This window comes from Saccostrea cucullata, unplaced genomic scaffold, assembly GCF_032062105.1.
Source record: "Saccostrea cucullata isolate Sc308-1 unplaced genomic scaffold, CSIRO_AGI_Scuc_v1 ctg1687, whole genome shotgun sequence".
NCBI classification, from domain to species: domain Eukaryota; kingdom Metazoa; phylum Mollusca; class Bivalvia; order Ostreida; family Ostreidae; genus Saccostrea; species Saccostrea cuccullata.
In genome coordinates, this window is record NW_026938680.1 from 18,407 (window position 1) to 84,848 (window position 66,442).

At 32.7% G+C, this 66,442-nt stretch overlaps 3 protein-coding genes and 1 long non-coding RNA gene across 4 annotated transcripts; 3 read left to right on the top strand and 1 right to left on the bottom strand.

Moving 5' to 3' along the window:
- Positions 1 to 9,553: 9,553 nt before the first annotated feature.
- LOC134250901 (uncharacterized) lies at positions 9,554 to 35,055 on the top strand. Its single transcript, XM_062733265.1, has 10 exons — positions 9,554 to 9,620; positions 9,918 to 10,172; positions 10,828 to 11,127; positions 11,296 to 11,574; positions 11,652 to 11,906; positions 12,430 to 12,726; positions 13,263 to 13,541; positions 14,157 to 14,429; positions 32,601 to 32,717; positions 34,698 to 35,055. Exons 1-10 carry the CDS (start codon positions 9,554 to 9,556, stop codon positions 34,721 to 34,723), a joined length of 2,148 nt encoding a protein of 715 aa, XP_062589249.1. The 3' UTR covers positions 34,724 to 35,055.
- Positions 20,120 to 20,802, top strand: LOC134250904 (uncharacterized). Its single transcript, XR_009988622.1, has 3 exons — positions 20,120 to 20,185; positions 20,288 to 20,638; positions 20,741 to 20,802. It is a non-coding gene; the product is annotated as an uncharacterized LOC134250904 (long non-coding RNA).
- Positions 35,056 to 35,612: 557 nt separating the features above from the next.
- LOC134250902 (uncharacterized) lies at positions 35,613 to 49,091 on the top strand. The gene is made up of 24 exons (XM_062733266.1): positions 35,613 to 35,815; positions 37,732 to 37,841; positions 37,943 to 38,000; positions 38,111 to 38,169; positions 38,273 to 38,340; positions 38,539 to 38,582; positions 38,730 to 38,838; positions 39,296 to 39,428; positions 39,544 to 39,701; positions 39,797 to 39,974; positions 40,160 to 40,261; positions 40,353 to 40,418; positions 40,628 to 40,831; positions 45,181 to 45,237; positions 45,374 to 45,470; positions 45,823 to 45,947; positions 46,145 to 46,330; positions 46,747 to 46,875; positions 47,188 to 47,296; positions 47,489 to 47,577; positions 47,759 to 47,859; positions 48,211 to 48,307; positions 48,429 to 48,638; positions 48,887 to 49,091. The coding sequence occupies exons 1-24, from the start codon at positions 35,767 to 35,769 to the stop codon at positions 49,019 to 49,021; spliced, it is 2,673 nt and encodes an 890-aa protein (XP_062589250.1). The 5' UTR covers positions 35,613 to 35,766; the 3' UTR covers positions 49,022 to 49,091.
- A 5,134-nt stretch (positions 49,092 to 54,225) lies between these two features.
- LOC134250900 (AP2/ERF domain-containing protein PFD0985w-like) lies at positions 54,226 to 59,644 on the bottom strand. The gene is made up of 3 exons (XM_062733264.1): positions 59,639 to 59,644; positions 57,123 to 59,343; positions 54,226 to 56,975 (listed from the first exon to the last, which is right to left on the bottom strand). The coding sequence occupies exons 1-3, from the start codon at positions 59,642 to 59,644 to the stop codon at positions 54,226 to 54,228; spliced, it is 4,977 nt and encodes a 1,658-aa protein (XP_062589248.1).
- Between the last annotated feature and the right edge of the window lie 6,798 nt (positions 59,645 to 66,442).

Consider the following 66,442-nt stretch of genomic DNA (forward strand, 5'->3'; position numbering starts at 1 on the left):
AATTTTTTTTGTGAAAAAGTAACTTGTCACCTTTCTACCGACCCAATATTTTTAGCCTGATTCGGGAGAGATCAAGCCAACATTCACTTAATGGATGCCTTACCTGGTAGCTTTTCAATTTACTAATTAAAAAATTATTACATGAAAATTAATAAATAAAATCAATATCTTTGAATAGTTTGTTTTTAAAGTAACGCATAAACAAGACTAGTGATTTCGCAGATAAAGTCTGGCTTTTAAGAGAAAAAAATCATTGTCACTTGTCTGCATAGCTGCAAACGTTAATCACGGGACTCTAAACATGTTCAAAAAAGCCATTTCTCAAACTTTATGACGTGTTGCCATGGTAACCATGACACATAACAACCAACTTTTGCTTAATTTGTGTTTATGGTGTCAAATACTTTCATCATGGGGAGTTTTGAGAAATTCTGAGTTCTACGTGTCACAGTTCCTATAAAAAGTTGAAATCATTCAGAGAATTAGTCTAACATTTAGCTTATGTTAAGAAGGCCTCGGGTAAGTCCTAAAGTAACTGTAGATCTAAATGGAAACGGTAAATATGAACTCAACAAATCTTCTGCTCTTCTTCTGCCACAAATTTGACGGAAAATCAACAATCAACAAATGTTTCCCCTAAAGTACTTTTAAATTTACCGTTAATGAGAACAAAGTTATATTGAAAGTGAGCTGATTTGCCTTCTTTTTAATAAAGTAATTAGATGACATTCAATTTATTGAAAAACTTTTCAATCAAAGTTCGATATATTTAAATGTTTATTCACAATTTCTCTCTCCCTCTTTTTTTAAATAATGCATTTATATTATATCTGAATTAGCTTCATTGCTCAGATCAAATAGTTATTTTAATGTTTTCGAAATCTATCTCCAGGTTTAAAACGAAGAAATGTTCAACAAACTATTCTAAGCTATTTTTTTCGTAGCATATTCCACTAAAGATCTGCGAACTAAACCATCCCTTTCTCTCTAGAAATCACAGTGTTGTATGAATTATATGGAGATAAAGAACAGTATTCAAACTCAAAAGTCCATTAAACATTACAAAATAGTAGCAGAGCCAAAGGAGAACACCAAAACATCAGAGGTGCATGGATCAAGTGCCATGGAGGAGTGGGCATCCCCTGTGGACCGATCACATCTGCCGTGTGTTCCTTGTCATGATCGGGAAATCGTCAATTCAGTGTGTAAATTATGGACTAACAATAAGTATGAAATTAAACCCGTCAGTCAGCATTTTACTCAATGATAAATTGCATTTGCTGACAGGGTTATTGTATCGCCCATAGAAATTACGAAATGATGACTTTAAACGAGACTGCTTATATTCTTGTTTCATCATCTTGTTTGTCAGTAATTTACCTTGTTTAAGAAGTTGTTCATACGTTGAGCATGCTCTTAAACTGCGTATCGAAACAACGGAGAGATATAAATCCCGTATGCAGGTGATGAAGGTTAAGTGCTGCATAAGTAAGAGAAGTTGACTATTGAAAAGTTAATCAAGTTTATCATAGAGGATTCTATTCGTCAATATCACCCCTTAACGTTTTAGGAAACGTTAACATTCAGTGATCCAGGTTTTTAACAATTGTAAAAACCTAAATAAGAACATTCTAAGACGTACTGAGTATATATTTTCCTTGTTCCTCTCTTCATGCACTGCTGTTTAGTTTCTGAATAACAAGGATATGTTTACTTTGGAAGATTTTGCCTCTTATTCATTTCCATAGTTTACATTTCCCTTAATGGAAGACAAAAACCTGAACCATCACATTGAGGTTATTATCTTTCTGATCATAAACTTTTGATAAGACAACTACAATGAAATTGCAAATAAAATTAAAAACTAGTATATAATATAATTGTTTGATTGCTACATGTATCTTGACAAAGCAAATTTTGTACCGTTGCCTTTATATAAATAAGGTTTATATACCCCTTCTCTGCCTTACGTTCAGGTTTTATTTTTAAACACACTCAATCTCTCACCTTTTATATCAAGGTTTCGGAAGGGAAATACAACCTTCCATACGAATACTTACGATTTTTTTTCCTCTGAAGTAGTTTTGCTTTTTTGTAATTTTTTTTCTGCAAGAGTATTTTGATAAGTGGTGAAAAGAAAAAGTCTGCATTTCAAAGACGACTCAGGATTGGATACAGGTAAGAAAGCTAATCCATTAACTCTAGGCCCAAGAACTTACAACAGTTTCAACAATTATTTTCTCACATTTTAAAGGAGTCAAAGGGATCAATTTTGTGTGGCGATGAGTTCTCTCGGTAAGTGCATGAACAGTTCTTACGATTAAGGGGGATGTACAAGCCATATTGGATCTAGTCTGGTGTAAACTAAGAAATACCAAGAATGCGCTTAATACTCTACTAAACTAGCTCAAAGTTACTCAAACTGATAATGCACTAATTACCTACTGTTAGAGACCAAAATTAGTAAATAATTAAGTTTATTTTGTCTTAATTAGAAGAAAATTAATCATGTTAGAACTGCGCAGCTACAGCATTCATGAGATGAAAAATGCATTGAAAATGGAGTTAGTTTAATTCATTGATAATATGGCTACAATCATTTGTTTCGTTTTTTTCTTGTCATTATCCATAATTCTTGAAAATTTGATTTTTCATATGGGTGTCTTCCTGAGGCCACGTGTTTATTTCGTCCGCCATTCCTCTGTCACACAGAGTTCGAATAACAATGATTTTAGAATAAATGCGACCATAATAACATCAAGACAAGAAATTACTAAGTAATAATCATTAGGTTATATTACTTACTACTTTTATTTGTTGCATCGCAACGTCTGATTAATGAAAAAACGCGATTTTAACCTCATTCCAGCAAATCGGGAAAAACTGTTCTGTTTACAACTCGAAATTCCTCGTTAGTATTATTCCACTAAGCACATGGTTGGCATGTGCATATATCTGCTGTGGATAGATCCGTTTATTACCATGATTATATTTAATTTTTATGGAACAAGTCTTGATAATTTGTTGGTTTCTTTAAAACTCAATAAAAAAGGATTAAAATGTCCTAAACATATGTGTTTACGGTGGGTCTTTTTTCTGTGGCGATAGAAGTTATTTTCAAATGGGGCACTGCAAGGAGGATGCTTAGCATTTAATTTGAAAATGTTAAACAATATGCAGTGCATGAAAAATAAATTATAATTACATGTCTTCCATTCGAAAAGTTGGTACATATGTCTATTTTGTTTAGAAGTTAGATAGAAAAAATAGGCAGTTATAGGATTTCCTCATAGTCACCTCACATAAAAAGCTAGAATGTTTGCAATGACCAACACATTGTATGGGGTCATGTTTGGACACAAAACGCATCATGTCTCATTAAGTTGACAACGTTGTAAGCTCTCGCTCATAGAACATACAAAGCTTGATAAAATATAATGAGTTGTTTCTATGAAATTTAGAAGCGAGCACAATGTTTGCAAAGAAAGGTCCATTGCATATGCTATGTCTATCATCGCAAAAAAAAAAGTGCGTGCTAACCCCCCCCCCCCCCCCCCCCCCCACGCCCCGAATATCCTATGTTTGTTTTTCAAAATAGTGTCAAAGATTGAAAAAATTTGCATTACTAAGTATTTGATGGAACATGTACTAGCCTTATAAGACCACTTGTTATAAAAATATTTGGTTGCCCTCTCTCCCGATCTACTGCCTAGAAATGGCCCGAATCATTTTTTTAACATTCCATTACACGATATTTTTTTCTTTTTCTTCCGTCAACAATTCTTTTTAAATTTTAAGGATTTCTTTTCTCACCTATAAATACGGACCCAATGATTTTTTCCTGAGTTGGGAGGAACACCAAACATCATTTTAAAGATGTTTGTAGGTTGATTTTTTCTCTTTACTTTGTACAATTGTAATTTTGAAAATATGGGCAAATAGACAAAAAAAATTTATTCATTAAATCTCCTAACCCACTCTGAATGATTTCATGCCTTTTCAACTGTTGCTCCTCTGTAATGAAAATTGTAAATGCATGTTTATTTGACACAGTATACGAGGGTTGATCAAAAAGTAAACAATATCTTTGGGAATTTGATATTTATATTATTGTTGAAATATTCAAGTATTTTTCAAAGTGTAAAATTTTAATTGAAGGTCTTTGATAGCATATTGCTTTATTAAAAACACATCCCTTTTCAAACTTGCTTTCACCGGGCAACATAACAAGTATCATATTTAACCATCTGCCTTCCTTCACTAAAACGATATCCAATCATTGATTGAAATTATAGGAAGCCATTTAATAAACTGTGAACAAATTCTTATACGCTACTTCAAAGGCATTTCTAAGATATACATGTGCCATAAATATTATAGTCGTTTGTTGAACGAGTTCCACTGAGACAACCATTTTTCGTCAAAAGTACCTGAATAATGACGTCATTTTCAGATTGTGACATCACAAACAAGGAGCAAAACTTCAGCATATGCTATTTATAGAACTTGTGTTTGGCTATCTAATCTGCATTGTGGTTTTGTAGATATAGAGATATTTCGCGAACTTTTTGATAACGCTTAAATTCGTACTAGTAGGTACTAAAACAAGGTCATTCACGAGTATCGATTTTATGTTTCTTTGTGTTTTATTGGTGATAATTAAAATTTTAAGAGATAATATAATTTATCTGTGGCAAACTTACAAACTCTTAATTTTTAACTTTGATGGTGCTCATTTTTACCTGGAATCAAAGAGTTAAAAAAAAATTTATATCAATACGTAAACTATTTAACAACTGTTCGATAATAATACTAAATATTTACATTTCCAATAAATTTCCCCTATGATTCTTTACAAAATAAAATGCAGTATATTTTCTCATGAACTACATTAGGTATGTATCACGAATAAGCATGAATATCTCCATTGTTACGTCATAATACCGCTCTTGACGTCAAAAAATATAGTGCACACTGTTTTATTTTAAAAATGACAGCGTAAATTTATGGCAAGTCATCAGAAAAGTAATGTAAATATAAGAAATGAATTTAATTTTTTGAAGATTCATGAGGTATATGAATTACAACGCTTCACGCCGGCATATTTATCATGAAGCGCTAACGCGCTTCATGAAATATGCCGGCGTGATGCGTCGTAGTTCATAACCTCATGAATCTTCAAAAATTAAATTCATTTCTTAAATAAATATACTTCAGGCCACACTATAACACCTTTCCTCTTTTGAAAGTGTTCATATTATTTGAAATATTTTGCAAACTGTAATTCTCTTCTACATTTAAAGATTGTTATGCCCCTCCATATTAAGAAGAGGTCTGGAAAACAAGATTCTGTGCTAAAAATAGACCACGTGCTACTATCCATGAACTACTTTCATGGTTCTTTACACTCTTTTTGAAGACAACGGTACCTTGTTTTCAACTTGAAATTATCATTTAAAAGTGCAAAATTTAGACATTTTCTCAACAAATGGTTGTAGAGAGAACATTAATGCACAGTTTGCTTATTTTTTTGGATTTTTTAAGGCTCTGCTGAATTCTGTAGCTGCGCAGTTCTAAGGAGCATATCAAAAGCATTTTTCTGCAAAAGTATAGATTATATATGCACAACATGCATTCGGTTATGCATATTTATTGTATCTTTATCAAAAAGACTTAAAATTTGATCAAAATATAATGTATTTTAGCCATTTGAAGAAATGTTTACATTTTGCTCTCACTGCACTAAAAGTGACCGTACATCCCCCTTAAGCATTTACATTTAATAAAAAAAAATAATAAAATTACTACATTTTTATCACTAAAAACTTAATTTGCTTTACCGTAAAATTAACAAAATATTTCATTTTCTATATCACCAAATTTAGCAAAATGTTTTATTTGCTTTGCCATTAAAATTTACAAGTAATTTATTGAAGTAATAAACAAAATGTTATCAGAATATGGGAAGAGAGAAAAGAAGAATAACTCCCATCTGTAGTTTTTATCTGAAAAAAAAAATCTTATTTGATCTCGTAGACATTTTGAACAGTTGTAATATAGTTGTACCCTATGCATGTTCTGCCAATGCAACTGTTACAAAGAACAAGATATATATTAAGTTAATCAGGGTCCTTTCTAGTCTCCTTTGGAATATTTTAGAACAAAGTAAAACTGTCGCCAAATTTTTGCGACTAACGCTTTTGGGAGAAAGGCTTTTTGGTATTTAAGACCGAAACTTTTTTTTTCAAAATGGTTATACCTGTATCTGCTTTGTTCTCAAAAAGAATATGCGAGAACGAAATTTTCGTGAGCTGACGTCTCGCGTATTTAAGCAAAATTTAAGTTCTTAAGCAGCAAATGAAAATTTATGTTTATGTTCACTTGATTAGAAAAAAATCCATTAAGATCTTTACAAAGATACATAGCAGGTTCCAGTATTTATTCTACCACAGTGACTGCAACCCTAATTTCATTACACCTCACTAACATACTAACAGCAGTGAAGAAGAAACTTCATCAGTACAATTCAGTATTAATTTCGAGAAGAATTTTATACATGAACTTTTTGGAGAAAACGGACAGTATTCAAGATCAAAAGTAAAAAAAAATACAAAAAAAGAGTAGAGCAAACAAGGACCTCCAAATCAGAGGTGGAATCATGTGCCAAGGAGGAGTGAGAATCCCCTGCCGACCGGTCAATTAGTATGAGAAACATCAGCATTTGACTCAAAGAAAAATTGTATTTGCTGACAAGGTCATTGTTTCGACCATAGATCCTACGAAATGATTACTTTAAACGAGATTGCTGATATTCTTGTTTCATCAACTTATTTATCAATAATTTACCTCGTTTTAGAAATTGTTCATACGTAGAGCATGCTCTTGCGTATCGAATCAATTGAGAGATATAAATCCCGTATGCAGGTGATGAAAGTATATTGCTGCATACATGTAAGCAAGGGTAAATGACAGTTGAAAAGTTAAAGTCATCATGTTTATCACGATTAAAGCTTGGTTGTTAGATTACCATTAACGTCAAAAATTCCCCACGATAAATTGGAGTTCCTGAAGACATTTTGAAATCATAGACAGCTGCCTTTTCAATTAACAAAATCTCATAAATATAGCTTCCTTTTAATTACATGGTCCTTTGAAAATTTGTTTTGTTAAAAAGAATCTGATTGTACGCACAAATACATTGACGTTGATATTAAAAAGATGCTTGAGTTTCTTATTAACAATATCTATATAGATATTTTTAAATCAGGTCTTCCAACAATCTGTTGGAATTCCCACTGGTACCTAATTGCACCCCATTATAAGCAGACCTGTTTTGATTTCATATGAAGCAGAATTTATTCAAATATTGCTATATGAGAAGAAGAAAACACTTGCTCTGGCCATCAACTTGACATTTAGTTTATCAACGATATATTATCTATTATTAACAATATTAACTTTCATTCATATTACGACTTGATACATCCCAGTCAGCTTGAAAAAACAAAACAAAACAATATACCACAAATTCTGACACATCTGGTGTGTTCAAGGATCAGGTGTTTGTCTGGTTCACGATTTATCTTCTTTAAATTACTGCATTTATAAAATTGATCACTGATCTTTATCTTCAGATTTTACATTATAATAATAATTTTATTATTTTTATTAAAAAGTGTCACCAAGAAATGATGTTCTATGGTGTAACGACAAACCAGAACTCTCATCTCTTGTTTTATACAGACGATTTTTGTAAGCAATGCCGTATACTTCCTCATTTGATTGTTTTAAATATATTAGTCAAAATTTCTAAGTCCCCAGGCAAGTTTTTGCTTTACACCACTCTTATATTGAATTATTTAAACAGTATAATTTGATAAGTATACAGGACAATAAAGTAGCAAAATAATTTTTCTCAATTAATTTATTTCATTGAAGCGCTTTAACACAATATGCAGAAACGTTAAGGCACCCTAGAATTAAAATTCACAACTTTTAATACTGCATTATTCTCCATTCAAACGAATTCACAGCAAGACAACCGTTCCTCAAAGAGTTCACACTATTTAAGAAAATTTCTTTTATTGAATGTTTTACCATGTGGAGACTAGGTCGTCCTCTAGTTCCGCTAGATTCTGCTGCTGGAAAAGCTGTCTCACACTCCGGTCTATCTTCTTCCATACATGCTAATTAGGGTTGAGATTAGGATGATAAGGGGACTCTACCTTATCAACAATAGTTACATAACGTCTTCTTACATGTATTCCCCATTCCTCCACTTTGACATTGAAGGGAGGGCACTTCCGGTTCCGGTTCCATTGATTTTTCCGGATAAACTCTAGGATGATTTTGTGATGTTTGTTGAAAATCTAGCGATTTCTAACAATTAAAAGGAATTCAGGTACGCTTTGTAGGTTTTTCGGGCGGTAATTATAAAGGTTTTAAGTAAAATAAAGTCATACAGCGAAAGGAAACAGAACTTTCGTTACCTACCACCAGCTTGGGCCATTTCAACTTCACTTTCACATTGTTGTGTGGACATACACTGCATTTTATTCAATCTTTTTTCTGTTTTTCGTCATCAACTAAAGATGGAGAAAACATGGAAGTAAAAAAAAATATGAAGAATACACCCGAAAAACATATGGAACTCGAACTTCATGCTTTTTAACTAAAACGGTCACGGTCGAGTAATTACACATTCGATTAGATCATCATCTACAATTTTTTTGGCTTTGACAGGTAAATATTGCAAATTAAAGGGAAATTTGTAAGCAACTAGTAAATTGAAGTTAACGTTTTTAACTTTTTGAAAATATAAAAGTGGGGACTTAGATATTTTGACAAGTATATATTTATATGGCAGATGGGTAGCTATCTAAATTTATTCGTTTCCGATTGTGTAGGTCAATTATCAAATTCAAAATTAATTTCAATTTTTGTAGAGTTAGATTTATTAGTGCTAATTTACACTTGGCCTTTTTTCAAAAAATTTAAATCCATGTAATTTATTTACATCTATATTGATAGGTTCATGTGAACTGAAGAGAAAAAAAAATAATTTTAATCCATTTTATAAATTCATTTTTAAAAAGTTAGAAACTTAACTTGAATTACAAATTAGAAAAAAAAAACATTTTTGTCTGGATAGATCATTTAAGATATAAATTAAAGCAGCTATTAATGCAAATCAAACAGACATGTGTATGATAGATCTCTATACATGTTTATTCTTAAATGAATGATATTTATTTAAAAATATATGGATATTGTTGTACATGCATATTCAACAATTGTATTTAACTGACATTTCTAATAAGCCTTTTGTGATACAGGTCAAAGTACAATTTTCTCTCACTTAAAACTTAATTTTTAAATAGATATTACACAGGAATATTTATGTTAATCAATTCAATACGGAAATGCCAATTTCCAAAAGTCTTCTACTTACAAAATTCAAACACGGAAGTTGTATACAATCATTTGGTATCATTATAAATAATTTATAATAGAATAAATGCGGATAAGTCCTAAATTTTCTTTTTTTCATACAATGTTTAAAAAGGCTGTGAGCATACAAATCACATCGGTGCTTTGGTTGTTGTATATCACCTATGGAGGTGAGTTGTCTTGGTTATCATTCTTCTGAAAATCACGAAAAAATAACTGGGTTTCTCAATATTTAGTTCTGATGTGTTTTAGTTAATATTTTCAAAAAAGGCATAATTATTCATACTTTGAACCCTGCAACTTAGTTTCTTTGTTTTCTTTGTGTAATAATATTTGTATTGTTGGTTGAAACTCTATATAAATATATGACGTTTGCCGTTCAGATTGTTTTTAAAAAACACAGAAAAAGTAATGGTTCATAATATCAAAAGTACTTGTACACACTGTTTTGTTTTGTTTTTGACTAGAAACACAATCTCTGAAGACTGAGGATACGTTTATAAATGGGACCTTGGAGGTTTCATGGCATCAAAATGATAAATCGTCTATACTTGCGTCACATGTAATGTTTACGGGAGATTCTCGACTAATTCAACCTTGGATACAAGTTAAAGATGCAAAATTGTCGATCAAGGATGCTTTGAACTACAGCAGTATCCGCCTGAGTATTTTGACTAAATACAGAAATTCTTCCTTTTCTGAATTCCAGTTCAACATTCAAGGTACATTTTTTCCCTTCAGTATACATATACGTTGTCATTATCTTATATATATCCATTCATCATTGATCACCCATTAAAATCTCAAATAGGTGGATATAATAAAGTTTTAATACAATAATATATGATTTTAGTCATGAAAAATATTTAAATGCTCTCTTATACATTTATACATTTATTTTTACTAGACGGTCTTCTGATTGATGTTTAATTTTAAAATATTTACATTAAGAATAAAAACTTCTTGAGAGCAAACCACTTCTAAATCAATATTTCACCAGGAACAAAAATTTAAGTATTTAGTATTAAAAATCTTTTTGTTTCATTTTGAACGCTTTTAATTGAAAGAAAATATTGTAGGTGGTTTTTTTTTATGTTATTTATGGTACTATCTCTATTATGTAGAACGACCTGAGGAAGTAGACCTTTGATGTTTCGCGGTCCGTCTTTGCTCTGCTCTAACTTTGTCTTGCTTAATGGATTTTTGATCTTGAATACTGTTCGTTATCTCCGCATATTTCACAAGAACAGCTTATACTCAAACGACCATATCTGCTTTCTTGTTCCAGAGTATAAAGCTTTATACTATACATATGAAAAAAGCATTACTGTCTGTTTAAAACATTTTTAAATTGAACCTATTTTTGTGAAATTTCAGTGCGGAAAGTGTTCTTAAAGGAAGGAGAAACAGGGATTATATCTTGGAATATTGCTGCATTTCCAAAGACTGGAGTATACGCTATTTTCCATTCAGAAATACAAATCCTTGCAGTGGACATTCACAGGAAGATTAGTACCATTGATTCTCAAAAATACACGTATCTAAGTAAACCAATAAATTCAAAAAACATAATTTTTCAAATAAGAAATATCACCCAACATGATGAAGGCATCTACACAGGCGGTACGTCAAGTGCTATAGCCGCTAAGGGAAATAGGATACATGCTATTGTGTATGGTAAATAATAGATTAAATTAGATTTATAAGCTGACAAAATCTTCTGGTTTCAAACAAATCTTACCAACTCATTCAATTTTCTGCTTTTTTATTTTTTTAAAGTCTTTTTTTTTAAAGTATGTTTTTTCAAAAGTACTTCATTTGGATATTTGTATGGAAACATTTTAGGCAAGCCTAGGAAACCAACTGTTACTGGACAGAGTGTTGTAAAAGTGGGTGACTACGTAACATTGGAATGTTGCAGCAAATCCACTTCTACACCAAAATACTATAAGCTTTTTCCCGCCATTACTTATGAGTGGTATAAGAACAATAATTTTATCAAATCAGGAAAAATATTAAGGCTCATTGTAGAAGAAAGCTTGTTCTTGGACGTAATCACTTGTAAAGCCAAGGAGATACTATATTCGGATCCAAGTGATACGGTGCAAATTCAGAAATCAAATTGTAAGTTAGAATCACTTTTTAAAGTCTAATAGATTATAAAAATTCATTGTATACATTTTTAATTTGTAATTCTTTAGGCTCAAAGAAGAACGAAATAAATTCAAAATTTATGAACGGCTCTGTCGTATTCACATGGCCCAGACAAACAGTGGGTGTAGAGGAGCAGGTGTTTGTGACCCTGAATAGGAATCAGATGATACCGTGGACTGATGTTCATAATCAGGAATATGTTCTTAAGAACTGTTTGAAGCATTCTCCTGTAGAAGTTGATGTTAAATTTCTGTTTAAAACAGACGAGTATGACATTTGCCGTAGTTTGTTTATGAACATACGTAAGTTGAATCTTCAAAGATAATCTTCTTTCCTTCTTATACATCATTTTTTTAAAATATTTTTTTAAACATTTCATATCCTTAATTGTTAATACAAGCTAGGTTTAACCAAACTATTTTTCATTTGGGGATATCATTAAAAATATATCTTGCAAACAATTATGGTTGGAAAAAATGCCTATCACTTTATACAATAATTTGGAACAGGAAACTGTCATTTTGTAATAAGTATTCATTTGATATTTAAAAAATCTCTAAGGGGATCCTAATTTGTAAATTTGTATAATTATCATTTCCTATGGAATATGTGTTGATGACAGATGAATAAAGAAAACAACAACATTCTGTCTAATTAATGAGCCAATAAATGGTCTTGAATCTGTTCAAGACATTTTTAAAGGTTTATTCCACTGTTAAACATTGAAGAGTGTCCAGCTTTCATCTAAATAATTAAATAATGTTCTGCTGAAACAAATTAAAGGAATTTCTCAAATGAACATGGATGACCTTGACTTTTTTTCAGCTGATATATTGATTGCCAAAGAAGGACAAAACGTATCCCTTCATTGGACAATATCGCAGTTCCCTTCCTCCGGGTTATACTCCATTTTTCATGAAGGTCGTTTGCTTATAAAAATAACTGATTCGGGGGCAACCAGCATTCACAGCTATAAATATATCTACAAAAGCATCCCTGTTCATTCTCCAAACATCAAATTCGCTGTTAATAACTTAGCTGTCACAGACGCTGGACATTACGTTGGTGGGGTATCTAGTTCCAGCGCACAGAGCACAAAGGGAATTCTGCTGATTGTTGCAGGTAATCATAATCAAAGCATCTTCAAATAAATTCTACAGTACTTCTCCACAGGCACCTGACGTTACTTATTTTTATTTTAATAAAAAAATATACTCCCTACCAAATAATAAACAAGGTACACATCGTGTGACATCTTGAATTGTTCTAGGTCGGTCACATCCACTTGTATATTTGTTTATTAGGTAGGGAGAATATTTTATTAAAAGAAAAATAAAGTAACGCCGGATGCCTGTGTACTTCTCCGATGTAGGAAATTTAATAGTTTAGTTTTATCTTGTTTGGCGACGACAAAAGATGGCATGCTTTGGATAAGGTACCATAAGTCGTATCAATAGGATAAAACTTTTTCTGCTTGAACCTTGCAATTGACATACCGGTATAATATGCAAGTAAATGTATTGATGTGTTTGATCTTGATTAAGAAACTTTTGATTTTACTGCAGAATTTCTCTCTTACAAATATATATGAAAACGGGTATATGATGAAACTTAAAATCATACCGTTTTATAGTATATAACTATTTATATTGTTTTAGGTAAACCTTCCACGCCAATAATTAAAGCAAAACAAGATGCTGAGTACGGCAAGGCGATCACTCTAACTTGTCTTTCTTCGTCCACTTCGGCCCCACAATACTACAGGGACCTGCTAACTTGGTCTTATACTTGGTACAGAAATGGATCAATGGTTCGACGTGGATCGACATATGCGTTTACTATTAATAGGATTAATATGTACGATGACATTAATTGTCGAGCTAAAGAAGTTATCGAATCAAATAGCAGCAACACCTACAAAATAAGACTCATAAAATGTAAGTCGTTAGCAAATAGCAAACAATTAAACAAATGGGAATAAAGGACTTCAGGAAGATTACATTCATAATTTATTTGATACTTTATTACAGTATTTTTAATATAAATACTGTCCCTAAGGAAATAGCTTTTTAATACTAAACTACCTTTCCATATTTTCTTTACACTTTCCAAGTTGTGACTTTCATAAATCATATTTATTCTATCCTGTTTTGGATATACAATAAAAGTTTGCATTGAGGAAATTTGAAATGGTATTCACATACAATTCTGCAATTTACAAAGCATTGCAATAATGTAGGTGAGATAAAAATGGAACAATAACAAAAACATTTGATTTAGGAATTTCAATATTATAATCTTATCAACAATAAAGCTATATCCTCTTCAAATTTGAAACATGAAAATTTATCAATTTGTGCTTCGGAACATAATGTTTTAAGTGGAAGAATGAACCAAACCTTAAAAGGATGATATTGAAATTATAAAAACAGTTTGGACAAATAAAAAAACAATTGTTCGTACTCCATTACATGAAGTTATTTTACTGTATTATTGAATATAAAATGCATATTAGGTGTGCAGTATTAACATAAGGATAAGATTTTTTCCAGCTATTCCTGCACCACCAGTTGTCCATTTGATCTCGATGATAAACCCTACAACAATGAAGGTATCCTGGAGGTCGGAGTATAACGGAGGGTATACTCAGTATTTTCTAATATACCAGTGGAACAGCTCTCTTTGGGAGGTTGTGGCAAATATCAGCGACTCCAATTCAACCGTTCACACCGCGGAGGTTCCGACCGGTGTTCGTGGTGAGCATGATGTGGCTATTATCGCCTGTAACAAGATTGGCTGCACCATGCCTGCTAAACTTGAAAGAGGTATGTAAATGTGTTTTAATTATATTATTTAAGAAATTTTAAGAAATCGTTTACAAGCCAAATGACTCGTATTTCTTTATTTGTGTGTTCCGGGATGTGAATATGGACTTCAGGTATATTGCATTTATGTGAAATCAAACCTGCCCACTCATTAAGCCGGATTTATCATCAAAGTTACATGTACTGCACCCAGCCGCCCACCGTCTGCCTGTTACGCGGGGTGTTTCTTGTATGGTCGTGTTTTGCTTTAATGTTTTTTTTTTTCATTTCATTTTATAAAATTATCATTTATTTTCAACTAATCATCAAAAGCAAATGGTGATCCAAGTTTGTTCACAAGAAGTAAAATCATTTCTTCCAGGAATGATCAGCATTGGAAATGAGGAAAATGGCTTGGGGTCATTCAAAAAATATTTCCCCAAGAAACACTTTCATTTTTTGTACATATTTATGGAGAAATGATTTTTTACAAGCGTCATTATTATTAAAATATATAACATCGAGCAAATATGATATAATCTTCATATTGATCAGCATTATATTGTGGTTATTTCGTGACATTGGACCAAGACAATAACAGAAACAAACTTGATCAGATTAACCCCAGTAAAAGGTTTACGAAGTCTGAAAATACAGTCAATAAAAAGAAGACTTTATTTGTTTTGGCGTGCTTGTCATGGCCATTTAATAATAAATTAGATATAACACAATGTATGCGCCGATCATTATGATTATATGGCAGCATAGGTAAATGAATATAGATGATGAGCAAGAGAAATACCACCTTGATCCAAGGAGTCTGGAAAAAACAGTACCCCCCGGAGACAGCATTCTTTGCAAAATTATGCCTAACAAAGTCAATAGCCACACGCAACTGGAACATTGAAGGTCCGCAAAGCACATCAACATCGAAGGTCCGCAAAGCACATCAACAAGCTGGTGGATCCTATTCAAGATTCGATCCATGCCATGACGCTGAAACGAGAAATTAAAAGAAAACGAAAAAACAACCGGAAAAAAAAACAGTTGTAATGAAAATGCATTAGAAGAATGGGAGAGGTGCTAAAGGGGGATAAAATATAAAATTAAGGGGAGGGAGGGTGGGTTTTAAAAAATCTTTGCGTCTGCTTCGTTCGATTTACAGATTCAAAAGGAATATTCTAGATGACATGCGCATACAAGAAATATCAAGAATTTTTTAAGCACCGAGCCCGATGATTTATGACGTTCAATGTTAAGAAACTAAGAGTTATCTATCTTTGCATGTAAAACATTAAGCTGCACGAAATAACCAGGTTTATCCATATTGGATAAACCCCATTATTTCGTGACATTGGACCAAGACAATAACAGAAACAAACTTGATCAGATTAACCCCAGTAAAAGGTTTACGAAGTCTGAAAATACAGTCAATAAAAAGAAGACTTTATTTGTTTTGGCGTGCTTGTCATGGCCATTTAATAATAAATTAGATATAACACAATGTATGCGCCGATCATTATGATTATATGGCAGCATAGGTAAATGAATATAGATGATGAGCAAGAGAAATACCACCTTGATCCAAGGAGTCTGGAAAAAACAGTACCCCCCGGAGACAGCATTCTTTGCAAAATTATGCCAAATGGGTCAAGGGACAAAGTCACGTGACCCATCCGCCACAAACTAAAATTGGGGCGGCAATTTTGCGGCCCAAAGTAACAACAGCACAAATCGTGCACAAATTAGGTACAAATCGTACCAAAATATATGTATTAAGCCAAATGGGTCAAGGGACATAGTCGCATGACCCATCCGTCTCAAACTAAAATTGGCACCCAGATCAACAATAAAAGCACAAATCGTGCACAAATTAGGTACAAATCGCACCAAATAACCAAATTGGTAAGTGAAAGGCACAAATTGCGCCTTAAGATTGAAATTTGAAAATTAATGCAAATTGCATTGAAAATGATAAATGTGCAACTCGCACACAATGGGGCTCATGACAAGCATCGCAGAAATGTTCACAAAACAAAATTACACAATTGATATCATTTCTCAAAGTATAAATAAAACTGTTTCCCAAATCTGAAAAACTCCAGTATCTCCCTTGCAATGCGTCCTAATATGTGGATAACTGATTGATGCACCACGACCCTTAAACTTACTTTAAATGTAGCACATGCACTATTAATCCTATGTCTGCACTTCTGTCATTCTAAATTTGCAAGGCAATTTATCAATTATTTTGAGGCAAAATATGTGACCATATATGTAATAAAAGTTTGTGGGAATACTAAGTAAATGTCAAAGCAATATTTGAATTGCAAAGTTGTGTCATAATATAAAACATATATATAAACAGAAGGTAAATTTACAACAATGGTCTTATGTAAGATTTGCAGGCTGCTGACTGTAGGGTTTTATCAATTTATCGATACGTATCAATATACAAGAAACATATCGTATCGAAAATTTACTTCAAATACGTATCGGACAAGCATTTTATCTTCTAATTCTGTTAAAAAGATTGGAACTTCAATCACCAAAAATCATATTTCACTAATTAAATCTGTTAAATAATCATTCAATTTTTTAAGGCAATAACACAGTTTTTAGAATTATTACTAAAGCATAGACAATTTTAATTTAAAATGTTGATTTTACAGTCATTAAAAGTTTTGATTTGATAGTCATTAAAAGTTTTAATTTGAGGTGTAAGTTGTAATGACAATGAAACACTTAAGTACAGGTTCACGTAAGAATCATGCAAAATCGAAAAAATGTGATAAGTCACATGACACCGAATTAGTTCCTGGTGTTATTAAAATAAAATAAAGATTGAATAAGATCATCTCACAAAAAATTTCCCACTTTTGATGTCAAATAAAAAAAATACGAGCATTTGAAGTTTTGGGTTCAAGTCACCGTTTTCAATGAATTATATAGCACAAATATGTTTTCAAAACGCAACCTTCCCAAACTAATATAAAAACGTGATGCATATTTTTTTTCAGGTTTAGTGACAATCACATGTAGGCAAAATGATAGACCTGACAAATGCAAATTATTTGAGAAATCGAGACCTAAAATATCACTTCCTTCCTAAAAAAGTTATCCCCCTTTGATGTTTTCCCGGAAATCTCCAATCGGAAATCCTCGGATGTCTTCCAAACTAAACATGTAAAATTACTCGGAAGTAGACGCCATCGCGCATTTTTTGAACGACGCCAACATTTTCAATGCGGTGTCGAAAAGATGCAGTCTGCTATTTGTAAATTGATGGTAAGTTTTGTTTTAATTGAATATTATTGATTGAATTGAGTTTACTTAAGCATACACTGTGGGACCACCTGGATAGCCTTCAGTGGGTATTCCCTTCATTTGACCTTGACTATCTAGATCAGCTAGAGTGCGCGAAAAAACTTTCGAGGCCCTCAGGATCGCCCTCAACAACTTTGTTATTTAATAAGATCGACAGCGCTATCGTCGTATAAAAACTAGTGTTGGTGCTGCGACATATACAAATACAAATGCAGTTGATAATCTAGAATACTAGACCTAGAATATTATTTTAGAAAATTTTGAAACGGTAGACATGTAGCCCACATGCGTCGCTCCTGGAGTCCTGCACATATGTAAATTCTCAATACCAAAGAGCTTATGTATAGTGTTGACGAATTCTACAATCAGAGTCACCACTATTGAGTTTGTAGATAGGTTAAGATGTAGGTCCACCAAAATCTCTTGATCTAGTTATACAGTGTTTTCCACTGAGATAATTTAAGAAAAAGGAAATTTAAAAAAAAACCAAATGACTAGAAATAAATACCATATGCCTAGAACAAGTCATAAATAAAACTTATTTATTCATTATTCATTGGCGATTATTACATACTCAGAGGGGTTCAAGATTTATTTTTTGCCAAGTGGCAAAAGAGAGAGAAAGAAGGGGGATAAAACGTTTCCCGAGAATAAGTATTTGTACGTCTAACTTAAATATGTATTGAAAGAATAGATTCTCACACATTTAGTTTTTCCATTCACCTTCACTATTACTTTTTATGAGTGAATGGTAGAAAATATTCTACATATTTTTATATATCTAATCTTATATATGATATGTAACATGCGAGGTTAAATTTGATATTAGATTCGGACCGCGATCTTAAGGATATTCAAATTCTTTAAGAAAATTCATTAGCTTCGGAAATGCTGCAAATCCATTCAATTATAAGGCTTCAGTAGTTTTTTAAATGTGTTGATTTTTTTTAAACACTGGGGGTACCTTTTCAAAGAAAAAATCGTAGAACAAAGATATTATTTTCCACAATCTTATAGTTTTCCATACATGTGTGTGAATCTTTGCCTGAGAGTGTGTAAGGGGGGTGGGTGGGTGGGGGGGGGGGGTAGAGGGACACAACCCTGGAACCCCCCCCTTTAAAAAATTGCTGGATCCGCCCCTGTTATTAATATATTCGATCATTACATACTTTTAGTTCAAGATATATTACTGTAGTCAACCGCGACTCGCACAAATTGTTCAGATAAAATAGTTCCATCATTAATAAGCAGATATAACATAATTGTTCATGACAAGAATGTCTTCTATGATAATTTATCTACACAACCATATCTGACATACTTGTCTTTATTTTATTTTAATTTATCTCCGTCATCAGTTTCAAAACTGCTCGCCGAGTGGAAAGTGAAACTCAACCATAGAATGGTTTGTTATAATCTCGGTTAAAAGAAAAATTAGAGAATGTGTGGGTTTAAAAATTCAACTCCAGATTTTAAATATTGCATTGAATAAATAAAATGTCATAGTGTCTTATTTTTCATAAAAACACTACGATGATTTTTCTGTATAGTTTTAGAAACAGATTTTTAGCCAATCAAATTCGATGGCTAATTTTTGTTCGTCTTTTTCAAGTAAGCTACCTCGGACGCAAGCTTTATTGATGTCGTTAACTCGGCTAAATTGAATCCCCCCCCATCCCCCCACATAGCAGGTTTAATCATAAGAATCTCCCTGTTTAAATGCAGTAATACGTGTATTTCTGATTTTTAGCTCTACTGGTCAGAGACCAGATGAGCTTATGCGATAGACTGCGTCCGGCGTCCGGCCATCTGTCTGTAAATAATTTTTCAAAATGCTACTCCCCCTACTTAGCACACAAGTAGACTACATTAAGATATGTAATTCTGTATATGGGTTTTTGATTTCGATGAACAGTGTTGCCATTGTAACTAAGAATAGAAAATTCTGTGAAATTCTTTCAAAAAGCTACACATCTCCAACACTTTTGGTCTGATTTCAATATAACTTGGCACACAAGTAGACTACATTAAGATACACAATTCTCTTTATCGGTTTTTGATTTCAATGAATGGTTTTGCCGTGCTGACTAAAAAAAGAAATTTGCATGTGAAATTCTTTTAAAATGATACATATACTACAGTTTTGATCTGATTTCAATATAACTTGGCACACAAGCAGACTACACTAAGATACATAATTCTGTGTATCATTTTTTGATTGCAAGTACAAACCAGTAGAGCTTCAGTCTCGACAGAGACTTCTGGTTTTTCATTGTAAATTTATCAAGAAATCTTAATTTCTATTTCAGTCTACATGTAGATCTGCTTGCCATAGCTATTGAGTCCCAGTTACTGGATACATGTGTATATGTTGTATGTGTCGATTGCTGAATTTGCCACAGCTCATCAACTGGATATGAAGGGTTTGGACTAACAAGGCCACATATCAGGTATAACTATAAGAATCTCTCTGTTGTCATAGTAACTGTATAACATGTATTTCTGATTTTTTTCTTTATTGTAAATTTATCAAGAAATTCTTTCTATTTCAGTCTACACGTAGATCTGTTTGCCATAGCTATTGAGTCCCAGTTACTGGTGTTGATTGCTGAATTTGCCACAGCTCATCAACTGGATATGAAGTGTTTGGACTAACAAGGCCACATATCAGGTATAACTATAAGAATCTCCCTGTTGTCACAGTTACTGTATTACACGTATTTCTGATTTTTTGTAATTGTAAATTTATTGAGAAATTCTTTCTATTTCAGTCTACATGTAGGTCTGTTTGCCATAGCTATTGAGTCCCATTTACTAGATACATGTGTATGTGTTGATTGCTGAATTTGCCACAGCTCATCAACTGGATATGAAGGGTTTGGACTAACAAGGCCACATATCAGGTATAACTATAAGAATCTCCCTGTTGTCTTAGTTACTGTATTACACATATTTCTGAATTTTTTCTTTATTGTAAATTTATCAAGAAATTCTTTCTATTTCAGTCTACATGTAGGTCTGTTTGCCATAGCTATTGAGTCCCATTTACTAGATACATGTGTATGTGTTGATTGCTGAATTTGCCACAGCTATCAACTGGATATGAAGGGTTTGACTAACAAGGTATCAGGTATAACTAAAAACTCCCTAATGTCTTATTTACTGAAACACATATTTAAGAATTTTTCTTTATTGTAAATTTATCAAGAAATTCTTTCTATTTCAGGCTACATGTAGGTCTTTTTGCCATAGCTATTGAGTCCCAGTTACTGGATACATGTGTATATGTTGTATGTGTTGATTGCTGAATTTGCCACAGCTCATCAACTGGATATGAAGGGTTTGGACTAACAAGGCCACATATCAGGTATAACTATAAGAATCTCCCTGTTGTCATAGTAACTGTATAACATGTATTTCTGATTTTTTCTTTATTGTAAATTTATCAAAAGGAGAGGGGTTCTTACTATTTCCTTAAATTATCTAAACATGTTTGCCATACTATTGATCCCAGTTACTGTTGATTGCTGAATTTGCCAAAAAAAAATAATGTAAAAATATGTAAATTTTTACACAAGGCCAAATATGCATAATTACATATGTGTGTAAGCATAAGCAGCAATAAACTGTATTCAAAATTGCATTATATGATTTTTTTTATTTGTAAATTATGTAAACCATGTTATCAGGACATGAAGATCTGTTTAAAGCCAAGTTAGAGTCCCAGTTAGAGAGGTTCATTGCAGTTTGCCACGGCTCATCAACTGGATTGAAGGGTTTGGTTCTAACAAGGCCACATATCAGGTAAAACTATGAGAGAATCTTTGTTGATCATTTATTGGCTGTAAATAATGATTAGTGTGTCATTTCTGAATTTTTCATTGTTAAGAAATTCTTCTATTTTAGTGTTCATCTAGACCTGTTTGTCATAGTTGTGTATTTTGACATGTCTGATTGTTTTCATACATTATCTGCCTGTGAACAAATCGTAGGCAATGTCTCCGAATGTATTTTTTTAAACTGCTCACCTTAGCTCAAAATTTGAACATGAAAACCTAGTGAAACTGGAAGACTGACAGATGCCTGAGATCACATCTGCAGCTCTGTAAACTAAATGAAAAACTAACAGAAGGAGAATTTTGATTCCAGAAGAGCTGGGATATTTTGTGATTATGACCTTTATCAAAGTCACGTTTGCCCTTTTTTAGATATTTGATAAAATAAATGGAAATATAAACAAGTATTTCAAATATCTCACAATATTCATATTTATTTCTACAAGGGGATGGAAGAAAAATAGGGTAGTGAGGTGAACACAGTATCATATTGCATGTATTGGAAACAATTACTTTATTAGATAAATTTTGAGGTATCAAATCAAAAACTGTGCCTTAATGAATATTATTTATTGAAAACATTTTAAGACCTTTTTTTTCTTAAAAGTGATAATAATAATAATAATAATACATGCATCTCTGTCTCATACTTTCTTCAAAAGATGGATCTACTGTGCAAAAGACATGAACATGTGTATGTACACTTTCAGATACAGTAAAGGTTTGCAGTGGAAACCCGGAAGAGTGTGTCTGCATCCTGACCACCCTGAACATTCAAAGGCAAAGCCTCAGCATGGTCTTTCTTCCTTCTATGCATTTGAAATTTAAGAGTTATGGATGTTTACTCCCACTTGGAACAGGTCAATACTCTTTTTAACACATGTTTTAGGCTATGGAGAATTATTATCACCCCAATATCAAAAGGAGAGGGGTTATACTGTTTTAGCCTTGAAATTTATCTAAACATGATCAATACCATGATAAGAAAGATACATGTTCATAGAGAATTTAAAAAAAAAAAAAATGTAAAAATATGTAAATTTTTACACATGCAAATATGCATAATTACATATGTGTGTAAGCACTAAGCAGCAAGTAAACCTATTCAAAAGTCCATTATATTATTAATTTCTTATTTGTAGGATTATGTAAACCATGTTATCAGGACATGAAGATGAAGTTTAAAGACCAAGAGACTGCGCAAGTCAGAGAGGTAATTCAAGCAGTCTTAACTAAGGCTATCTAAATTTAATTCTGTGGTTCTCAGGCCAATTTTCGCAAAAAGCCGAAATGGCCGACCCAAGTTTTACATAGGGATATCAGGGGCTGACAAATAGATTTTCAGGCACTTGCCCACGGGCAAGTGCATGGTCAAATTTCACTTGCCCTACTTCAATTTTTACTTGCCCAACCAGCACTTTATATTCATCATGATCATTAATTTGTCTCCAAATTAAAAAAAGATTTCAGCCTAGGATTGTTATTTTGAATATTGGCGACATTTAAAACCATCTGCCATTAAGTACTACGTTAAAATCTGTTAATTGATTGTATGCTTTTTCCAGAATAATACATGTACTTTCTTTTATAAACACAAGAGACGTAAAATTGCTATCATATTTCAGCTATAGTCATGATATCTGCTATTTGTTTAAATAAGTTTCAGGCCTTTTTTTCTTCTTATCTCATACCTCGTATGCTTTGACAGTTTTGTACTGAGTTTTTCACTAACATTCTTATGGACGATGTCGATCGTTTTCTGCCTCATAACTGTCAAAACTTTCTTCATTTCTCCAATGCCAATTTGTCACTTTCAATTAAGTGCAAATACATGTACTTAAAACTTTCGGTAAAATTGCATAATGATGACACAATTAAACTGGTTCGCATACGAAGTGTGACAAACAAAGGAAGATAACTCTTACAACAAAATAATTTTAATTTCACGGAAAACTATGACATTTTTAAAAATATTAATTTATTGATTATTTTTAAGCTACTTGCCCACGGGCAAATGCCTATTAAAAATTCACTTGCCCGCCTCCAAAATTCACTAGCCCCAGGCGTCGGGCAATGGGATTTGTCAGAGCCTGGATATATAGGGAAACCTTTTAAAATCTTCTTTTCAAGTACTTCAAAGCTATGCTTAGTGATATTTATATGGAATCATCCTCAGGTAGTGTAGATCCTAGTTTGTTCAAATCCTAAGTAAAAATTCAAGCCGGATGTGCACAGGTAAGCGCTGTTTTGGGCCTCATGTGTTGATTTGCAATGTGCAGTATTTTTCACCAAATTCCAGTATTTTGAAGACTGCTGTACCGTATTTTGGTCTAGAAATTATCACATGTATGTAATCAATAAATGTTTTGTTATACCTTTCATTTCAATTCTTTTTTTGACACATGTATTTTGTACTGTCTTCCTTGATGTTACAGTGTTAACATCAACAAATGAAAATGAGATTATGCTTTGACAGTTCTGTGGCATAAGCAGTCCAACATTTCCTCAACTAGTCGAATATGTCACTCAGCGGTCAAACATTGATTTATTTATGCCCGCTCAGCAAAACATCAGAAACTTTTTTATATAGATTTATATAGGAACAAATTTTTAAAGGTATAACAATGCTAGATATAACTCCTATTTAAGTTCCATATCATGAACATTTTACATGATTGTGCCTTTATATACATGTACGTTTAAATATTCCAATTTAAAAGTCATGATTGGGATTTTTAAGTCATATCTAACAAATTCTTTTAGTGTCAAGTGGAATTTAATGAGTAGTATAGTTATACATTTTCTATAAACCTTACACGTATACATTTTACCTGTTTGCATAATTGCACTGATTTAATTTTTTTAAACAAGGATTTGGGCACATTTAATTTATGTGCATATATTTATGTTTTAGGTATTTCCATAGCAGAATACTGCTTATTTGAGCCACAGGCAGGGAAACCAAATGTGATTCCAAAATAGCGCACATAGAATGAAAATGAAGAGCTATGCAGCAAGTGGGCAAACATTCTTAACTGCATCAGACATCAAAACATGCACTTGATTGATGAAACGTGTGCTGGCTCATTACAAAGATTTTTATACTGAACACAAATTGTTATATAGCAGAATTTGAAAATCCTTGTTTAAAGTAAAGCGTCTATAATTAGAATCCAATGTGAATCATAATTCACTGACAATGCTACTGGTCAATGAATGTGCATTGACCTTATATAAAGTTTCTAGATCAAGGATCAATTTTCAAAACCCCAAAACCTTCGGCGTTGTCATAAAAATTTAAGCTGTTTCTTGAGTGTCTCTTTGTTATATAATAAATATGACTTATTAACAATCGCAGATTTAATGGTTTTGATCAAACTTTATACTTGATTTCAAGTTAACTGGCTTGGACATGTGTCTCCATCCATTCGATCAATCCATTCTTTTCCCATTTTTCCCAACAGTCGAAATACCTCAAACTTTTTATCATCAATCTTCAAATTTAATTTGTTTCTGTGCCTTTTTCAGCTTTGATTATTAATTTTCAGGAAAACAAATATTCCCAGACAACAATCCATTCACTGTTACTGATTACAAGGAACCTTTCAAAAAATATGTCCCCTCTAAATGGATTCCTTTCCTTGATGAATTCAACGTAACCGCCTTTCAAGCTGATTTGCACCTTGCGTAATTTATCAAAATCTGTGACGAACAGCTAGTACAATGATTTGTATTTGAAAATATTCAATTGTCTGTCTCAAATGTATATATACTTGTTAGAAATAAAGAACAAGTTTAAAAATTTCAAAGGGAAATAAAGTGGGTCGGTACGTGATCAAATCTTCTGAGAAGGCCTATCAGTATTCAGAGGATTTGATCACGTGACCGACCCAATTTACCTCTCAATGGCTCTCATTGAAATTTTTAAAACTTTTTGTATATTTCTTAAATAAATTATTGCAAGTCAGTTTTCAATTTGTTAGAAAACCAATGAAATTCCAAGTCTCATGCAGTTGGTGATCAGGCCATCCTTAAAAATTTGTTTGTTTGGAATTGCCGCCTGAAGGGTTTCAGACACAGGAGGGAGGGAGGGAAATTATTTTATTTTTTTTAATTGAAGATAAATTTAAAATTTTTAATAAAAATCTTAGTAAAAAGTACATACATTTTCTGACTTTTAAAAAAGGTATCTACCATCAACAAAAACTCCTAATTTTACATAGATCTGACACTATCTTTCGGTGTTTTGTATGGTGCCTGTGATACATGAATAATGGGCAAAAAAATTGATTAAATAAAAAAAAAATCTACCTACTTTTGGTCAATAAAATTTTTTCAGGAGGGGGTATTACAATGAGGCGGGAGGCAATTCCAAACAAACTATAATTTTATTTTGGCCCCACCCTAAATTTATTAAAGTTCTCTTTTTTTTACTCGCAGGTGTCAGAGGATGTCAAGTGGCAAATGTAGCTATAGATACAACAAAACAGTTGTTCAGTACCCACAAGATGAAAAACATAAACAACTACAGCAGTATCACTTATCAAGAGGATGGTATGATTGTGCGTAAAGCTTATAATATTGGGAGAGGCTTACTTATGTCAAACTTGGATATCAGGAAGTTTACCAGTTCTAAACATGAGGAACACACGTCTGGATGCTTGATATTGGAGCCCTTTATTACCCCTGCTATGCAGAAGGGAGAAATAAGAACTAAATCAAAGGAAAATTCTGATGGTTTAGAAATTTCTGGAAATAACACTGAGAGAGAAACTGCTGAAGATGCTGCAGTGGCATTATTTTATTGCCCAGAAGTTGGCTGTACCAAGAAGTATTCAACATACAGAGGGTTAGAAACTCATTTGTTGTGTGGTAAACACCAAATGAAACTAGACAAAAAGTCTACATTCGACCAAATAAAGCTTCAGTGGGCACAGCTATGTAGTGAAGTAGTAATCACCTGCAAAAATGTTTTGTCCTCTAAAGAAAGTGTTGAAAAGGAGCTTAAAGCTGAACCTATGGGATGGGGTCTTAGAAAACCAAGGAAGATTTCACGTTTTCCAGAGAAAGTGAAGGACTACTTGATGAAAAAATATGAAAATGGCAAAAAAGGGAGGAAAGCAGTTCCATCAGAAGTTGCTGAAGAAATGAGGGTTGTTACTGATGAGGATGGAAGCAAATTATTTAGTGTCAGTGAATGGTTGAGCACAGCTCAAATAACTTCTTTCTTCTCCAGAATGGCAAGTAAGGGATATGACAATAAACCTGTGACAGAGGATTTTGATGACAAAGATTTACTGGCAGCTTTGGAAGCCATTGAGGAGGATGCACTGATTGAAAATATTAATTTGGCCTCGTAAATTTATAAGGAAAGGGACATTTTGCCACTCACACAATCCAGCTATCCAGATTTCTGTTCTGTTGGATATTATTATATTTAAAAAGATGTGTGCAGACAAAAACTTGGATAATACTAGTATTGTATCTATGTATTTTTTCTTTGATCTTATGACAAGTGAAAACAATCCCTTTAGCATGTTTAGCTTTTGTTTTCATTCATGTTCATAATTATAAATATGCTTGTTATGTGCTACAAATGTTCTAAAGCATTTAATTTTTTCTAGATGTAACAGTGATCTTATAATTAAGGCAGCAATTGCTTTTGATGTTTATTAGATTGACCAGTATCTATTTTTTAAAATATAATTCGATTATAGTCAGAGAGAAAATTCAGATTATGTGTTATGAGTGAACAGGTGAAAGTTTTTTGTGCATATCTTATTTCTGAGTACCTACAGTGTATAAGCCCTATGTTGATCAAACATGCATGGGATATACATCTAAGGATGCATATTACCAGGCTTGCTTCAGTCTCAGTTGCTAGATCTGACATTTTCTGGATGAGAGAACAGGTGAATGTTTTTAGTGCAGATCTTATTTTCAAGTACCTATAAGCCTCGTTTAGTATGACTCAAAATCGCAGGGAGCAGAAGGGGTCTGTGCATCTTGCTGAGCTGAGAAAGATACAATTAAGCTGACTTTTTTTAGCTCAACTGAGCCAAAGGCTCAAGTGAGCTATTCTGAACAAAAATAGTCCTCTGTCTGTCGTCGGGGATGTAAAGTTGTCACATTTTCATTTTTTTCTCAAGAACCACTGGGCCAATATCAACTAAACTTGCCACAAAGTATCCTTAGGTAAAGGGATTCAAGTTTCTTCAAATGAAGGGCCATGCCCTCTTCCAAGGGGAGATGCTTATGAATTAATGAAAAAGTAATGACATGTTTTAAAAATCTTCTTTTCAAGGAACACTGGTCCAGGAAAGATGAAATTCATGTGGAAGCATCCTCAGATAGTGCAAATTCAGTTTGTTCAAATCATGACCCCAGGGGTAGGATGGGGCCTTGATGGGTGGTCAGGGTTCAATGTTTAACTTGGGAATACATAGGGAAAATCTTTTAAATCTTGTTCTCAAGAACAACTAACATAATTGGTCATAGCTATATGGAAGCATCCTTATGTGGTGTAGATTCAAGTTTGTTCAAATCATGATCCCACTTGAACCCACTTTAAACTTTTTCAATACTGAACTGAGTTTTGTTTTTAGTTTTACATAGCCAGAGCTCAGGTGAGTGATGTGGCCCCTGGGCCTCTTGTTGCAGTAAAATTGTTAATCTTTGGTTAATCACTTTAACCTTTATCATATTTTATCAGATGACAATGAGTGTGATAATATTTTACGTAAAATAGTTCGAATAATATTCACCATTGAACAAATCATGCAAACTAATACAATTTTTGTGTGACCTTTTTGCACCAAAAAAGGATCTGCTTGGAGTATAAAAACTCCAATAAAAAGGCATGAAAATATTTCCTTGTTTCCAACTGAAATATGAATGAAAGAGATATGACATAATATTAGTAATTATTTAAGTCAAATTGTGAAATTTATGCTAATTAGCAAAGGAAAGCATGAACACTTTTTGAAATATTTAGAAATGTGGCAAAATTAAATTGTCCGTTGCTATGGTAACCATAATTTGTCAAGTTTGAGATTCATTGCATGTGTGTCTCTATTGTTTGTCTTTTATTTCATATAAAGCTTGAATTAAAATAAAGTTGGGAAGTTTGTCATTTTTATGCATAATTTTGTGATATTTTGATAAAATTGCAAAACTTGCAATATTTTTCTTATGTTGGTATCTTGAGTTCATGGCAAAATTAAAAGGAAACCTTGACAAACAAAAAATTAATGGTTTTGAGAAGATTATAAGTTGGTTAATTAATAGAAAAAAAGTTACAGAGAAATTAACCAAAAATCTTTTTAAAAAGAGAGTTTCAAAAGTGGAAAATTTCAGTGTTTTTCTCTGAAAAATAGTACATTTGGCCCAGAAAGTTGCATGTCGTTGCCATGGCAACAGTTACCATGGAAATCTTAAAATAGGTTTATAATTCCAATATTGGCTTTACTCCTAACATATATGCAAAATTTGAAATAATTCTGAAAACATGGACTTGTCACCTATTGCATGATTCTTACGTGAACCTGTACTTAATTTTTATGAAATTCATACGTTAAATGATTTATAAGCCTTTTATGATTGACTTGTAATAGAATCCAATATATCGCATATATCTTTAGAAAAAAAAATTATTTTATCGTATCGTATCTAATTTTTTTTCAATTTTGCTCAATACACAGCCCTGGCGCCCAACTGCCACCTTCCGATCTGCGTAATATTTTCCTCTGTAAACACTTTTGTATACAAGTGGGTTGCAACCCCAATGTGAAAAATCAGTACGTCTTAACTTCAGTTGACTGAATATTCAAAAACTGCAAAGCTTTGTTTAAAGTTTATACAATGTATAACGATCATATTTTGTACCTAAGAAATAAATAGTCCAATATTTTAAATCATGGTAGCAAAATATTTTGATTGATTAATTTTTATTGTTCTACGCCAAGTCGGCAATATTTTAGTCATAATTTGAAGATGTTGTCAAACAAAAATGTTCCAACAAGGAATTTACATGTTGATTACTAACCAATTAATTGCACCTTGATTTTAATATTAAAGTCTATGGACAGCGCATATGTGTTTGAAAGATATTTTAAGAAGTAATCTGAATTTCAAACTAATCCGAGTATTATCTCTTGATGAAAATATGCGTTTGTTTGTTTATTAAAATATGATATAAAGTGAATAATACCGAAGAAATTTAGATAAATATTTTTTTTTTTTTTTTTTTTTTTTTTTTTTTTAATCAAGGCCAGGTAACTCTTAGAAACTTTCAATGTGCAAAATGACCGTCTCTGTACATGTTATTAGTCTGGCGAATTTTGGTTCATTTCACTTTTATCTTTATCTAAAAGTGTCGAAAATCCCTTCATTATACATTGAATACCTTAAGATGGACGGAAACTGATATTGGGATAAGGGTTTTGAGTTTAAATGTGAAAATTGAGACGCCCTATCAATATTTGTACATAATACAGCAAAATTCTGCAAAGACTGAAACAATCATATTGTAATATTTTTCAAAATGCAAACATGTTCCCGAACCAGTTTGGCCAGTCTAAAATGTTGTAACAAAAAACTTGAATGGTATCACAAGAGACAATTATATGCTTGATACCCAAAGCCACTATTTTACTCACTTTTAGTAATGCAAAGAAAGCTCATGTAAAAGCAGACTAAAATAAAGCCGCTTCAAAATCATGTAAAAGCAAACTTAAATAAAGCAGCTTCAAAATCATGTAAAAGCAGACTTAAATAAAGCAGCTTCAAAATCAGAACACAAATCTGGCAAAACACTGACAATGTTATCCAACATAGGTATTATAATAGTTTTCTTATATCCTGAGACGCATTAGTTACATCTCTTGTAACCAACCCAGATCTTATTAATAATAAATGAGTCGATTGGATTCTGTCAACCATGCAAGTTGATGACAAAACTGATTCCTGATAAATAACATTTGACGGTAGAAAAGCCATAATACTCTGACATATATATGCTATAAAATTAATCATATGATCAAAAGGAGGGGACCAGATCTGCTGAAATGATACCTGTTGCCTGAAATTGAAAAGACTTTTGCTTTCTGTATTTTGAGATACACCAGTTTGAAGGAGACTGGCTACAGCTGGCTCCTATAAAATAGTCAGATGCAAAACTGAATAGGTACATGTACATGGAGGGAAAAGGTACTGTAATGAAACCTGGTCCACATAAACCGAGAAATAGTATATGGAATTTATTTATTATCATTATTTTATAATATACCTTGCATATGTTGCTTTCAAATGTACATGTACATTAAACTTAAAAAATCTGCATAACTAACATCCCGACTAATGCCATAATTATTTTTTTTTTTTTTTTTTTTGGATGTTTTGTGATTAAATTGCTATAAACCAAAGAAAAATTGTCAATATGAAGTTGGTTTTTTTTTTTTTTTTTTTTTTTTTTAAATTTAATTTAAACTTTCAGCCCAGATCATAATCCTTAGTACAACAGATACAATTTCTAGGAAGGCGATATCCCTGCATTACTCCTCAGGCCAGTCAACCGGTCAATGTGGGCAAGACCAATGTTTACTAAACACCACACGTAACCATTGAACTATCTAAATAAAATTGAAGTGCATTAATTTTATAGATTATTCCTGCCATACACGACTAGGAAATGGTGTGAAGTGTCCTACAATTAAAATTCCCAAGAAATAAAATTAATATTAATTACAAATCAATAAGTCTAGAATACCTTATTTTTATTTATTTATTCAATCATTTTGGGAGTCGTTTAGAAAAACAGAATATTGTTAAACGTTTAATTATTCGATTAATTCAATTATTAAAAAATTAATTCTATGTATATGTATAATTTAGTGTATATTTAAAGAAATTAAATGTTTATGTACATGTAATGGGACGATTTTTTTTTTTTTTTTTTTTTTTTTTTTTTTTTTAACAAACCCCGATATTTTAATTGAAAATTATATAAAAATGGCATTAATAGATCAACGTAGAAAAAAAAACGAACGATGGAAATCCCAAATTATTACTATGTGAAGCCTAGATGGATAGTTTATAGACTATTTATGCAGGGTCTTGGTTTTTTAAAGCAAGTTTGTAATTCTGGTTTAAACCACGACGGATACACGTGCATTAGATTTAGGCAAATTCCCAAATGTGCAGAAATACACAAAACACTCGATATTGGTTTTGGCAAATAGCAATGGTGGAAAAAAGGTGTCATATTTTGTGAAAAACATGCATAGGGTTCCCCTTGATAACAAATATGACGTCATTTGAATGTTGCATTGTATGGAAATTCGTAAAAATTAAAAAATATGATAATTAATAAAAGGATTTGGGTCAAATTAAACTGTACCTCGATTATGTTGAGCTGGATTAGCAGGTAACAGGTAAACTAAGGAAGTTTCAGTGACTCTGAGTCAGGTGCCTGCTCGACAATGGCGACATCATGTTCAGAACTGCATGAAATTCTACAGCTAGGCCTTCTCTATGTTTTAGGTCTGGATACGGAACTTCTTGTGATTTCTCTGAAATAAGGTCTTCTGGCCTTTTAAGCTCTTGATACACGTAACATATTTACTTGTATTTGACAATAAATCAGCAGATGATGATCGATTAATTCTTTTAAAAAATCTTTGCGTCTGCTTCGTTCGATTTACAGATTCAAAAGGAATATTCTAGATGACATGCGCATACAAGAAATATCAAGAATTTTTTAAGCACCGAGCCCGATGATTTATGACGTTCAATGTTAAGAAACTAAGAGTTATCTATCTTTGCATGTAAAACATTAAGCTGCACGAAATAACCAGGTTTATCCATATTGGATAAACCCCATTAAAACCTGCCGTGAACAATCATGTAATGAACATGGGGTATTATTCGGGTATTGTAAAGAAGCACACGAGACATATAACTAAATGAGCATTGTGACCCATTATACCATCCTTCATTAAATGAAGCCTTTGGTTTTTTTTTATATAAACAGGGACAAATGAATCTATGGAGAACACAGATAATGGAATGATAGGCGTCGCCATGGGAACAGTCTCTGTTATGGTGATAGCTATACTGATTGTAGTTGGAGTACTGCATACCAAATATGGTACAAGTTTTGGAATATTTGAAATCTTTTTGTTTAAGTTTTTTCTGAAATTATGTTTAAATCACACATGCATGAATTCATTGTCATAATGTATCTCATAATCAATGTATATTAGAGACAGTGTATCATTCTTCTTGCAAAATCTGAAGAAGTGCAAACGCTTCCAGTTCACAGTTTTTCTCCGGACAACTGTTAATTACGAAAAGAAAAGAAACTAAAAGAGAAATGAAAAAATAAAATAAGTTGCATCGATTTGCACGCTAGCATTAAAATAGTTGCATATTGACGTAAACTGCATGTCAATATATTTAACTAGCATAGATGTCAACAAAAAAGTTGCATCTAGCTTTTTGGAAGTAAAGTCGGCAAAGAGAACAGATTGGTTCTTTCTAACATGTCCACAACGTTTCATGTTGACATATTTATGTCGACATAAGTATCTTGCATGTCAACATAATCCATGGAAAAATAATTAGAATGTTTACAAGGGGCAGATATTTGCCACCATATTTTTGCCCCCTTCATGCAAGGTTAATTATATGTCATGCGAGAAAAGTATGTCAATTATATTCTAAATAATTATATTGAAAATCTTTCCAGAGAATCTAATTTTAACATGGATAATTCATATGTGGATATTTGACTTGAAAAAGACGTTAATGGTAATCTAATAAACGTGATGTCTGTAACTTTTCAATCATCAACTGCCCTTACTTATGCATGCAGCAATATACCTTCATCACCTTCATCACCTTCATCACCTGCATACGGAGTTTATATATCTCTGTTGATTCGATACGCAAGAGCATGCTCTACGTATGAACAATTTCTAAAATGAGGTAAATTACTGACAAACAAGTTGATGAAACAAGAATATCAGCAGTCTCGTTTAAAGTCATCATTTCGTAAGTTCTATGGTCGATACAATGGCCTTGTCAGCAAATACAATTTATCATTTAGTCAAATGCTGACTGAAGTTTTTCATACTAATTTTTAGTCCATGAATTGACGACGGATTTTCCGTTATTTCCCAATCATGACAAGGAGCACACCGCGGATTTGGCCGGTCCATAGGGAATTCTCACTCCATAATGGCACCTGATCCCACCTCTAACGTTTAGGAGGTCCGTGTTTGCTCGGCTCCTATTTGTATTGTTTTATGGACTTTTAAACTTGAATATTGTTCTGTTATCACCATGCATGTATATTTCCTGGATGAAATAATTACTAACGCCTAAATCTGACGTTATACATCCAAGATGCAACATAATGCAATCTGACATAAATTATGAGACGTACGTATGTCAACATGCAGTATGATAAAATTTACGATAGACTTGCGACTCATTTTGCAATAACATAACTCCATGTATGTTGGCATGCTACCTTTTTTTGTCAACATGCGAGAAAGTTATATTGACATGCGACTTATTTGACATTAATCACTTCAAGTTACTTACCATCATCTTTCCGTATTGATACTATTTTCTTTTTCGTAGTTTACTGCTACCTTGATTTCCCTCTTCTTCTAAAAGGAGACATAAAACGTTTTTAATTTTGTTAGTAAACATTCTGTCCCAGAACCTTTGCTTTGCTCTCTCGTGGATCTAGAGGGGATTAGAGGATCCACGTGAGATTTCAGTTATTAAATTAATTTCTAAGTCAATGATAATGAAAAATATCCTTACCCCCCCCCCCCCCCAAAAAAAAAAAGAAACCGGTCCCTTTAAAACGAAAGGGACAGTGTGTATCTGAAGAAACAACTTGCCCCATGGTGAAAAACCCTTTTCATAGGAGGGGAATTGGGGTGAATTTAGGCACTTGCCTAAATCAGTTTTCCTCAGATACACAGTGTCCTTTTCGTTTTAAAAAAGGGGCCGGTTTATTTTTTTTTTTAAATACATATAACTCTGAAATCGCAGATGCGTATATATACACAGATAGTTCTATGTGTCATAGTGTGGTCCTTTTTTCATACAGGTATTTTGGAAAGGTGCAAAAGATAATAGTTGCTGCAGAAGATTCTTTGGAAGAAGGAAATTTAATGTTTGAGGAAATTTTATATTCTATGGTGGATACGGAATTTATTTCACAAGTTATGTTTTTTTTCCTATATATAGTGTATTTTGACAAGTGGGAAGTAATTCAATAGTTATTTATTATACTAGATGTGTGATAAATACTGACGTGAAATTGAATAAGTAGTTACATTGTAATGCTGGATTTTATGTACATGCATAGAAAAAAGAAAAAAATATGATTATCGTTTTTATCATTGATTATCGTGATTTATCATTTTAATCATGTCTTGTACATACTTAATGAGATCATATCAGAAATTAAAAAAATTTTCTTCCGGTATCTCATTGACAAGTTAATTGGATTCTTTCCGACCAATTGTAAACGACACTCTGAAATTCTTTGACATCGAAAAAAGTTTACTTTGTTTCAATTGTCAAAAAAAAATTCATAGTGACGTTTGTTTTAGCGGACCCCAACTGGACACAAATCCTGAGTCTGGGCCCTAGAAAGGGAAACATATGCACAGGTTTTTTCTCCTCTCTCTGTATGTTATTTTATGTCTGATTGTTGGAAAGAGAACCACCCTGGAACCCACCCCCACCCCCCTTTTCTGCTGGATTCGCTCTGACCCCCCCCCCCTCTTTTCTATATTTTAAAATTTTGGGTCCAACCACTCTGTGTTCTTTATAATGCATTGCTTCTTCCGGCCTTTATTTGTTATATTTTAACAGAAGAGTTCTTTTTGTAAAAATGAATCTTTCCACTGTTCCCGCAAACAAAGCCGTCGTTCTTATTACCACAAAAGGTTCTTTCTTTTAGCGTAAGTTGACTTCCGCTCTGAATGTAAACACCTAATCACATGGCATCAGGCTATTATTAGAACGTGTAGCATGACGAATTTATCAAACATTAGAAGTTGCTTTTAATTGTTATCAAGGCATGTGATGGTACATATCAGTTTATTTGCATAAATGTGATAACATAAAGCTTCCATTGGACTGTCAATTGTTCTGGCAAAAGCTGAAAAATGGACGCCAGACTAGTTTTACTTCTAGCAGTATGTCTACAATTTGCAGGTAAATTGATTATAACAGATACTATAGTATGTGTTTCGTAAGCTTTTAATATATGTTTGATATACATAATTAATTCATCAATATATGAATTTATCATTATTTCATATACAATATAATATATCTTACTTTCTCTGCCGAAATTTGCCAGAATTGAGAAAGATTGGATAAACTGAATTATTTAAGAGAATGATACTTGTAAATGTATTTACCCTCTCTTTACTTTAACTCAAGCGACAATATAAAATACATGTGATTTTAAATTTATACAACTAGTTTTAACTAATGCACACATGTATAGTGTACTTGATCCGCCAAGTTGAAAGGATTTAAATCTTACCGTATATACCTGTACATATGTGTGTGTAACCATTTTATTGCTGATTGCAAAATATTTTTATTGCCTGTGCTTGAAATTAGTGGGTCTCCAAAGTCATGGTTATATAAAATCTTGTTTTTACTGATTCAGTTTTACGTTGATAACACGTTCCTGAAGGCCAGACTGTCAAGCTCAGTACATATAGTTCGTGAACCGGAGGAGTATCTATTAAATTATTTACTTTTTTATTTATTCAGTTCCATACACATGTATTTATGCGTAAATGATGTTATTATCATACAAGTTAATAAAATGCTCAGTTATATCCAACCTACCCTGAAAAATACATATTTTTTTTATATTAAGAAAAGTTATGAATTACGGAAAATAGTTAAATAATTGAAAGCTGAATATCTATATTTTTGTAATTTGAACGAAATACATCATAATTTCTTTTCTCTACTGATAGAACAATTGTATAGTAATAAAAAAGATTGTAAGTAAATACTTGGTATATATTATAGGATGACTTTATCTCAGAATCTAACGAAGCTGAATAGGTGATTGACGCTAGAGGTCAAATCAGCGCTAAAAATATTTCAAACTTTTTTGTAACTTAGTTGACTAGTATTTCTCAGCAAAAATAATTAAGGAAAAAAAGTTTACACATGGAAAAAGAAGTGAGATTGCGTAAGAACTAAAAAAAAAAAAAGCTATAGTTCTTATTTTCTCCTTATAATTGTGTTCCTGAGTGTTACATGAATTATTATATTGATAATTTCCGTATAATAACATCATATGATAAATACTGTCATAAAAAATAGGGAAACAGTTAAATAATTTAAATATATCTAAACGAATTGCATTTACTTTTTAGTTTAATTTACGTTACAATCATATCGACTAATACATCTTAGCTGCCCTACCACAAATCATGAAAAAATCAAGGAAAATTAAATTTAGAAAAAAAAATGACTCTTACCAAATTGTGGTTGTTCTAGATCTTTAGTGCTCGGTATTTCCGCCTCTATGTCCGTCTACACTCGTATTTGATCCTTTTTTTTTAAAATATACAAACCTACAAACGTGGGTGGTTATTATTATATGATTTTCAGGGGAGGAGGGTGTCTATTTTGATTCCGAAATCATTCTACGATGCTTATCACATTATATAACAGATGCCAAAAAAATTCTTCTTGAATTTAACAGAACTTGATTTGGATTAAACAAAGACATAAATGACTGAGATGTTTTTTACAGTATGTCTCAGGATTAGACAAGGATATAGTAATCTTTCAAACAAAAATTATGGTTCGCCACCTGGAAAATATTAAATACATGTGTATGACTTGTTTCGATAATAAATAAGAAATATAACACTTCAGTAACAATTTTTTTGGTGATATGATAATAAAATTTCAGAGTTAATCAGAGTCTTCATTGATATTTGTATATATACATGTATTCTTGCTTTTAAACTGAAGTATTGGATAATCTAGCACCCGGACAATGCCGAGACATAAATATCAGCCCGAAGGTGTATTGCTTTAAAAAAGTTGCAAAAATATAATATTTAATAATATGATTTTTTTTCTTCTAGTGGCTGACTATAAAAAATATCGTGAATTTATTCTGAGCCAGGCAAACAACGAAACTTTGAATAAACTTTTTGCAGAACATGTCAAAAAATTCCAAGTGACCAAAAACCAGGTCTGTATCATTATGTAAACCTTGGTTTTAAAATGCTGCAGGTAGATAAAACAATCTTCATTGAAAATATATATATTATTTTTTTTTTTTTGTATTTAAAGCTGAAGTTACCAGAATTTCCCTGTTCAAAATACAGCATGAAAAGGGGAGCCGCCACAGGTAAACATGTGCATGTATATGTATAAGACCTGATATATTTCTTAAAATGTTTTTGACATTTGTTTGACCTTTTATAAATTTTTCACGTACGGATGTGTATTTTTTTTCAGTACATAATTTGGCCCCACAAGACATTAAAGTTGTCGCTGGATTGGGGGATTCTATAACGGTTTGTCAGATATTATTTACATCGTTGCAATATGTAACTTTTTACACTTTTTTCCCTGAACCTATATTTTGGTCACATATACTTATCTTTCTTTTTCTTTCAGGCTGGTACAGGAATTCAAGCCCAAACAATTATCGGACTCCTCATAGAGTATAGAGGGCTCTCATGGAGGTTAGAAACTTGCCAGTTCCATGCAGGACTCTATATATTGTGTTTTTGCATGGAGAGTTCTATTGCTTTCTTAATCTCCCTTTTCCAATACATGCTCGACTTGAAATTTTTTTTTTTTGAAATATGATATCAGCTAGTACAAAAATGTTTATAATTAAATATTGTAACTTTTGAGATTTTTTTATTTTGTAAATTCAGTATCGGTGGAGACAAGGAGGTTGAAGATTACGTCACACTGGCTAGTGAGTTGTGTTAATGTTGCATTTTGCATTTCCATAATTATATGTTAATATGGAATCTATGTTTAAATCTCAAATAGTTACTCGCCTGTGATACATGTAAATCTGTAGTTCTGTGATGTTTTATCTATGATGTTTTATCGTGTTTAGACATCCTGAAGAGGTATAACCCAGACATTAAAGGATTCTCCGTGGGACAGGGAGGCGTAGACAGCGGGAACGCCCACCTTAACGTAGCTAATCCGGGGGACCAGGCAAGGTCGGCCAAGTTTTGCTGATTATCTTTCACACTGAATTTCATTTCTGGCATTTTGATTAAAATTTCCGATACGTTTTAGCTCACCTGTTTTAGCTTCTGATGATCCATTGTCCGGGGACGGTCAGGCCGTACGTCTGTCCATTCGTCTACCCGTCTGGTCTGTTCGTGAATCGTCCATGTGTATAAACTTTTCACATTTTTAACTTCTTCTCAAGAACCACTTCAATGGTCAATTTTTATCAAAGTTGGTAAAACGTTCTTTGGATAAAGGGGGTTCTAAACTGTAAAATTATCGCGCCAAGCTCTTTTCAAAGGAAGATAATCAAGTAAAGACAAAAATAGACTTGGGTCATCATATAAATGTCAAGTATTTACTGTACCAAGATGTATTGTTACTTACATTCTTTGTAAGGTTTTCACTTGTACCGTCTGATGTTTTCGTCATTACTATTTGTAGAGATATTCCTGCGCAGGCCAATTTGTTGATAGAGCGAATGAAGAAAGAGCCTGGTGTGGATTTTGAGAATGACTGGAAAATGATCACCTTGTTCGTCGGCGGAAATGACCTTTGTGACTACTGTGATGATAAGGTCCGGAAATAGAATTTTTAATAATTATTTTGTAATTTTATAGTACATGTGGCTCTAAAAATTGTCCAAATCAAAAAAATTAATATACTTAAGTATCTTTTTTATTTTGATTTAGGAGACGTTTAGCACAGCCAACTACATTGCTCATATAACAGAGGCTTTGGACACTTTACACAAGAACGTACCCAGGGCCTTCGTCAACGTTGTAGAGACTCTGAACATCGCGGACATCAACGTTCTAAACGAAGGACTCATCTGCGATACAATTCATTTGTAGGATTTTATTTTCTACAGCATTTTTATAGCACGGTTAATATAAAGTACGTGTAGATGGAATTTTCAAGAATGGTGTTTTTCTCATTTAATAGCTTTTTGTGTCGTTGCGGCACCTTCCCTTCTGAAAAAGAGCGAAATGAAATGCGGGCAGCGGTACTAGCGTACCAGAAGAGTGTTCGGGATCTCGTCGAATCGGGTAGATACGACACGAAGGACGACTTTACTGTCGTTGTGCAACCTTTCTTCGAAGAAACAGGCATTCCAAGACTGGTAACTCGATATATTCTAGATTTTGATATAATAATTTAGTGTTTGTATTGTTGAAAAAAATACATCTCAAAATTTTTTTATCATTTTTCAAGGAATGCAACAGCTTGTCAATTTAATTTTTTTTCACAATTTTTTAAAAAACTAAATAATGTGATGAACACATTTCCACTTTATTTTCTAAACAGCCCAATTCCAACGAGGCTGATCTTAGTTATTTCGCTCCTGATTGTTTCCATCTCAGCGAGAAGGGACACAAGGCTGCAGCTGAGGCACTGTGGAACAACTTGGTAGAATAACCTCCCTGCTTTAATATTTTGTCTCTTTTGAGTCTCTTCTGTTATATTATAGGCCATATTATTTAATTTTCTGTTATTTCAGATCGAACCCGTGGGACAAAAGAGGTTGAAATGGACACCGGAAGAGCCAATCGAATGCCCAACTGCTGTATGTTGCTATGTAGACCTCAAATTGATTTTCGAATTTTTTTAAAAACTGAAAGAATTTTATATAATATGATGTTAACATTAAGCTAATTTATATATTTAGAATATACAAAATTTACATTTTTCACAATTAATGAATGATGAATTCAATACAATATAACTTCATACCCCGGTACATTTAAAATCTTTCTCTTTATTTTATTTTGGCAGGACAATCCATTTTTCTACACAGGTAAAAACAGCTTAGTTCAGTCTAATTCCGGGTTTAATTCGGAGACTCCTGATGGTGCAGATTCCGGGAAGACGAGCGGTACTACCTCCTCCACTGGTGCTATTGTAGGGGTGTGTTTAGCAGTAGTGGGCGTAATCATTATCGCCATCTTTATGATAAGGCGTAGAAACAAAAACAAAGGTGTTCCATTGCTTGAACGCCATGATTTTACCTCATACACAAAGATTTAACATTCAAAAATGTCATTTATTTATATATTGTATATATTCACAACCAAAAGTGCGCAATGATATTATAAGGATCAAATATTTATATGGTTTTATGTGGTCATGAATTCCATGCACAATTGCTGTTGTCATCATCTTGTGACATATTTCTGTTTGTATACCTGTTATTTTTATGACCAATATTATAAGGTTCTAAGCGTTTCTGTGATATATAAAGGCTATTGATGCCACTGATTTTGCAAATTAATGAGGTATTTTAAGTTTTCACCTTCATAAGTTGCAATTTGATTTTTATATAAGATAAAATGATTTAAAATGAGTTAGACCTTTTCACTTGTACTTTCTGCACACATGGAGATTATTGTTAAATGTTTTTGTTTTGTTTTTTTTTTTTTTTTTACCCTTCTGATGAACAAGATTATCAACTGTTACACTTGGAACTTACGGGAATAATATGCCTTTTTAATGTTATATGATTTTCACAGGTATATAATTGGACGGTCTTGTACTGTTTAGAAGACTTCCTTTATCCTGTTAGTGTTCGTTTCGTTCATATACATGTACCAATGCTCGTGCAATGTAAGCATTCCAGATCCCCAACAGCATTATATTATTGCCTTGTACTTATAATGTAACAGTCCCTTTCCAGGGGTTATTTAATTTTAAAATATAAAAGCTGATTGTGTAGTCAGTATTTTAAAATATCTGACGTTTGTTGTTGATGATTTTATTGCAATGTTTAAAATGTTCTATTGATAATGTAACAAATAAAACTTTACCACGAAATATTGATTTCAGAATTGGTTATTTTTCTGAGTTTAGACTAGAATACATGCATATAATTAAATTTAAAAAAAAACAACATGTATTTACATGATTAATATGCACATATATCACTTCTCATATATGTAGGGCTGTGAACAAAGAGGGGGGAGGGAAGCTTCCCCTCTTTTTTCCGAAACAAAACCTTTTACTTCTTCTGAACATGTTAATTAAAAGAGTGCATGGTTAGTCCCCACACACCACCCCTTTTTCTATTTATAGTTAAAATGTTATAATTTTTATATGTTTATTTTATTGTTTTTTGGTGTATTTTTTTTAGTTTTTTTTTGTTTGTCCAAGTTTTTTTCACAGGTAAGTGTTCACCCCCCCCCCCCCCCCCCCCCCACACACACCCTTACTACGTTACTTCTAATCAAATAAATAACGTTTTACCATTAGTAAGAACTAGATTTATCATATGAAAAATATCAGGTCATAAATACTATTTGGGTGCGCTTCCAGTAATTTTTCGCTACTTCATGCAGAAATTTCATATCAAAAATTCGACCCATCGACCATGTCGACCCTCCGTCCCACTTCTACAATCTAAATCTATACGTCAACTTTAAGTTTATATTATTAAATAAGTAACTGGAGTGCCAGTGTACATGTAAGTAATGTTCAACATTCGCCACCATGGTATTCTTAAACTATTCCCATTAAATAATTTGCACAATTTGAAAGAATGAATCTCTCTCTCTCTCTCTCATATATAATAATGTCATTTTCTATGTTAACAATTATGTTGACGTATGCATTATATGAAAAAAGATAGATATTTTCCGGTTTTTTTTTTCATAGTGATTCTTTTTAATTTGCATTATGATTGAGTTCGGGCTCTTTATATTTACTTTACGTGATCGGGATCGACATTTTAATTTTATCTACATCCGGTTCAGAAGAATGGTGAGTTGCAATTTTGATTCTTTTCACAGTTTCATAGTCAAGTATCTTTATTTTCACGTTTAAAATCAACTGGTTTAGTTCTCCAGTTATGCAAAATTTCAAAGTTTTGGATATGATGATCCTTCAGAAAGACTAAAGAATGTAAAGCAAGAAACTGATATGTGGAGAAGAGGGGGGGGGGGGGGGGGGGTGAGGGTTACATATTTGGTTTTGTTGTAGGAAACCTATAAATATTGTAGATATTGAAAACATTTTTTTTTGTTCTGTTTTTATTTGTTAAAACGATTTAATTGTAATACTTGACCGATGTCAAATATGTCTAGTTAGGCGAGGAAAAGATGAAAATAAACAGGTTGGGCACACACCCCCAAATGGTCATTTAACCCCCGTTTGGTGGTCATTCGCCCATAGCAGCGTCTTTATTAACCACCAAATGGGAGAGAAAAATCGTTCTGTTCAGTTCTCTGGAATGACGTGAAATGGCGCATAATTTCAACTCACGGGGAATAATATTTATCTGTACTCTGAACGAAAAAAATTAAAATTTCAACGGGGACTTTTTTGCGCAGTGTTGTTCAAATAATTGACAAAATCGTCACCTATGTAAACAAATGTAACGTTTCTCTGTTTTAACTTTAAAAGAAAAATTCCCTTCGTTTCGCGCGTAGTTGAGCCTATCAATCGTGTTGATCAGTTCATATTTCTGTCATCCGGGCAACCGATCAATTATCTAAACCAATCCAAAATGACGATCTTTTCCAAACTTGGGTCAAAAGACTAAATTAACTACGGAGGCCCATAAGTGTTAACTTTCAAAAAGTAAAATAAGAGGAATGGTAAGAATTCGCTTTTATTTAGTTTATTTCGTAAGCAATGGCTTTATTCTTTATAAAAATGCGATATGCAGTGAATTCATGTTAAAATAATCACTCGAAAATGATAATCTTGGAATAAAAACAGGAATAATTGCAAATGTCAGTTTGTAAATCATTTATTCAAATATATTTAATAAATATAGTAGATACAACATAGATATGCATACTAAACCACAAAGGGTCGCACAGAAATCGTAACTTCATCCTAAAAGAAAATAGAAAATAAATGTTACATTCAAATGTAGGAAAAATGAATATTACAGCACTAAGTGCCCACCATACGAATAAGATTCGAGGAGCTCGTGTTTAACGGGATTTTATCAAGATTTATATAGACGCAGATCAAAAGATCGTTTGAAAAGTTACTTCTCTAGACTAACGCCTCTTGCTTAAATGTATTTTTTACCGAACTATACACAACAAAATAATTTTTTTGTATTGTTTGAGCTAATAGTTTGGCCATCACTAACAGCTGTGGGTTTTGTTTTTACGAAGTTCCACAGAAATTCCACATGGAAAATTGACTAAATTGTATTAAATATGCGATGAATATGTTAATTAAAATTCCCCAATGCCTAAGTAAATGTGCTTTTGCTTTATTTCAATGAAAATTGGATTTGAATAAAAAAGACCACCATTTGGTAGGTAAAAAAGACGCCGATATGGGCGATTGACCACCGAACGGGGGTTAAATGACCATTTGGGGGTGTGTGCCCAACCTGATAAAAGGGATCATAGAAAATAACAAAAGATAAAAACCACAGAAGTGTTTCATATTTATTTGGTGATTTTAATTCAAAATTTTCATTGCCTAAAGCTTGTCTTACAAAATTAAAAACCAATAATTAAACTATTTCTTGTCTTCTTGTCACTTTTGGGCAGTTTTGCACTCTGAAGTTTCAATGTCTCATTCTCTGACTTGTACTAGTTAGAATAATCTAACTGTGTCTCGATACAAGCCCTCACCACAGTTAGAATATGTCCCATATACTTGCAATGTAGCAAATCAGAGCGGATCCGCTCCGAAACGATTTTGAAGAATATAAAAGGATTTGCACTGGAAATAACTACCAAATTAATAAAAACAAACCTTTTTGAGATTGCTTATGCTTTTTATCCCAAAAAATAATCCATATAAAGAAGAAAATCCAATTAATTTTCTCAACGTTTTTCTCTCGCTTCAAATTTACCTGCCATGTTTACATTCGGAACTCTCTGGATTGTTCATAGTAAATGCACTGAGTACAAGTTATTGCCCGTGTTTCTTTTGCTACATTACGAATACACAGAACGAATTCTATCGTTAAACTGGGTCTGTAGAACAATATCATTTTAACGATAGAATGTTCTATCTAGACTTGTACATACAATCCAAGATTCTACAGACACTAACTCTTGCTTTTATATTGTGTCCTGTGGAATTGTGTCAGATGGAGGCCACATTGAGAAAAGTTGAAATTGGTTGACACCAGCTAGTGACATGACTCTGCCTACCTTTCACACTTTTAAGTTATTTTGTTAGTCTAATGCTTGGGCCTTGAAAACTGAGTAAAAGAATGCTTCTTCTACAACTTTATTTAATTATCACTAATACAAAGCTTTGCTATTTAAATAGCTCTATCACTGACAAATGAAGCATTGTTATGATAGAACATAGAATTAAACAATAACACACCTATGAACATATGATTGAAATTGCAGGGAAACCAGCAAGCAGGAGGTGGTGCAGGGGGCCAAGGGGAGAAAAAAGATGACAAGGTATGTGATCTAGTTGATTTAAAATGGTGTAAATGTGATTTAGTAGATTTAAAAAGGTGTAAATATGTTGATCGTATTTGAGGGCGAATAACTGCACCTGTTTTATTTTTTAACATTATAAATTGAATATATTTAGGAAAGGAAAAAGAAGTATGAGCCTCCAGTCCCAACGAGGGTCGGCAAAAAGAAGAAGAAGATGAAGGGACCTGACACAGCTAGTAAACTACCACAAGGTATGATGGGTAAACTCGGAAACAGGTTTAGAAGGAACTTAAGCTAGTGTCAAAAAGACGAACCAAAAATACCGCAAAACTGACAATTCACTGACTATTTTCAGAATTTATTTGATGTTGGAAAATTCGTACTAAGATCCAGTGTAAAATAACTGCAGTTCGTACATTATTTTCAGTAATTTAGGACTTGGGACCGACCCACAGAATTTAGAATTTCAACATTATATTATTTATTTTGAAACAGAATAATCCTTGTTCTTTTATTAGACATACAATACTGGCTAGTAATATTGATAGATATATATATATATACATGAAAGAGGCCCTAAGTGTGTTATTCTTATGTCTACAGTGACACCCCACACACGATGCCGACTTAAACTTCTGAAGTTGGAAAGGATCAAAGATTACCTTTTAATGGAGGAAGAGTTCATTAGGAACCAGGAGAGACTCAAACCACAAGAAGAAAAACACGAGGTAAAGAAACTGACAAGAAATGAAATCAACATTTTACTGTAATTACTGTTAATTATTCAATTTATTGGACAATATAGTCATACGTTTACCTTTCTCATTGATTTCAAATAAGCATCTTGTAAACTAATCATGGATTTAACTTTTAGAAAGATAGTACTGTAAACTGAGTTATTGACTGTTTTAATCCTACATAACAGGAAGAAAGAACAAAGGTTGATGAACTGCGAGGATCTCCCATGTCTGTCGGAACACTGGAGGAAATAATAGACGATAACCACGCCATTGTCTCTACTTCTGTCGGCAGTGAACACTATGTCAGCATCCTGTCATTTGTAGACAAAGACCAACTAGAACCAGGCTGTTCAGTGCTCCTCAATCACAAGGTTTAGCATCTTGTTCTGATTTATACAAAGTTTTAGTAAATTGTTTTTTATTGATGTTTGCTTTGGTATCGGAAACTTTGACTAAAACTTTGTCTGTCTAATCTATAAGGTTGACACCTGAAGATCTCCCTCATTTTGAAATTTGTAAAGCTGAAACATAAACTGCAAATATTCTTGCACTTTATGTTGAGCAGTTGGAAAACTTCTTTATCATGCCTATAGAAATATGTTTAAGAATAACAAGAACTTTCATTTTCACTTCAAGTTTATTTTGCAGTTTTCCTATTTTGCAAAGCTTTTTCCATTGCAACCATTTTGACATCAGTTTGGTTTAAGTTAAGCCATGTAATGTATTTTAATTGTTTACATGTCATATATAAATTTATGTATACATGTGTAGTTTGAATGTTATGTAGGTCCATGCCGTGGTGGGGGTATTAGGAGATGACACAGATCCCATGGTGACGGTGATGAAGCTGGAGAAAGCACCCCAGGAGACTTATGCCGACATTGGAGGGCTGGACCAGCAGATTCAAGAAATCAAGGTACACTGTAATGCGGATTTCACTTCAGTGCAGTTTTCAATTTTTAAAATGATGATTTTTTGAATGAAAAAAAAAATGATTGTCTTTTGTTGTCAACATAAACAGTCGAATGAACTTGATATGATATTTTGGTGTTGTTATGATTAATTGTTTGAATAAATTTTATATCAACTTCCAGAAAATTATTTTATAAGTCATTTAAATTAGCTTTGAGATTAAAAAAAACCCTCCAAAATTCCATTTCTTTTATAGAACAATCAATGAAAATTAAATTTATTCTCAACATTATTTCTTGTGTATTAATTGGTGCAGGAGTGTGTGTGTGTGTGTGTGGAATTGCCTCTAACACATCCAGAATATTATGAAGAAATGGGCATCAAACCTCCAAAGGGAGTCATTTTATATGGACCTCCAGGAACAGGCATGATATCAATATTTTTTAAAATATAATGTTGACTATTGGAATGTGAATTAATCCTTATGATGAAAATGAAATAAAAGACTTTTTTTATCCCAGACATAACAGGAATATACTTGTTTATACAGTATTGCAAATAAGTCCTCCAAAGAATCATGATGTAAATTTTATTTAACATCATTTTATTATTTTAAGGTAAAACTCTCCTGGCAAAAGCAGTGGCTAACCAGACATCTGCCACATTTTTGCGAGTTGTTGGGTCAGAATTGATTCAGAAGTATTTGGTGAGTTAATTTTTATTGAAAGATTTCATAATATTTTCAATCCAGTTAAGAAAGTGCAGACAAATAAAATTGTTTGCTTTGCTCTTCATTTTTTATCATTGAGCAACATGAACAGAAATGTAAGTTATATATTTCATAATACATCTTATTATTTTGTTGTTCTTGTACTCTCTTGATTTAGGGTGATGGTCCAAAATTAGTCAGAGAGTTGTTCCGAGTAGCAGAAGAACACGCCCCTTCTATTGTCTTTATTGATGAAATAGATGCTGTTGGAACAAAACGGTATATTGTTTATAAAATATTTTCATTTTTAACTCACCTATTAAACTTTAGATTCAAGTGAGCTTTTCTAACTTTGTAAATTGAAGCAATATGGCTGATTGTTCATTTGCTTTTTTTATATAAAGATTCAGCTTTGTTGGAGATAAGGAAAGGACTTTATCAAAGTCACATTTTTAACGTAAAGCTTCATGTATTATTACATGATATGTAGTAAAAAAACATTGATTTTTATCATGGTGGGATAACTCCTCTAATTCTGTTTAATATAAATTTAAGGTACTCGTTTTTAGTATGTACATGTTTACTTGATTAATGGAAACTTGGAACTAATAAAGTTTAAACAATTTTTAGATATGACTCAAATTCTGGAGGTGAAAGAGAAATACAGAGGACCATGTTAGAACTCCTGAATCAGCTTGATGGATTTGATTCCAGAGGAGATGTAAAGGTGTGTTTTCATTTCCTGTAAAGTTTTATTTCAGTCAAATGTAGAATTTATGAATCATTCATAATTACACTGCAATTTACCTTTTTAATTTCCATGAATGATATTATACCACACATTTTAGGTGGTCATGGCAACCAATAGAATTGAGACCCTTGACCCTGCTCTGATCCGTCCAGGAAGAATTGACCGTAAGATAGAATTCCCCCTTCCTGACGAGAAGACAAAAAGAAGAATCTTCACCATCCACACAAACAGAATGACTCTGGCAGAAGATGTCAACATTGATGATTATGTCATGGCAAAGGATGATCTCTCGGGTGCAGATATTAAGGTACAAATCAAGTGTATCTTTGCTTGTGCTTTCAAATGAAGCTTAATCCAGTTTAATTTATCAGATTTTTTTGATATTTTATTTATATATGACATTGATGTATAAAAAAAAAAAGAAGAATCACATGAACATGTTTCAAATGGGCAGTAGGACAGACAGTGTAAATGAAATATACCTGTAAGTGAAGCTTTAATTGTTTTATATTGTTCATTCTGTCATTTGATTCCTGCTAAATCTGTTAATTTTAGGCTATATGCACAGAGGCAGGACTTCTGGCTCTTAGGGAGCGAAGAATGAAGGTCACAAACGACGATTTTAAATCAGCGAAAGAAAATGTGTTATATAGGAAGAATGAAGGAACGCCAGAGGGCTTATACTTGTGAATAAATAAACTGTTTCAATGATAGATTGAAAAAAAATCTGTTGTGTATCAATAAATTGTATGTCATGTTTTGTCTTGTCATTGTTTCTTTGTCCTTAAAAAGGTTTAGCATATAGTATAAGTTGTTTATAAACATTTCATATGAGGTATAGAAAATAAATTCTGTCCAAAGTTTTCAACTGGTAAAGGGAGAAATGATGTTATTTCATTATATGTCATTCTCAGCTACGTGTTTTTTTATCTCTGATTTATTTTGGTGCTTATATAGATCTAGAAAGAAGTTTGCTACAGAATAATTTTGCAGAGAAAATGAAATGTTTATAAATGGATTAGTGTAATATAGCCTATGTGAAAAATCAGAATTTAACATTTGAGAAATGAAGCAACATAATCCAACCTGACTTTGAATCTACCATGAGCTCTCATGATCACCATTGTTTATAATCTATTTTGACTTCTCACTAGAACCTTTGGGTCACTTTTTAAGTTTGCACAAAGTATTTTGAAAAAAGGGCTGTATATTTTTCAAATGAAACGGCAATCCCTTTCAAGAGAAAATATCAAGAAATAGGCAAAATTGGGAGGAGTCTGAAAAAATGACATGAAATATGCCGGCGTGAAGAGTTGTAGTTCATGTCCTCATGAATCTTCAAATTAAATTTAAAATTTCAAAAACAATTTGTTCAGATAAAATGAAGATTACATGCAAATTTCCTGACACAGGATAGAATTTATATTCTGTTATTATATTTCATGTACACATGCATTTGTTAGCAAAGGGTTAAATTACTAGTGTAGATATCATAGCCCTAAAGCCTATTGTTTACAAATTATCTTAAAAAGAAATGTTGGAAAATATACCTTTTTGTATCAAATGAGGTATCGATCAAAATACAGGAAAGTACTTTGGAAAAAATACTCTTTCTACTTCACAGGTACACACTGATTCATTTTTAAAAGTATTTAATGCCGATTTATATCAATTGTTTTCTTCATTATACCCGCACTTTCTAAAGAAAGTTCGGGTATATTGTTGTTACTCATGTCCGTCCGTCCGTCTGTCTGTCACACTTTTCTTCCCTGAACTCCTCCTACATTTTACACAGTAGCTTAATCATCTTTTGGGAGATGGTTGGTGGTGTCATGTAGATGTGCAGTAAAGTTTCGGAATTTTGATTTTGCCCAGGGGGGTCAAATGGGGGTCGAAAAATGACGTTTTTTATGCAAAAAGTCCCGTCTTCCCTGAACTCCTTCTACATTTTACTCAGCAGCCTAATCACCTTTTTGGGGATGATTGGTGGTGTTATGTAGATGTGCAGTAAGGTTTCGGAATTTTGATTTTGCCCCGAGAGGTCAAATGGGGGTCGAAAAATGAAGTTTTTTATGCAAAAAGCCCCATCTTCCCTGAATTCCTCTTACATTTTATTCAGCAGCCTAATCACCTTTTGGGAGATGGGTGGTGGTGTCATGTAGATGTGCAGTAAGGTTTTGGAATTTTGATTTTGCCCCGGGGGGTCAAATGGGGGTCGAAAAATGACGTTTTTTATGCAAAAAGCCCCGTCTTCCCTTAACTCCTTCTACATTTTACACAGTAGCCTAATCTGTTCTTTTGGGAGATGGTTGGTGGTGTCTGGTAGATGTGCAGTAAGGTTTCTGAATTTTGATTTTGCCCCGGGGGGTCAAATGGGGGTCGAAAAATGACATTTTTTATGCAAAAAGCCCCATCTTCCCTGAACTCCTCTTACATTTTAATCAGCAGCCTAATCATCTTTTGGAAGATGGTTGGTGGGGTCATGTAGATGTGGAGCAAGGTTTCGGATTTTTGATTTTGCCCCAGGGGGTCAAATGGGGGTTGAAAAATGATGTTTTTTATGCAAAAAGCCCCGTCTTCCCTGAACTCCTCTTACATTTTACTCAGCAGCCTAATCACCTTTTGGGAGATGGGTGGTGGTGTCATGTAGATGTGCAGTAAGGTTTCGGAATTTTGATTTTGCCCCAGGGGGGTCAAATGGGGGTCAAAAAATGACGTTTTTTATGCAAAAAGCCCCGTCTTCCCTGAACTTCTCCTACATTTTACACAGTAGCCTAATCATCTTTTGGGAGATGGTTGGTGGTGTTATGTAGATGTGCAGTAAGGTTTCGTAATTTTGATTTTTTCCCCGGGGGTCAAATGGGGGTGGAAAAATGACGTTTTTTGTGCAAAAAGTCCTGTCTTTCCTGAAGTCCTCCTTAATGTTACTCAGAAGCCTAATCATCTTTTAGGAGAGTTGAATATTTTGAAAATTATGTAAAACATCAACGTCAAGGGGTAAAAAAGCATCGCATGCTGGGAAACACCTTGAATTCTTATGAGTAATTAATGTACATGTCAAATGTGATAAGCATATCTCATCTCAATCAAAAGTTATAAGCAAATGGAACATTTTTGAAAAGTAGGTTAGACTTCAAGGTCAAGGTCACAGAGTAAAAGTCATGATTCATTTGGAAAGATCTTATCACAGGTAATAATATACATGCATTATAATATGAATGCCCTAACTTTTCTCTTTCAAAATGATGAATTTATAACAATTTAATTTTTTTGCAAGTAGGTCAAACTTCTAGGTCATATTTAAAAAAAAAAACATGCCATTCTCACAGGTAAATACTAGTACATAAGTTTAATATGAATGCCTTGTCTCTTCTCATTCAGTAGATATGACTGTGATGACCAAGGTTAAATTTATTGAGACAGATGGACAGTCTGACATACAAATGTACATATTTTTTATATGAATTGGGTAAAATTGGCCCAGTGGTTCTAGAGAAGTTAAAAATGTAAAAAGTTTTCAGACAAACAGATGGACAACACGTCACGACAGACGTTATATGATAAGGAAACCAGAAAAGCTCAAATGAGTGTTTTGAAAGGGTTACAATATGGTTGCAGTATTTGAAAAGCTGTTTTTTTATGCAGAGATATGCATGACCAACATATTCATGTTTTATATTTTCTTTAGTAATTTGTTTGTTTGTTGTGAATACATCTCTCTCAGGAATTTTTCCCTCATATGGAGACAGCACCAAATAATAATGAAGACAAGATTTGTTTGTGAAACACTGATGTCCCTGTATGGAAGCCTATGGCGAAGGTTGAAGTTTCTCAAATATATGTCAAACTCAAAGGTCAAGGTCAAAGGGTTCAAATTGTTGATATCAGAAGAAAGTCTTGTCACAAGGAATGCTCATGTGAAATAAGTAATCCCTAGTACTTCCTGTTGAAAAGTTAATTGCCAAGGTTAATTTTTTTTTAAGTGGTTCAAACTCTAGGGTCAAGGTCAAGCATATTTAAACCTGTTGTCAGTTCACAATGAATACAGTACATGTAAAGCATGAAAGCCCGAGCACCTACTGATCAAAATTTAAGCCAAGTTTAAGGTTTGGTATTTTTCTTGTAAAAATGTGTATCCTAGGTCAAGCGATCAGAGGTAAAATTTAATGGTACCCAAATAAAAGGTCTTAATTGTCACAAGAAATAAACCAATAAAATGTGGAAGCCATTTGTATAGCCCATCCCACTTAAAACTTATGGGCAAGGTTATAATTTCTTCAGACAAATAGACAGACATAATATAAACACAAGAAACAAAATATGTATAATTAGTCAAATGGAAAAAAATATACTATTTCAGGGACAGGGAGTGGGTAGGGAGATTGGACCCCCCCCCCCCCTGGAATTTGCTTTGTTATTTAAACAAGACTATATACTGATGCAAATAAAAAATGACTTTGGACATCCTCCCCCTAACTTAGAAAACATTGACCCCACTATCATTGTTTTTATTTTGTATATTTGTTTTCAGTTTTTTTTTCTCCTGCTTGTCAGGAAATTCTGGGCTGGAATTTTTTGACTGAGATGTGAACCCACCTCCCTACTCCCGAAAAAAAAAATTCTGGATCCGCACCAGTATTGGCAGTAATTGAATGTCACATCGACAACGGGAGATAACTTCACAATATGAAATTCGTGTAGTGTGGCATGCGATGATCTTTGACCCTTTTTGAACTTTAACCTAATCGTTTGGGTTTATTTTACCCCCCACTATACTTAAACTTGTACTTACCGACCTCCATACGTCTTGTCAACTTCATGAAATATATAATCCAATTATAACACAAAATGAATATTAATCCAATGCACACCAGACTGCAGCATGACACTGCTAATGCTATTCCATTCGGCAAACCTTCGTGCCGTCGATTCCGTCACCTTATCAGATGAAGTGGGAATCGGCCGAGGTGTGCCGAATGGAGTTTAATCTAAAAATATGATAATGGGTGACGCAACGTGATGTGATGTAGAAATTTACATGTTAACATGTATAGTACAAGAGCAAATTTTAAATTTATTCATAACAAACGATGTTTTAACAAAACTGTTCCATCTAGCCTATTCCAAAAAGTATGTGCTGTGTGATTGTGATGTCGAGAGAGGGAGGGGGGGATTAGTAAATTTGAAAAGGTCCTCAGCAATTATGAGCAAAACATTTATCAAAATCTAATTTACATCATTAATAGAATTCAAATTGGTATATAATGAATTAAGCATGTAAAATAAATATAAGAGGTTCAGAGTTATAGGTCATAGGGAGAATTTCATACTCAATTTGATGAATACACTGTACATGTAAATTATATAGAATTATTTTGACTTTTTCCTTGGAAAGCCGCCCAATATGTAGGAGCGTGTATTTAGAGGCAAACACCTTAGTGCGGGTATTACTGTCTCATGACAGCATCTAGTTTATTATGCAAAAAGTTAAGATGCACTTCAACATTAAATTGTAAGCATTATTGCTTTAATCCTTGAATATAACGAAAGCTTGAGATACACTAGTGCAATGTTCCTCTTCTTTGAATAGAAAGACGGTTTTAAAATTACCTTCCCTATAACAAACACAACTAATCTTTTGTAAGTATTTATTATAAATTAAGTGGCACCGCCACATTAATAAAAATTAAATAAATAAATAAGCTCTTCATACAATAAATATCAACATGAAAAACATTACAAATTATAGTTATTACAAAATTAAACTTCACACAGCGTGAACACTATGGTTGAATATGGAATTCTTACAATACATGGGACTTTGTAACAAAACAGAAAAACTGTGATTAAAAAAGTCAATACTGGACTCAGAATGAATGAGTTAACAACTTCATCTAATAGCTACTGCTAGTGACAAGTGGATGAACAACCACTGTGTCGTCATCGAAGTTGTCCATGTAATGGATGACATCATTGTGGTATGGATCATAATCATTATTGTTATTTCTATTATATTCCCTTCCTTGATTCACTGTTATGGAACCATCAATGCCGTTTCTTGAACGCTTTGTCAAAAAATTAGATAACCCTAATAAATCTTTTCTAGTTTGGGATTCATCGTTCTTGATTTTGCCAAAATAATTTCTGTTGTTTTCAAAACGTATTTGCATTCTTCTGGACCCATACCCACTTCTCACATAGTTGGGTCGTAAGTTGGAAGAGTGACTGTCATACAGATGCCTTTTTCGACCTTGTAAGTACCTGGACAATGATGATTCATAGCGCGGCTTAGGATGAAGATTGTTAAAGTGTGAACGGCGGATTTTGTTATATGATGAGGAGGAAAGATGGGAGGGCCGATGAAGGAAGAGTCTTGATCCATGAGGTCCGTAAAGTTTGTGTCCATACACCGACCCTATTTTTCTTGGTTTTTCGTACAAGTTATTTTTTAAAGTTGGCAGTGTCATGCGAAGATCTGACGAGTCTTTATTATGTCGCTCATATTTAGAGCTGTACTTTGTATCTTTAGAACCATACCTTCTCTTTAACCACTGCTTTCGTAAATTAAAAAGCGTTTTAAGAAGATAACTCACTCTTCCATCTTTATCATATTTCATCAGTGTGCTGTGCTTCCTTTTGGAGTTATAATCGTTATGTTCATTACTCTTTGACTTGTCGATGTCGAAAAGAAACATTTCACTGATCATCTCAACGGCATTCTCAAGATCATCGTCATTTCTTATTTCACCACTCTTGTCATTATTGAAGTAGTCCTCATTTTTCTTATCTTTACAGTCTGGATTGTCATTGTCATTAGAGCCTTTGTCTTTCGGATCTTTTGCTTCGTTCTTGTGGTCCATTTTGTTTTCCTTGACTTGAGTATCTTCGTCATGTTTATTATCCTCACCAGAGTCTTTCATTTTCATCTCTGAAGAAAGCTCTTTCGAATTCTGATCAACAATATTGTCTGTAACGTCTTTATTTTCTTCTTTTGATTCCTCTTCACTATTTTCTTGACTTTTACTTTCCTTTTCAAGAATCATGATTTTCTCTGTCGGTTTTTCATCACTGCTGCTTTCCCTTTTCTTCTCCTCTATGTTATTCTCTTCCATTGGTTCTTCTTCAGTAGTTTCATTGCTAAGAGGTTTCATTGAATATTCATCTTTTGGTTCTTCAATACTATCTGCATTATTATCTGATTTTTCAATACTGCCTTCATTATCATTAGGTTCTTCAGTACTATTCATTTTATTATCAGGTTCTTCAGTGCTATCTTCCTTATAATCAGGCTCTTCAGTGCTTTCTTCATTACTCTCAGGTTTCTCAGTACTATCTGCATTATTATAAGGTTCTTCAATACTATCTTCATTATTTTGGGGTTCTTCAATACTATCTTCATTATTTTCGGGTTCTTCAATACTATCTTCATTATTATCAGGTTCTTCCGAACTATCTTCATTATTCTCAAGTTTTTCTGTACTCTCTTCATAATTTTCAGGTTCTTCAGTAATATCTTCATGATTTTCAGGTTCTTCAGTAATATCTTGATTATATACAGGTTCTTCACTGCTTCCTACACTATAAACAGTTTCTTCAGAACTATCTTCATAATAATTATCAGGTTTTTCGATGCTATTTTTATATTCTGAATTTTGTTTTGATTGCTCCTCATTTTTTCCATCACTTCCAACTTCTTCCTTTTCGAGATTAACTTTTCTTATTTGTTCCTGACTTTCTTCACTGCTTAATTCAGTTTCAGAACTGTCGGAATTCACTTCTTTTTCGTGATGGTTTTCTTCACTACTCCCAGAACCAAAGCTTATATTTGATGAGTATACCTTATTTTCATTACTTTGACCTTTGTTTTCATCCGATTTTGACATATCATTTTCTTTACTTAGCTGTTCGTCGTCATCATCAGAAATTTCATCACTGTTTTGTCCACTCATTCTATCATGATTTAGGAAGTATTCATCAGAGTCACTATATTGAACGTCTTTTTCAAGACCATTTCTTTTCTCAGAACTTTCACTGCTGCCACTGTATATTGTGTCAGAGGTTGAAGGAAGGCTTCTACTTTCAGAAAACTGTTCTCTGCTCTCTGCCTTTTCACCTTCATTCTTTTTATAAATCTGTTCTTCTGATGACTTAAAATTAGAAAGCTCCTTCGACTCACTTTCTTTTACTGAACTGGTGTATTCTTCTGAATGTGAACTTTTATTGTTTGTTAATTGTTTAAGTTTCTTTTGTTCCGATGTTTCTTCAATGCTTTTTGAATCATCTTGATCTACTGTCTCTTTTTCACTGTAATCGTTTTCTTTCTCTGTAGAATCAGTTGAAGAGTATGAGTAACAATATTCTCCTTCACAAGAAATAGAGCTGTCCTCTAAACTATCAAAATTTTTATTTTCGTTGCTTGAAGAGCTTCTATCATTCTCTTTTGAGGCACTTTTATCCTTTGAAGACATTTCGCTGTTTACATTGGTAAATTCTTTTATAAACTTATTTTCAGTTGATTCACTGCTTCGTTCGTAAGTCATACTATCTTTGTAATGTTGAACGTCACTACTGTCTTTTGGGTGACTACCAGAATACTTTTTATTTGTAATGATTTCTTCGCTGCTATCCTTAGATTCTTCACTTTCTTTTAAAATGCTGTCATTTTTCTCATTAATTTCATCAAATTCATCCTGATGACTTTCTTCATTTGAAAAACTAGAACTGGTGTGCTGCTCTTGAGTGTCCCTAGGTTCGTCTGAGTCGCTTCCAATGTAATGCTGATTTACAATACTCCCTGCGGTAGATTTGTTATTGCCTTCCTCAGTTTCTCTACTTCCACTAAAAATATTGTCGTTATTTTGAAATGTTTCTCCGGATTTATCGTTTTGGTAACTTTCTACTTTTGAATTACTGTCCTTTGTGTTGGTATTTTCCCAGAAGGTCACATTTTCTTCACTGGAATTGCTTTTGTCCTTCATTTTTTCTTCCTTTGTAGTTAAGGTGCTGTCGTTGATCTGGTCATTCCCACCAAATTCTTCACTACTCCCAGAATCTTCGTTGAAATAAATATTTTCTACACCAGTGTAAGAGTCAACATTTTCAGGACTGCTCACATCTTCGGAAGATTTACTATGTTTATTGTTGAAACTTTTGTGATATTCTTCACTTTCGTCTGTGCTTATTGAATCATTGTCGCTATTTGCAGTTGGGTTTCTACTGTCTATTGTGAAATAGTTTTTGCCATTTACATCATGTTGATATGTAAGTTTGCCTCCTCTATTGTATGAGATGTAGCTTTCTGCTGGATCATATTTTGTCTCTCTTGATTGTGATTCACTATTTTTGTTATTTGAGTTGCTGTTTCCAGAAGAAATTTCTGAGCTTATGTCTACGTAATATTGTTTGGAACTATCTTTTCTGAATTTATCGACGATAATGCCTGTATTTTTCTGTGTTGTGCCCAACGGAGTTAGGGTCGAGGTTGGATAAAGTTCAACTTCGAAGTTAAGTTGCTCATTTTCGTAATCCCTAAAATGGTCATCGTAATCATTGAAGAGATCATATATGATTTTAACGGCCTCTTCAGCGTTTGAATGATCTGAATTTAAAAGATTATTTTCATGGTAATCTTGTACATCAGCTGATGGATATGAATTGAACTGTGATAAATCTGATCTTGTATCGAATTTGTAGTCATAAGAAAGGTCTTCTTCGCTACTCTTTGAAGCATCATTTTCTTTAGGATAATCTCTGTTGTGAGATGGTACATTGTCTCTTTCTTCTTCAATTGTATAAATCGAACTTTCATAATTTTCAGTATGATGATTTTGTATGTCATCTCTCTCTTTTTTATTCTTTTCGCTTTTGCTGAAAACAATTTCAGATGACTGTGATTCTTCACTTAGAGCATTGTAAATAACTGGATTCAGATTCAGTGTTTCCTGCAATGGTTCGACATGAAGATAAGGTTGCTGAATTATTGTAGACGGCGTCGTTGAGGATTGTGTGGTATACATTTGTTTTGATTCTTTGAAATGATCGTCACTGATCTTATCTTTCGGGTCGGGATTGTTCTCTAAATTTGGCAAACGGGGCAGAAAATTATTATATCTAAGAAAAACAGGTTGTGGCCGTGTCTTCTTTGCAATGAAATTTTCCTGTTCAGCTGACTTTGCATCCTTCATATAGTGTTCTGTCGATGCGAAACCGGAAATAGTTGGACCATGGCTTAAATTATCAGTGATGGAAAAGAAGTCGAAGTTCTGTTTTTGAAGTTGTTGGTTTTTAGGTATCCCTTGAATTTGCATCATATGCCCCTTTTTCTTGTACACTGCATTTCCAGGTGCGTTGGAATCGACGCCAGGGAAAACCGTTTTCATCAACTGTTTAACATCATCACTCACTTGGTTTTTTAAGATGTTCAGCTCTTGTTCTGTTTGCTTATTGTAATGAACTGTATTTTCCTTGCTAGACATGTCCATATCTTCTCCATTGTTGTCGGCCTTTACTTCCGAAATTTCCTGACTCTCAGGGCTACTTTCTTCGCTGTTATCCATACTGCGGTGATGAATAGAGAACGCTTTTGCTCTGGTGTGCTTGTTTTGTGTGTCCTTGGTGTCCTTGCTTACCTGTTTCATAGCATTCATGAAGAGGATTTGTCTTTTTTCTACAGGCAGACGCTGAAGAAGATTTCCAAGTAATCGGATCTTTATAATTGTGTAAAGATTCTTCTTGGCAATTTCTTGAGCCAACGGGATTATCTCTCTTTCTCCATCCCTATAGGCCGACACATTTTCTGATTTGTTAGAGATACTGAATGTGTTTTCATCACTTTCATTTTTTAAAGTTTCATCTTGAATGGCAAGTATGCTAGAAGTATTATATATAGTTTCAAATTCGGTTGTATTGTTCAAATCTTTTAATCCTTCTGCTGTGGAATTTGTAGATATTTTATCAGTTTCTGCGATGACAAAACATACTTTTGTCAGCAATATCACAAAGGAAATTGTTTCCTGAAAAAAAAATCAAAAGTCATATAAGTTCCTGGATTAGAAAAAATGTTAACATATAAACATGAAGTCTGAATTTATTCACTCCTTTTAAAGTGAATCATGTAGTTTGTAATTTAAAAGAAAAACACATATATAAAACATTTTTTCTTCGATAATAGAAAAGATAATTTAAATAATTATATAAGATGTTTTTTGCGATTTATAATTATAGTTTTAAGGGTTGATTTGTTTGTTTTCTTTCCTAATATACAATTCGCGTTCTATAAAAATATGAAATCAATTAAAGAAAACTTACCTTCATGTCTTTTTCACTCTAACTCACAGTAAGTATTTATTGTAAACGTTCATCTAACTAATCTTTTTGCATTATGTTCTTTTTCAAAATGCTCAGTACTTTATATACATTTTTGGTTTTACCTAATGAAGTGTGGAATTTAATTAAGTAAGAAGTGTGAAAATAGATTACAATTTGCATACTTTAATTTTTACGATAACAATCGACGATTGACATTGAATGAATGATTGACAGCCGTCGGTCTGGACAGGTAGTCGGCGGAGAAGTCGGGGAACCTGAGATTTCTAGAAATGTCTCCCAGCTACTAGCACTGTCTGATCAATGTTGGCATTGTGACGTCATATAAACAATCTCATATCCACTAGTCAGCAATGATGTTGATAGATTAGATCTAAATACAATAAATTTTTATAGAATGATAAATATTTCTTATATCAGATGTAAACACTCTTTTAAAATAAAGACAAAAATATAAAAATATGCAGATTTCTGAAATGTTCATCATATTTTAGAGCATTAAAAAATGACCTATTGTTGGCATTATTACTTTGAATTTGTACCTTTTATCAACCAGTGTTAATTCATTTCTGAGTATTTTATATTTGCGATTTTAAGACAAAAGATGTTCAGAAAGTTTATATTTGTATAATAAATTTATCTTTAAAGCATATTATGAAACTCTTTAAATTAAAAAATTAAATACATATTTATGTTTTTATAAGTTTGTGTTTGATTTGTTCCCGATTTCAATTGCTTCAAGGTGTTTTTTTCTGTAGCTTGATTAGGGTTCGTTATCTCCATACCGGGGTATTTCATACTTACAAATTATATGTGATAAATGTAATACACATTGTAGATTCAATATTGTGATTTCGACTCTGAATGAAGTTAAGCATAGGTCCTACTTAGAATAAAACAGAGAAAAGGAACTTATACTTTTTAAATTGACATTAATAATAGGGGTACAAGTACGTTAAATTTTGTTCATTTTTAACATCAGAATAATTATAAAGAAAAGATTTTATCTCATGCTATCTAAAACATGAATAAGTATTCCATCAATGCAAATAAGAAATATAAAACTACCAAAAAAATATAGACACTATTCCACAATGTCCCAACATCCAACCCCCAATCCCCCCAAAATAATAAACTGTGCTTTTCAACCGTTTGAAAATTTAAAACTAAAAAAATTGAATCATAAGCAGCATTAGCTATGACGATGAATTTATTTATTAATGTATTCATTTATTTACACGTATTTACTTATTCATCTTTTATTTATTTATTTATCTATTATGATTTGCTTTTTACTCTATCTCTGTCCTGTTGAAGAACTTTATTCGGTAATAATCAATATTTGCCCCCCAAATCAAACTTTGACGGAGAAATATTTAATTACGTTCTAAAACATGGGGATATATGCTGACTTCAAAGCACTGAATATTTTCATTTGCAATGACGTCATATGTTTGATATGACGTCACGAAAATGACGTAAATTTAAAATTTACATGATTTCTACAGAAAAATGTATATATTGCGTCGATATATTGAGTAAAGGTCACCGAGCGCAGGTCTGATCAGGTTCTATATTTTGATATAATGTGCAGAATGATAATATTAATGAAATATGTAAATATTGTGCCTGAGCAAACTTGCTATAATTTTTAAAACTAAACTTGTTGAAATTTTTTCCATTTTGCCCTATTTTTCAAAAATGATAAAAAAAAAATCGGACTAGTTTGTGACGTCATAAAAACAAAAATTGTCAATAAATTACTTTGAAACTATAATATGTTTAGTTAATTTATATTTTTCATACTATTTATACAATACAACACATTTTAAGAATTTTTCAAAATTTTATTTTTTGTGGGGGCAAAGATGTGCAATATACCGCATATAGTTCTTTATTTTTAAATATTTTTTATCTTTCAGTAAATAGCCAAAAAATAATGTAACCTTCCAGTAACCTTAAGTTTCGATGAAACTCTTATTTTAGATATATTTATGTTCCCCCAAACGAAGTTGGGGAACATATTGTTAAACGAAGTTGGGGAACATATTGTTTTTACTCTGTTTCTTATTATTATTATTCTTATTATTATTATTATTATTTTTCTTCCTGGGAAAATCTTTTCCGCGAGTGATCTTGTAAACTACACATCCGACTTAGGTGAAACCTTTTTAGGGTAAGTAGGCATGTTATGTAGATTTGCGGAATCAAGGTCATTTTGTGCGCACGTGCTTGCAAGAGCGCGCACGTGCAAAACTTAAAATGACCAATATATAATGGATATAACCGTAACTTTTCTATTTTGTGACGAAATGTTTTGAAACTTATAATGTAATGATATATTAGTAGTATGCACAAGATGACATGGTCAAAATAGCAAGATCGCACGCGCATGCACGTGCACTTCGCTTTGACTGGCTGAAACTAAAGTCTCAATATCTTTTTTGTTTTTTGATAAAATCATTTGAAATTTTGAACATAGTCAAACATTAGGGAGATCTACAGCCTGTAATATAAGATTTATCATGAAAGCATGTGCATGCACATGTGCTTGCAAGAGCTCGCACGTGCAACACGAGAAATGTCCAATATAATTGATACAGACTTAACTATTTAAATTATTGATGAAATGCTTTGAAATTCGTATTATAAGTATATATTAGAAAGATAGACAGAATGACATGGTCAAAAAAGTAAGATCTCACGCGCATGCACTTGCGCTTCGCTCTGATTGGCTGAAACTAAAGTCTCAATATCTTTCTTGTTTCATGTCATAATCCTTTGAAATTTTGAACATAGACCTACATTATGAAAATCTAAAGCGCGATATATAAGAATTTTCATGAAAGCATGCGCATGCCCGCGTGCTGCAATCTGATTGGCTGAAACTTTAAATGGCTATATCTCCTTTGTTTTTTGACGAAATGCTTTGAAATTTAAAACATAGTCATGCATTAGGATATACTACAATATGATGTAGAAAAACAATCATGAAATCACGCGCATGCACGTGTGCTGCAATGTGATTGGCTTAAACTTGAAATGGCTATAACTCCCTTGTTTTTCATTGTTTTTCAACCAAACAGGATGGGATTTAAAATATAGATAAATATAAGGGACTCCTACAAGAAGGAGTGGTCATCATGCACGTGCACGCACGTGCGTGCATTTGGAACGAGTGAAATGAAAAATACGCTTGAAAGAGTGATTTTTCATACTTTTGGACTGAATGCTTTAATATATTGTATATTAAGATATGTAGATAGTGTAGACAAGATGATATGATCATAAGGCACATGCATTCACATGAGCACGGGTGCAATGCTAAAATTTGAATATAATTGGTATCCTTCTGAGAAAACGTTGTTAAAGTCAAAAATGCACAGAGTTTGTCCTTATTAATGAAGCTTACAGGGAATATGGCACCAAAAAGGAGTTGAGGAGCGTTTGGGGAACATCTGTAACGGTTCCCGTTACAATTAGCACTAGTTTTAATTAATTTAATGACAATAATAGTGCCCTCCTACCAGTTTATGTTTAAATGTTACACAGAAATAGGTTGAATAACATGAATATAAATCAAAGTCATTGATGATTATAGGAAGCTCTGGGAAATCATTTAGATTCACTTTTTTTTTTAGAAAGACATATGTTAATATATATTATCTTCTCTGTGACGTTTAAAGCTTTACCACAAAAACGTCCACAAATACGCTAAATAACTCATCTTTTTTACTTTGTACTATATTCATCTATACTTAATCTCGACTGTCAACATTATTTAATACATGAGGTACTAGTATTTGTACGAGAACAAGACAAAAATATATCATAACTTTATAGCGTATTGTAAGAAGATGTAAAAGAACTAAACCTGTGGTTACATTATATTGTGTATCATTTAATTCGCATGGTGTTATGTTTGTGAGTAATCAAACTGTTTTTGGTTATTCGGGACGTAATTTTTTAGGTATATTTAAAGGATTCAATAATTACATGTAATTTGATAAAATGGAAATGTTTTTGAGATGTATATTCACGGATAAGAATGGTCTATGAAATCCATAGCAGTTGTCGCCGATGAACAATGATCATTCACAGTAAATTTAGGAGAGTTCTTTATTTAATTTTTTCAGAAAACTGAGAAAAGAAACAAACAGATTTTTAAAGTGTAGTTATTTTTTCTATAAAGTCTCCTTTTGTTGCTCGCCCATGTGTTTTCATCATTTTAATCATTTCTTTAGGTTTTTTTTTAACTTACTAAAAAGCTTTTAAATTCACCAGTCTCAGATATAAATTCCTGCTCAGGAAATGCTTCATGTGCATAATTTCTCCATCGCGTAGTAAGATTCCAATTTCGGTAATAAATAAACAGAGTGTTCAAGATCGCCTGGCCATTATCAAGAGCTGTGATTATTAATAAGACTTTCATATACCAGACACCAAAATCAATACATGACGATTTAATTGTAGAATTATAAGGTGTCGAATGCTAACGGCCCATTATGGGCAACTTTACAGAAAGAACTTCCCTAGATATCGTCTGATATCACACCAATCCAATGTAGATTAATGTGATAAGTTTTATATAACAGTAATTTTTATGCTAATTTTACTATTTAACTGTTTTATAGCTTTTCTATAGTAAACCTCATTTTAGGCGATTTAGTGCAGCACACAAATCTTACAGATTGAGTTTAGTATGCTAAAAAAAATTGTGAATAATTTTTCCATGGCACAGTTCTGTATATGTTGTACCAGAACTTTCTATTTAGATATTGCCCAGGACGGCTTGGAAGGAAAATTACCTTTTTCGTAGACATTTAGATATTGCTCTCGGGAATCTGAGCAATCAGTTCTATGACTCTCTGGTCAGATAGTATATGCGATTCCAAATCCTGACGATGCGATATCAACCCACAGAGAGGTGAGGATTTTCAACATCAGGTGCGGACATCAAGGTATAAGCGATCATGAGAGAATAGTCTAATAACTTTATTTTATCAATTTTAATCATCCATGATACAACGTGTCGGTTACATAATTTCTTTCTTTATCTGATATTGAAAATACAATCTGCAAACAATCATGGTTATTTATTATGTTCCGGATCAATTATATCTTAGTATAATTTACTTTCAAGAAATGAAAGCAGAAAATATGTAAATGTACTCAGCACAACTTAAATTCTGAAAGGATAGATTATGATTAATGTGTCCGGGGGCATCGCAATGATAATATTAAAATTTTAATTACTCCTAAATTCAACAGAAATACAATTATTTTCAATGTCAAAAACCTTGAAATAGTCTGAAATGCCAGAGTACTTAACGTAAACTTCATTTTTTTTTTTTTTAAAGTTATAACCAAAAACATTATTTAAAAACGTTTTTAATGCAAGATTTTAACGATAAAACAGAATAAGTTTATAAATTTCAACTTATTTATTACGCATATTGTGAAACTTTTGAATTCAAAACTACTAATTAGAACGTTAACTCAAATCAATATTGAACCACAAATAACTTTATTTGGATGTGCAAAAAAAAACTATTGAAGAGAGTAACTGTAAACGGGTTGAAAGAAAATGGACACTTGGTATAGACAAACGATTTTCGATGTAAAACAATACAAAAACAAACAAAACTAAGTGATATATTGATTTGTCATCAGCTAAGCTTCAGATTTCGAAACGTGACAATAATTTTCAATTTGGCTTATCAAAAAAAAGATAAACTAGACACGCTATAAATTGTGTATCACCGTCGATTTGTTTCCAATGGTATTTTAAAGTGACTTTCCTTTACAAATGTTTATTAATATTTTTTAGTCTCCATTCTTCCCTGTTAAATCAATAGCATTTGATAACTTTTTAACAAACGATACAACAATTTCTTAATGAAATACAGTGTCATATATGGAGATAATGAACAACATTGAAGCTCATAAGTTCATTAAACAATGCAAATTTGGAGTAGAGCAAAGACGGACTTCTCAAACGTCAGATGCAACGGAGGAGTGAGCATCTCCTTCTGACCGGTCACACCCGCCATGTACTCCTTGTCATTATAGGGAAATAAGGGGAAACATCCATCGTCAATTCAGTTTGGATATAATGACCAAACAAATAGTATGAAAAAGATCAGTCAACATTCGACTTAATAAATTGTATTTGCTGACGAGATCATTAATATGAACTAATGACGGATATTTATGAAATCACAGGCAACTGCCCTTTTTACAAAAAAAAAAAAATACTTTGGAAGTTGTCAAAGGAGTTTCTTATGGGGGTTCACAAACCTTTGTTAAAAACTATTTTGGTTCTATATAAGGTACATAGAAGCTGAGATAGTACTCTGAAGTTGATATCAAAAAAGGTGCGGGAGTTTCCTTAATGATAATACATATAGGCCTTCCAGATTTCGATCAAAGAAACAAATTGCACTCCTTTATTAGCCGACTAAATCTTGTCTTCATTCTTCAGAAACAGAATTAATTTTAAACTTCTAAAACACACCCTTGCTTTGGTCCTGTTTTCGTTTTTTTAAGACTCGATATACCCCATTAGAATCGAAATAAAAGACACCAAAGTGTTTTCAATATGAAATATATGGACTGAAGAGTATCCAAGCTCAAAACCCCGCTCTAACAATACAATTCAGGAGCAGGTCTGGGGGCCATAAAAGTTAGACGAACTCACTTTTGAACTCAGTCTCAAATTAACCAAAGGAATGTATAGAGGAAAAGTGAGACTGAGATCAAAATTAAACTCATCTAACTTTTATG

What these genes read in the sequence shown, in the direction of transcription:
- LOC134250901 (XM_062733265.1), top strand. Translation starts at nt 9,554, where the DNA reads ATGTTTAAAAAGGCTGTGAGCATACAAATCACATCGGTGCTTTGGTTG. An exon ending in GATACATGCTATTGTGTATG is followed by an intron (nt 11,128 to 11,295) that starts GTAAATAATAGA and finishes GAAACATTTTAG; the next exon opens with GCAAGCCTAGGAAACCAACT. An exon ending in AGTACTGCATACCAAATATG is followed by an intron (nt 32,718 to 34,697) that starts GTACAAGTTTTG and finishes TTTTTCATACAG; the next exon opens with GTATTTTGGAAAGGTGCAAA.
- LOC134250900 (XM_062733264.1), bottom strand. An exon ending in TAACAAATCTACCGCAGGGA is followed by an intron (nt 56,976 to 57,122) that starts GTATTGTAAATC and finishes GCATTTTAAAAG; the next exon opens with AAAGTGAAGAATCTAAGGAT.
- LOC134250902 (XM_062733266.1), top strand. Translation starts at nt 35,767, where the DNA reads ATGGACGCCAGACTAGTTTTACTTCTAGCAGTATGTCTACAATTTGCA. An exon ending in CACAAGAAGAAAAACACGAG is followed by an intron (nt 45,948 to 46,144) that starts GTAAAGAAACTG and finishes CCTACATAACAG; the next exon opens with GAAGAAAGAACAAAGGTTGA. An exon ending in GATGCTGTTGGAACAAAACG is followed by an intron (nt 47,860 to 48,210) that starts GTATATTGTTTA and finishes AACAATTTTTAG; the next exon opens with ATATGACTCAAATTCTGGAG.